The sequence below is a fragment of the Carcharodon carcharias genome, chromosome 2 (assembly GCF_017639515.1).
Source record: "Carcharodon carcharias isolate sCarCar2 chromosome 2, sCarCar2.pri, whole genome shotgun sequence".
Taxonomy (NCBI): domain Eukaryota; kingdom Metazoa; phylum Chordata; class Chondrichthyes; order Lamniformes; family Lamnidae; genus Carcharodon; species Carcharodon carcharias.
Window position 1 is genome coordinate 180919191 of NC_054468.1, and position 72089 is coordinate 180991279.

General features: G+C 44.2%; 1 protein-coding gene across 1 annotated transcript; it reads left to right on the forward strand.

Annotated features, from left to right (window-relative positions):
* Positions 1-5739: 5739 nt before the first annotated feature.
* Positions 5740-43353, forward strand: hhipl2 (HHIP-like 2). The gene is given in 11 exon segments (XM_041207135.1): positions 5740-5806; positions 6865-7091; positions 12207-12862; positions 13460-13600; positions 16857-17183; positions 25357-25494; positions 26396-26475; positions 29327-29398; positions 33107-33188; positions 40646-40728; positions 43280-43353. Coding segments are annotated over 11 exon segments (1947 nt in total).
* Positions 43354-72089: the final 28736 nt, after the last annotated feature.

A 72089-nucleotide genomic window follows, 5' to 3' on the forward strand; every position in this document is an offset into this window, starting at 1 on the left:
AAAAAATGTCTTTCAGCTGATGGAGTCTAGGACAAAGGGATACAAAACATAAAATCAGAACCTTGTCATTCAGGAGAGAAGTTAGGGGAGACTAATTTACAAAAAAAAGTAGTAGAAGTGTGGAACTAGATGCTAGCTCAATAAATCATTTTAAATTGAGTGATAAATGGCTGAGATATTGAGGGATGTGGAGTGAAAGCAGGTAAATAGAGTTAGGATACACATCAGCCAATGATCATATGAATGGCAGAACATGCTCATGGGGCTGAATGATCTACTACTGTTGCTACATTCCTTTGAGTACAGAGTGCAAAATTTTTCCCAATTTAGAATTATCAATAAATTAATGGACCTTAGATTGTCTGCTGTGGGAAATACAAAAAAAAATCATGTTTTTTGTCATTGCATATTGAGATAGAATGGAACGAGCTTTACTCTGCACCTAAGTTAAGCTGATGATGCTTGATTCTGACTTCCTTTTCAGATAAAGTGCCCTATCTCATGGTAATAACCTCCCTTTTCTGGATTTTGGGAGTCATCTCACTTTCCATTGTAAACCACCATTGACCTTTTATAGTCATGGACATGAGGCAGACCTCCATACCAAGCTTTTGTTTCTTATTCAATAAATCAATCATCTGGTTGTTCTGTAAGGCCAAATGACATTCTAAGGCCAAATGACAATAGACCTCAAGATAAATGAAAAAGACATGACCAACAAATCAAAGAACTGAGCCCTTTAAAATCAGATAATATTGGAAATGGAAATCAAAGGCAAAATTTTCCCCTCCGTCGGAGTGGAAGAGCGGGAGTGGGCGCGAGCGGACGGGTTCCTGATCAGCACCCCCGTTTGGGGGGCACACTGCCATCCTACGTGGGCAGGCCCACTAAGGCTGGCCCAGCGTGACGTCCGCCAGGATATGCGATCCCTGTGTGGACAGGGATGGGGGGATTCCGTCAGCCGGGAGTGCGCTCTTTCGCATCAGGGAGATCGGCTCAGATTTTCAACTTGTAATAAAGGAGTTTAAAAATTTTCCCTGCCATGTCCCCTCATGTGACACTGTTCCATGAATTGGAACAGGTCTATAACTTTTAAATAAACTTTTCATTAAAATTTAAATACCCTCATCCCGCCAGGTTTCATGTTTTTTTCACAAGCCTGCATGGGCTCCTGGCCTGCCCGCCAACCTTATGGTCAGACAGGCAGGTCCATTAATGAGCTGATGGTTTTCTAATGGCCTTAATAGGCTGTTGACAGATCAGCGGGCGTGCATCTAACTCAGTTGCGCCCCCACCGACCTGAAAATGGAAATAACGTGCGGTGACATCGGGAGTTCCATCCAACGTTGCCCTGCGTCATTTTACGTGTCGGCGAGCGGGCCCTGCCACCGCTCGCTGACCAGAAGATCCTGCCCCAACAGAAACTGGCTGTTGTTTTTCCTGGCAATGAATACGGACATTCATGTGTCACCAGAGTGATTGAAGATCAAGGATCTAAATTCATGAAAGGTAAAATTGATTAATGTGAGAAAACAAGAAAAAGCAGGAGTAGATCATACAGTCTTCGAGCTTACATGGATGATCTTGGGCTCACTCCACTTCCCTGCCCGCTTTGCATATACTTTGATTCCCTGAGAGAGAGAGACCAAAAATCTGTCTATCTCAGCCTTAAATATATTCAACGATGAAACATCCGCAAACTCCTGGGGAAGAGAATTCCAAAGATTCACAACCCTTTGAAGAAATTTCTCCTCCTCTCAGTTCTAAACGATTGTCCACTTCTTTATTCTGAGATTGTGCCCCTGTGTTTTAGATTGCCTAGCCAGCAGAAACAGCCTCTGCGTTTACCCTGTCGAGCCTCTTAAGAATCTTGCATGTTTCATTGAGATCACTTCTCATTCTGTTATACTCCAGGCGATATCGGCCCAATTTACTCAGCCTCTCATCATAGGGCAACCCTCTCATCCCAGGGACCTGTACCACCTCCAATGCAAGTATATCCTTCTTAAATATGAAGACCAAAATTGCACACAGTATTCCAGGTTTGGCCTCACCGAAGTCCTGTACAATTGTAGCAAGACTTCTTTATCCCAGAAACTCCAATCCCCTTGCAATGAAGGTCAACATGCAATTTGCCTTCCTAATTGCTTGCTATATTTAGATACTGTCTTTATTCCTTGAATGAGTACATCCAAATCTCTCTGAACATCAACATTTACAAGTTTCACACCTGAAGTATTCTGCTTTTCTATTCTTGCAACCACATTCTTCCCCACATTTTACTTGTTGCCACTCACTTAACCTGTCTATATCTCTTTGCAGCCTCTCTGTGTCCTCCTCACAGCTTAGATTTCCACCTCGCTTTGTATCATCAGCAAACCTGGATACATGACTCCGCCTTTTCATCTAACTCATCAATATAGACTGCAAATAGCTGAGGCCCCAGCACTGATCCTTGTGGTACTCCAATAGTCACAGCCTGCCAACTTGAAAACTCCCCATTTATCACTTCCCCCTGTTTGTTAACCAATCCTATATCCATGCTAATATATTATCCTGAAATCCATGAGCCCTTATCTTGTCTATTAACCTTTTGTGTGGCACCTTATTGAATCCAGATTTACTACATTTACTGGTTCCCCTTTATCTACTGTACTAGTTAAATTCTCAAAGACTCTAATAAATTTGTCAAATATGATTTCCCTTTCATAAAACAATGCTGTCTTTGTATGATTAGACCCTGATTTTCTAAGTGCTTTGTTAAGATTTCCTTAATAAGAGATCCCAGAATCTTCTTGACAACTGATGTCAGGCTAACTGGCCTGTAGTTCCCTGTTTTCTCCCTTCTTCTTTTCTTGAATAGCAGTGTTACATTTGTCAGCTTCCGAACTGCTGGGACCATTCAAAATTCCTTAGATTCTGGAAAAGTCACATCCAGCGCATCCAATATCTCTGCAGCTATCTATTTTAGAACACTACGATGTCAGTCATCAGGTACTGGGATTTTGTAAGATTTTTGTCCCTTAACTTTCTCCAGTACTTTTTATCTGCTGATCTTAATTGCCTTAATTTTCTCACTTTTTAGCACCAAGGTTACCTCCTATTTCTGGTTTGCAACTTGATCTTTAATCCCATTAAGCTGTTTTGGTGTAAAATATCTCATGATGAAGGAAAGTGGTGGCTTGTGATAACAACTATAAATATATTGGCAATTGTACAAAATACAGCTACCTGTACTTGCAAGAGTGTTGACTTCTCTCGGGGATTACTGTTGGAAATGAAATCACAAAGCTGTTCTGTCCTACAATCAAAATTAAGAAGCCCTCTTGTAACTATGTTTGAGACTTTGGCAAGGTTTTTTATTTTGCTTTGTTGTAAAAATCTTAAACGAATATTAAACCCTACCCACCCCAACCAACAGTCAGCATTTATATAGTTATAAAACAGAATGTTTTATTCAAGAAAAAAAAACATTAGAACTAGAAGCTAGCACAGGAATGATCCTGAGTGTGCAAGCCCTCCCTGGATCCTTTTCACAGCATATCCCAAGTTTGGGTAAAGTTGGCTAAAAATTAGAGTGACGTGTACCATGGGGTAGGGCAGAGGAAATAAAGAGCTTGCAGATGTTTTCCAAAAAATTAAACTTCACTGAATTTGACTGTATTCAGAGTACCTGCTGAACCATTTTGTACCATTTTCAGTTTGCAGGAGTTGCTAACACTTGCGGAGGAGTTTAGGTTTTTTTTACTGCATTTAGTTTGTATTTCTAGTTAGCACAGCAACTGTTGATTTGTGTAAGAACTAACCAGATTTCAGTATTTTTGACCCATTTTGAAGGAAGCTTTGTTGGCCTATAGTCCATTGATTGCTTTGGGACCACATGCCCTATTTTAACCTGGTTTGTTATGAACACAATTCCACGTGACCCTTCTCTCACATTGAAAGGTTTATGCCTGGTGGGCATAATGTGCCAGATTTTGGGATCTAATGGTATCTGTCATTGGTTTGACTTGCCTTTGCATCCTTCATCTGAAAACCTCTTTGGCCCATTAAGTTGCTGAAAGTGCAAGCTGATGTCCCAGTGAGGGATGCAGGCCATGTGGGATCCTGAATGAAAAAGGTTACCAATTATATTTCCTTAGCAAATCAGATTGAAGAATTGAGAAATAAACAGTGCAAGGACTGAGAAGTGTAAATTAGAGTGGGTACGTTCAATATTAAATCAGCCACAAAAAGATAAACAAAGGATAAGAAACATTGCATTGAGAGAGAGGAACAAGAGACGAAGGAAAAGTTTTTAAAAATAACTTTTAAATTCATCATTCTTTAAACCTCCCAATAACAATTAACAACAACAGCAACTTGCATTTATATAGTGCCTTTAACATATATCCCAAGTACGTAAGAAGAGAGATATCAATAAAACATTTTTTTGACCCTGAGACACAGAAGGACTTATTTTTTAAATCAAGACAGATGACCAGAAGCTTGGTAATGAAGTATGTTTGAAGGACCGTCGTAAAGGATGAGAGACTGCAGCAAGGTTTAGGGAGGAAATTCAAGAGTAGTTACGGCAGCAAAAAGCGAGACCACCAATAGTGGAACGATTAAAATTGGAATGCGCTAGAGGCCAGAATTGGAGGGGTGAAAAGAGCCCGAAAGCTTGTGGGGATGGAAAAGTTTACAAAAGAAAGGGAGGGGGTGGCTGTGAGACTAAGAAGGGATTTGAAGACAAAGGTGGCGATTTTAACAGCACCATTATTTTACTTACATAATTGAAAGGCCAGAAATATATTTTTTAAATGGTTTACACCTATGTTTTGTTTTAGGTTGTATTTTGAAGCTGAAACTTGTGCATTCAAAACTACATTAAAATATACAAATCTTATTTAGAAATTTGCTGTGCATTACTGCCCAAATATCTAAACATTGTAGACATTTTATACTGGCTAGGTATAATGTATACTCTACTGTGGTAGTAATCAGCCTATGGCAAGCCCTCTGTTCATTTCTCTATGCATCACAATCATGCCCTTTCCTCTTCAGTTGATCATAGGAGTCATCCATTTTCAATTTCAAGTTGTCTAATATCGTCATTCTCTTTCTCCTTCTTGGTCTACATCCCTGCTTCAGTCACCTCCTTTAGTAAGTTTTCATGTCTTAGGCTGGGATTTTCTGGCCCTGCCCTGGTGGGATCTGCCGGGGGCGGGGGGCATACAGCCGGCCAGCTAAAAGTCCATTGACTTTTGGCAGGACCGGAAGATTCTGGTGGCGGGTGGGGCTAAAAATCCCAGCCTTAGAATAGGGCCAATCCAATCTCGCAGCCTTTTTCTGATGATATTCACCAATGATCTTTCCTACTCCACCATCTTGAGAACTTCTTCCTCACTCTTGTGGGAAAGCAGAGGTCAAGATAAACAGGCAATAGCTGGAACAGGTATCACAACTTACATACTTGGGAAGCATCTTGTCAGAGGATGGGCTTCCGTAAATAAATCAAGAGCTAGAATAGCCATGGCAAACAATGCATTCGTCAAACATAAAGAATTGCCCAGCATAGGAATGAGTAGAGAATTTAAGAAAAGAATTATCAAGACTGTGATTTGGAGTGTTGTTGTTGTATGTGGGGCTGAAATGTCAAACTTGGGAAAAGTGGACAGAAAAAGTTGCGCAATGGTTTTAGAAAAGGATGGAGTGGGCCAGTTAGAGAGAACACAAAAGTGATGAAGATACTCTAATATGAAAGCTAATTTTGTATTTGCAACAAAGATTATCAAGCTTTTCAGAGTGTGGATTGGGACTGTCGGTAAATACTGAGATTCCTGGGAAACTGTCCCGCACTTGTGAAATGTATTGTCAACTAGACACAGGAAAACAGCGCTGTGATTTTGTTTTTAAATTAGTCTTTGGTTGCACAAATAAATTGAATTGTCCAATAATTTGAATTGAGCAATATAAAGAACACTGCAAAATTCAAACAATCCCAAAATAATTAAATTGTAATTTGAATCTCAACTGAAAGTATGTTCTATCGAATCTGAGGGCAGAATTATTGATCTGCAATTCTGCCCGCAATACGGTATGTCAAGAACGCCAGATATTTGGTGACCTTGTGACCCCATCGGTTTGTGCATTTCAGTTTCTTAATGCCAAATTACGATTAAAAGACATTTATTCCAGACATAAGCTGCAGCACAAAATTACACAGGGTAAACAAAATGCTATTATTGAACAGGTAATGGAGCAGACTCCCTGGGAAGTATGTAATTCTAGGAAGATGATTAACTAATGTTAAGTCCTGTGTTTTGTAAGCGTATCTTCCGTTCTACACTTGCCCATTGTCTCTAGCGGTAGAATCCAAGACTTGGGCTTTACTTAAAATTGTCTCTTTGTTTATTTTAAATAAACCTTTCAAAGTTCTCAATATCTGTGACAATTGATCTTTTAAAGACAGATGACATGTATGGAGTGGCCTGTCTAAATTGCACAATTTGCATTGTAACTGCCTTTGCCCCTCCTCCTAAGCAGTCCCAATTCAAATGCTTTAGGATGCCTCAAACGCATGGTTACTGAACAGACAATCATAGGTTCCACCACAAGTCCCTGATGACTTGTGATGTGAAATACCAGGGACAGTGCCTTTGTTTTATCCATTCGCAAGATGTATAAGTCCCATGATTTGGCTGTATAAACACATCGTTTACTGTCTCATCTCCAATGATGCTGGGACTGCTGCTGAATGAATGCTCAGCCTGGTGGTATTTAATGACATCTTCCATCAAATCTCCTTGTTTGATTTTGAAAGATGAAATATCAAAAAGCACTTTCTTCAGATATTTACTCCTTGTTTATTTGTATCTACAGTAGCTCATGTGTCATGTCATCCCCAGTGTCTGGATAATAGACTTCCCTTTAAACCAGATTTTCACCTGCAATTCTGCCCTCAATACAGTACATTTGGCTATAGTAATCAAGAGAAGGATAATGAAATTGCACAGAAATACAGGGAAGTCACAGAATTGCTTGACTTTAATGGATCTAAACAGTGTGGAAAGCATGTGAAAGAGATCATGTGTCAGATGAGTTTTAATGTTCCTTTATTAAAGATATTTATTGTTTATACTTGTAGGATCTCCATACCATCTGTAAATATTTGAGTTAGTTATGTGTCTGAATTGCAATATGAAACCAATTCTTAAATAAAATATCTCCCTCTTTGATTGTTTGAATGGAAGAACATGCAATATATTGTGTCTTTCATGATTTCAGGATGGCCTAAAGCCATTCACAGTTAATAAAGTAGCTTTTAAGGTACTTTCAATATAGTGAAATGCAGCAACCAATTTGTACACACAAGGTCCCACAACCAGCAATTAGATAAATGACTAATCCACCCAGCTCAATGTTGTTTAAGGTGTAAATATTGGTGGGTACACTAGACTAACTCCTTGGGCTCTTCTTGAAATAGTGCCAATAGTTTTTTTTTTCCATTTCCATCAGAGAGAGAGATTGGGCTAAAAACAGAAGATGTGCAGACATCAGGCTGGTGGGTGCTGGAGCAAAGAGGGTTGTGCATCATGAGGGTTGATCTTAATGCTCCTGACCTTAGAAAGATCAATTTAAAATACATAATTTACTATTTCTAAGCATTCTGGAACAGTCCCTTTAGAGAGTTGTTTATTAGTCTACTCAACACACTGGGTTGTCTATGTAAGGTGTATATTCTGCCCATTGATATCTGAAAAATGAATTGGGGTACTATTTTGTGCAAGCACCTTTGCTGCCTATAGCAAAGGCCCCAGCAAAATGGTAATAATTCAGTCATTGGAAGAATGTTGGTAAATGCTGTACTGTACATCATATCTCCGCGTTGTCCATTCGTAAAGCTGAAAATCAGGGCCAATGTATCTGAATTTGATATTGAAAAAACAGTGAGAGGGAACACCTTTCACAAGACAGTGAGAGGACTAGGTTTCATAGAGCAGTGACAGTGAGTGAGAACAGGATTGGCAGGAGAGAGAGACACCAAAAGGGAGCAGGTTTAACAGGGTAATGAGGTAAGTACTGTAGACAATACATTGGCCTGTAAAAAATAAAGAAGAATTTTTGATACTTTATTTTCTTTCCAACATTTCTGACATCAGGAAAATGCATGTAGTTCTTGTAAACTATCAACTCCAAGTCTAATGGTGAGTATCTTTCAAGTTTGAAAGTATAGGCATACTTTTTGGATCAATTGCAGATAGATCCAGTGAGGTGTTGCCTTCTAACAAAAAATATATCATTGGCTATCGCCAGGCAAGATTTTATTTATGAAAATACATGTAATTTTATGGTGCTTTTTTGTCATCTCAAGGTATTTCAATTACAATGAATTATTCCAAAATGCAGTAGTTCATTGTGTGCGAAAAGACAGATGTAGTAGAAAGATCAAGCAAGCGTCAAAGAATGAATATCCCCTTAATCTGTTTTTAATGATGTTGGTTGAGGGTGGACTGTTGGCCAAGACAGTGGCAGGACCCTCTGAGCTTCATTGAATGGTATTGTGGGAAACTGGCTATTCAGCTCACTATACCTATACTGGTTCTCTGAAAAAGCTTGTCAACTTCAGCCCATTCTCATGCTGCTCCCTACCTTTCATAAAAATCCTTTTCACATTTTGAACACTTCAGTTAGGTAATCTCCTAACTTTCTTTGTTCTATTGAATTAAGCCCTAGATTCTCTAGTCACGCCGCGATGAAAATTTCTCATCCTGGCTGTAATCCTAGTGAGCTGCATTTTTATGAAGTTGGGAGACTCTGGAGGTGAAAAAATGGCATACGGGACCTGAATGGGGAAGTTCCACCCCCATTCTTGGGTTTCTGATTTTCGCAGCCATGTGAAAGGGTTGGGACGTGAAGCGCAGATGTGGAAGTTCCAAATCAGCCAGGCCATTTAAACACATTGCAGAGAACAGGAAGTTGTGGTTTTCACCCCCAACAGATCCTCAACTCGCACTGTGTGTTTCACGATTTGCTATTGGAGATGTGAGCAGCTCTGAAGGCCTGAATCAAAGGTTTGTAAGCCTTATATAGAGGTGTGTAAAAGTAGCAGTTTAAACGCTGTACTTGCCTCTGAGATTAAGGCTGCTGTCAGATCTCAAGGAAGTAGGGGTGAGGTGGCTGGAAAAGAGGAAGGGCACCTCTGTGTGGGGGCCCCTTCATTATCCCTTGCATTCGTAGCCAGGTGGGCGACATTATAGACTGCCAGTCTCACTGGGTGAGGAACGTGTTGCTCAGGAAGGAAGGTTAAAGAAATAGGCATAGAACTTTCCCACAGAAGGCACAGAAAGGAAACGCAGCAGCAGTGTGTAGCTTGAGCCAGGACACCTGGGCATGAGGTGGCAGAGCCCACAGAGAGAGCAGCAAGAAGGAGGAGGGTAAGATGTTACCCTGAGCAAAGGATCTACCTGAGCAGATTCAGCTTCCTCAACGTGCCACAACTTTTCAAGCCATGACCCCAGATACGTGGCTGGCTACTGGGGGCAAAGTTTATCCGTTGAGAGGTGGCTGCTTGCTCCAAAGAACCAACCAGAAATGGAGCCACAACAGCTTTTTAACAGCAGTCACCTTCAGACCAGGACATGCACTGAGCAGGCTATTGGCCTCTTAAAACTGTGTTTCTGATGCCTTGACTGCTCAGGGGAAGCACTGCAATGCTCACCTGCAAGAGTGGCAAGGGTAGCGGTGGCTGCAACGTGTTGCATTATATGGCACAGCAAAGGGGTGTACACATGCTGGTTCCAGATCTTTGTGATGAGGACTACTCATCAGAGGAAGAGAGGAAGTGGTGGAGCCCTTTGCCGCAGATGAAGATGTAACCAAGGAAGAGAAGAAGGGCTACAATGGAGGAAATGATGACAGATGTGCCCAGGCACCTAGGCTGGAACAGTACATAATGCCATAATCACCAGGGAGGGCCTACTACAGAAGATAGTTAGTTTAAGCCTTGGTCACTGTGAGCGCACATGCAATAACACATCATTCTCAGCAACTATATGAGCAGGACCCTTGGCATGCAACCCTTCCTTTATGCTCAACCGCGTGCCAAGTTCCCATTATGCTCAGTCTACCTCCCCCTTGCTGAACAACCATCACTCCCACCAATGAAACTATGTTCGAAGGTGCCTACAACAGCACCTTTGGCACCTGCCATGGGCAATTCACCATCTTCCTACATTGGCCTCGGAAGATACATACACAATCTGCATGGCCTTCTCCTCCACTGGCCAAATCACCCTCAGGTTCGCATGCCCACTCCAATCTGGGCCACCTCCTTGACATTCTGCCTTCTCTTCCCTTGTAAGTAATCAATAAAGACAGATATAAGGGCAATGAATCCAGCATCCAGCTCATCGATTTGGCCATGTGTCACAGTGGGCATTCAGATGCCACCCCATTACTGCTTGGACATACAAGAGTGCCATGTCCATTTCGTTATCTTTATTGATGGGAAGTACATGCCAATTATGTGCAATCTGATGTCTCAGTCAGCTAACAGCCATGCCAGAGAGAACTGTGTGCTTCTGTCAATCAACTCACCTTGGCTGAGTGCAGCAGGTCATGGAACCACTTTCAGCCCTGACCTATCATATTCCCCTGCTGCACTTCCTGCAGCTGCAATTGCTTGACAAGCAATTTTCATTACATCTGGAGGGGTCCCTTTCCCAACTGGATACAGGGTATCTCTCTGACACCCCCCATGGGACCCCCTGACTATCCCCACCCACTAACACCCCACCCGCACCCCCCAACCCCCAACAGGACTCCTCCCACTCCTCCACCCTCTCATGGAACCCCGCGAGTACTCCCCGATCGCCCATGGCTCTCACCCACTCCCCTGAGCTAATGCCATAAAGAAGGCTTCCTTCCCACTGACCCTCCTGTCCTTGATACAAGGCCTCGGACACCTGCTGCACTATACTGTTCTCACCCGGCCTGGGTCAGAGGGGCAGGTGAGAAAAGAGTGGCTTCATTTCCAGTTAAGCATGTAAGAGCGGAGTGGCAATTCAACTTTGATTGCCACTCCATAGAAGTTACAGGCAAATATAGGGTAGATAGAGAGAAACCTCCTGTCTCTGTCTGTCAGGTGTTATGACCTGGATGGGAGGAGTGTGCAGTTGATGTAGCCCCACTACTCAACATGTCACACCATTAGTTTAAAAGTTTGATTCACTCACCAAAATGGCCAATCGTTTACCTTTGCTACTGTTACCTAGAATAAAAGAGACTTTAACCAGGCTTCTTTCAATAAACAACAAACTTATTAGATTGTTATAAAACTAGTCTTGTTGGATAGAAAGACAAGGTTTATTACTATACAGTGTGGAATATGGAAGTACAGTACACCAATTAATCTTTCGAAATATCCTGAGTCTTTCTCTCGCTCATACACACACGCACACACACACACACACAATAGAGGAACTCTGCCAAGGGTTAAAAGTTAATGGTTCAAGGGAAAAAGAAAGATGGTGGAGTCCTTGAAATGGTGCCTGGGTCATGTGTTTGGTCTCTCAGCACTGATCTATGAAACAGTCAATGACTGCACTGCTTTTCTGGAAGACTTGAGGAATACCCGCAGGTAGTCTATTTCAGTACGTAACAAATTAGGAGCAGCTTATATTCACTTCTGGATATAGATTGGCTCTAGCCTGCAAAAAAGCTGCTGTTTTCTTTTCACAAGCAGCTGGTCCTTTCTCTTCTCAAAGCAAAACCAAAACCAACATTTAAACAGTTTTTCCAGGCATGTTTTTTTTTTTCAGAGTTATCGTGTGACCCCTTTTGTATACAGTCTATCAGGTCAAGAGGATTACAGCTTTTTAAAACTACTTAATTACTTTTTCTTGTAGAAGGATGTTTTTTCCAAGACTAAAAATCAGAGTCCTGCATTAACCATTTAAGGGATAAGCATATTTTGAAACACAAATTCTTCCAGAATGTCTTAGTCCTTGAAGGTGAACAATTCGCTGTGATTAAAGTATTCATGACACAGAGTGGGTACATTATGCAATTCTGAAGTCATATAGGAAGGTTTAATTTTTTAAGACGGCCATGGTCTTCAACCTAGTGGCATAGTTTAAAATTAGATGAAAACATGTTAGGATGCAAAGAGAAGGCAGTGACACTTAATGACAGATTTCTAAATTGTTTTTGCTTCTTTACAGGAATGTTCCCCTTATGCTGCACACCTGTATGATGCAGAAGACTCTCTTACCCCTCTTTGAAACACTCCAGGACTCTGCTTCAACTACTGTTCAGGATTTCATCGAAATTGTCACTCATCCATTCACCTTTTGAACAAGGACAGACAGATCCAGGAATCATGTGAAAGGGGCAAGGCCTACTTTTGTAACCTGCTCCAGCTTCCTAACCTAGACTATTGCTTTCCTAACATTCTGAAGAGCACAGACTTGAACCAGAACTAAGGCTCAGTGGTGGTGGATCAACAGGGCTGTCTGCATCTTTGTCTCCAAGAGATTGCCGATGGTTTAAAAAACCCTGTTCTTATGATTCACGCTAATGATAATACCCATCGTTTATTTGCAGCTGATCAGCTTGGTTTTGTGTGGGTCTACTTGCCAGATGGCATTCGATTGTCAGAACCATCCCTTGAACTTACAGGACAAGTGCTGACCACTTCTTGGATTGGTGATGAGCGAGGATTCCTGGGATTGGCCTTTCATCCAAAATTCAAAACTAACAGCAAATTTTATGTGTATTATTCCATCCTTATGAAAGGCAAGTTGGAAAAAGTTTGCATAAGTGAATTGAAAATTTCATCTCATCACATGAACCAGCCAGATCCTTATTCTGAAAGATAAACGCCAAGACCCTTCATAACTGTATTCAATACCACACCATTTACAGCTTAGGGCAGCAAGTTATGACCTTTCAAAGATTTTTTTTACAAAAACAGCTGGCAGGGTTATCAATGTTTTATACAAATCCATAGCAACACACAATTGCATATTGCAATGACCTGAATGAGCTGTTATTGGTGGATCAGGAAGAGCACTAGAAAAGTTGAGATTCAAGGTGATAAAGGTACTCCTTTGGATTTCAGTATATGGTCATTATAGACAAGGGCAAAAATATCACAGAAGTGTCAGGAATTGGTCTTTGCAATCGCGTGTATATTGAAGAGGAAGCTCAGCTCATGATTGACCAGTATGACAAGATTCTATACCTTCAGGCATACCCTGATGTGTCAATGAGGAAATATGGTGGAGTCAAGACCAAGGGCACATAGATACCGATGTGAACTTAATCAACATTATTTAAATAATCCAATAAGTAAATGGTTCAGAATTGTCTTTTGTACCATAATCTTTGCATCCAAATTGCAAATTGGCAGTACAAAGAAACGAGCATACAATAGAAATTCAAAACTTAATCTATGCAGTGCCAATTACAGAATTATACTGGAAATTCAAGAACCAGCAACCAATCACAATGGTGGACAAATTCTGTTTGGCTTCAATGGTTTTCTCTACATCTTTATTGGAGATAGTGGAAAAGCTGGAGATCCATTTGGCAAATTTAGAAATGCTCAAAACAAGTATGTCTGAATAAAACTGCCTGTTAAATGAAGCTTCGCACTTAAAACAGTGTAAATCTGTGAAAATTACTCACAATGGTTGGCATTTGATTCCCTCCCCTGCAGCAAGTTTTGAGTCAGGGAGGGCATTTAATCGGGTGGGATGGTGGTGGGTGAGCACCACACCACCTTCCCATCTCCATCCCGATTAAGTCTGTGGCAGGAAGGCCTGTGGACAAGAACCCACCCTGCTGCCATTTCAGGCCTTTAAGGGACAACTAATGCCCAATTAATGTTATAATATGGGTTCTTTAGATGTCTCAATGATGAGATCTTGAGACTTGTATTTAAACATGAACCCTTTATTGTTAATCTTTAACTATTTTCAGATCCCAGATTCCTGTTATGCATGGTGCTGTTGCCATGCAGGTAGGCTGCATCCAGAGTGTTCTCTCTAGTCTGTTCTCTCAGCTTATTGCCATGTGACTCTATGCACCATATCATGGGCAGTGCTATTCTCCAGTCCCATTTCAACCCTTGCTCTGCTGAGCACATTTACATTACAATGGCGTACAGGCACATAACAACATCATGCAACAATTAAGGAGCTCTTCCTGCCACCGCTGGTATCAATCCAGTGGAATCAGAGAGCACGAAAAGAAAACCTGTGCTGGTTGCTTGTGGTCACCCAGGTTGTGGGGGGGACTCATTCAAAGATGTGCAGTGCCTGATCAAGGGACCCGGCATTGGGAAGAGCAGGGCCCACTGAGAGCCACCTGCCTGCCCTTGTTGCCAACCCCCCTACAACCATTTCCCTTTTGACTCTCACCCTGTAAAATTCCTCTCATCATCACTTACCTCTGGCCCGGGTTGCTCTGCGAGCCTGGGCTCTGGTGGGTGTTCTTCTGGCAGCAGCCACTGCCTCTCCAATGGTGCTGCTGGGAAAAAGAAGTGCCAGCCTCTGATTGGCTCGCAGATGTCAGTGGGCAGAACTCCCCTCCTCCTCTGCCCACCCCCCCCCCCCCCGGGCCTTGATGCCAGGGGAAAACTTGCTGATGACCTCTCAACTGACTGAGGGCCTTCCCAGAGGAAGCAGCATGGGTGCCTCACCAGCTCTGCAGCTGCAGACTCAGCCCCTGTTGCCTCCATAAAATTCCCCGCTATGTATGTTGCTTAATAGTATTATCAGTGCTAATGTGTACAGAAACCTAGAACAGGAAATGAGATTACTACAGAGGTCAAGGGCAGGATTTTACAATTATCAGGGGTCCTACCCCCTACCTCCACAAGAAAATGGGCGGTGAGTCCGTCACCATTCCAGCGGGCTCTCCTGTAGCCAGTTAACACTCAGTGGTATGATAATTAGAACAGGGCAAGACTTCCACCCCCAGAGGGGGAGGAAGTCCTGCCTCCAAGAGCTGCCAGCCAATAAAACCTCTGAGGAATTGGCCACTACTGGGACTGCAGCAGACCCCAGTGCGTATCTTTGCTGGAGCCAAATAGCGAAGTAAGTTCAGAGGGTTCTAAGTGGGGCCAGGCTAGGAGGCCCCAGCGAGTGGGGCAAGGGGGTTGGAGGGGTGGTGCATGGGTCAGGGAGGGAGGGGAAACTTGGTTGGGGGGGGAGCAGATCTTGAGGGGGAGGGGCCATTAAGATGGAACCCACCCCACATCCCCACCAAGAATCCAAGAAGTGGGACCTGGCAGGCTTCAAAATGAGCTCCCTCCTCTGTCCGCTGCAGGAAATATTGCAGTGGGCCAGGAAGGGACCCTTAAGTAGTCATTAATTGGCCACCTAAGGGCGGGTGGGCTTCCCATTCCATCCCTTCCATGTGTAAATTTGCAATGTGGCTGGGATTGGGAAAGGTAGGCACTGGGAAAGGTGCCCATGGCATTACACCCTATTTGATGTCCTCCACCCGCCTACCAACCTGCCCCTGGGGGAATGTAATATTCATACCTAGATGTGTGCCCTTTCCTTTGTATGTCAAATTGAAATTATGAATAATTTAAACGCTGGGAACAATCCCCTTAAGAAGTGAAAGCTAATGGATATGTGCATTGCGGGACATGAAGAAACTCAAATGCTGAAGCTATCCAGATAGCTGAAATTTTATGCCTCATGTAGATATTCCATTTGATCATTACAGAATTAGATGCCTTGATCAAATATCCAACCCGAGACAGAAACACTCTATTGTTCACAATGACGTTAATTGCTGGAAAAAGGGACACTGGCCCACCAGGGAACCAGAGACCAATCAGCAAATTTGCTCAATTTGATGGAATGTAAAATACTGTCTTCTAGCTCAAATGAGGAATGAACATGGATATATTACTGCTGAATATAGTCATCCTTATGAATGACATAAATAGGCTAAATTATCCCGTTGGAAGTAGTGGAGCAGAATTGGAAATGGAAGAACGAGAAGTTGGCTGTTGGGGAAGAGTGGTAGATTGGAATGAAGTTCTGGCATGGTTATGTTGTTTTTAAATCAGGCTTGGAATTTGGACACTGTTGTCATGACAATCCGTAACTGCCAAGAAAAGGAACCAGTGGGCCTTCTGCTTAAGTTACTATTGTATTCGTTATATTAATTTGATACAACTGAGTAGCTTGCCAGATCGCTTCAGAGGGCAGTTAAGAGTCACCACATTGTTGTGGGTTTCCTTCATGAATGGGTACAGATAGCAACTTCTTTCCATAAAGAACACGATTGAACTAGAACGGAAGAAAAAATCGATTCATTCATCATAAGATTTGCAACTTGGGTGGTTAAAGATGTGAAGCAGGTTCAGCTTCAGGTTCAGTGGTAGTGCACAAATACTCAGACATGAAGTAGTTGGGATATATTGATGTACATAGGAATGTGTTTTGGGAGCTTCATTATAAATTGGAAAGGAACTGAAATCTCATGAAGATAAGTTATCCTAAGAAGAGCTGGCTTGTTGGTATTTCCTAAGTTTTCAATCAGAAATTTTGATTGTGTTCACATATTATAAGACAATGGGTGGATTTGTAACTTGCTGTTCGGGCGTCAAACTATTGTTGTGGATCATCCTCCTGTTATATAAACTATTCAATATGTTTAAGTGAAAAGCAGGCAGAATTTAATAATGGTTGGTGAATCCACAGCATTAGCTTTACACCCAGTAGCAAGTTGACACGTTATTCCATTATGTCTGTTCTATGCAAGCATTTAAATAAAACACAATTTAAAGTTGCAAAAGAAAATCCTGTTGCTGCAATAATTCAGCAAACTTTTTTTTCTAATTGTAGGAGTGTCTCGTTAGGCAAAGTTTTACAAATTGATGTTGATGGAAGTTCCTATGACAGGCCATATCAAATCCCACTGGATAACCCTTTCCTTCATGATCAAAATGCTCGACCAGAGGGTTATGCGTACGGCTTGAGAAATATGTGGCGTTGTTCAGTGGACGGGTGAGGCCCTACAACAAAGGAAGGCGGGGGAAGACTATTCTGTGGTGATGTGGGTCAGAACAAGTATGAAGAAGTTGATATCATTGTAAAAGGAGACAACAATGGCTGGAGAGCTAAGGAAGGCTTTGAATTCTATGACAAGAAGTTGTGTCAAAATTCATCATTAGGTATTTTACTTTCATTCATTGGCAATTTTTACAATATATGAATAACTGTTATTGATATATTTGTTGACAGGGTTACTGTCTTTGTGAAAAATTATTTGGCAATCCTCTCTTTCATGTAGAAAGTGAAGAGAGCTGCAAGACCTGGACTGTACCTCATGTTTATCATAGTGATATTTCTTGGAACTGGTGTGAGAGTGCACTGTCATTACATCACATGTTTGTACACAAACAAGAAAAGGCTTGCAGGCTCTTTTCCATGAGCAGACTGTATCTTTATGGTTGATTCATCCTCCATCTTGTAACTTCTAAGGGAATTTACTTTGGATTTGGAGTTTCCATTCACACAAGTGATTGCAAATCCTGACCTGAGCTCCTGTGAATTTGGTTATGACATTGTGACAAACCACACAGAAATGCAATTTTTTTTTTTTTACATAATAGAATCTTTCAAACTTCATTCCCAGGAGGAACAACTGAATATGATTAACAACTGAATTTTTAAGATGTTTTTTGGTAAACTTTAAACTTGGTGCCTTGAACTTTGGGAGACATTATTTACTTATTGGTGGCAAGCAGCTCCAACAACCCCGGCAGTGCCTGGAGTTCATTAGCGGATGTTGCTGGGGCAGCAACCAGTTCCAAGAAGAAGACCCGATGGATTCCGGAGTGAAGTGAGTCTGGGGTATTGGGCAGGGAGGGTTTGGCTAGCTTAGGGAGGGGTGCAGGGAGGTGGGTTTTGGGGAGCAGGTGGGTAGGAAGGAAGGGGAAGGGGTGCACTATCTTTGGAGGAGGAGGTGTCCTCAATGCCAGATAGTACCCCCTCTCCCTTACTGCCCTTTTAAAAACATTTTTGAAAAATGGCCAGCCCACTCCTACCTGCCTGCCCCTGCTAAACATATTATGGCATCGGCAGCGCATTATTGGGATCAATTAGTTTGTTAACAAGCTCACTTGACCCTTAATTATTTTTCTAAACATAATGGGCGAGCTGCCAATTTTTGTATCATGGGGCTGCATTTGGGGGTGGAAAGGGTGGGCTCAGCACCGCCCTAATTTATGTATCTCCCCCCCACCTCTTGCTGAAAACATGTCTGGAAGGAGCACGTAAAATCCAGCCCTAGGTGTCTTATCCCAGGACCTCGCGTAGTTTCAGATCCAAATTGCATGTCTTTGATCTCTGGAAATACGGGACAGAATTTTCTGGCTGACGTGTGGGTGGCGTAGCCCGCAGGTCAGTGCGTAAAATGTCGCGCGAGTGTCCCGACGTCAGCGTGCGGCATCGCGATATTTCGGTGGGCGGGAGCGCACAGTTCGCCCGCCATTAATTGAAGGGCTCGTTAAGGCCCTTAACTTGACAATTGTCCAGGATTTTGAGGGTTCCGTGCGAACTTCGGGTTAGCGCACGGGCCCAATGGGCAGGTGGGTAGGAGATTTTTTAAGAAAACCCATGCAATGTCGGGATATGTGGACTCAGAGGGGTTGTTCGTGTTTTACATGAAGTTATAATTGATGAAGGTATTTAAAACTTGTCTGTGTGATTGTTAGTAGTTCTCATCGATGTCCAAGAGGTTTTTGTGTAATTTGAAACCAGTCCACAGATAGCATTCTTTTTCAGCCTTGCAACTTTCCAGAGGCCTCCATTTAGCCTGGGGCCATGGGTTCTGACCTCTCCAGTGGAGGCAGCTCCCCTAAGGAGGAAGGGAGGGATAGAATAAGGAGGCCAGGACTGAACAATCAGCCTCCAGGGGAGCCACCTTTGGGTGTCCAGGCGCAGGCACAAGGGCTGCAGGGCTAAGATGTTGTCCAAGGTGCAGACGACGCCACTATCCTGCTGCCAGGGTTTACAGGCGGCGAAGCAGCTACCTCAATATGACTGAGGTGCAGTGCTGAAGAAGTCTCCGACTGTCAAGGGAGACAGTCAACTATATCTGTCAGATGATTGGCCCTGAGACCTCCCTTAACTGTGCGGGAGGACACCCCATGCCTGCGGCTCTGAAGCTCACAGTTGCCCTCCACTTCTATGCCTCTGGTTCCTTCCAGGTGTTGGTGGGTGATCTTTGCGGTGTTTCCCAATCAGCTGTCCACAGTTGTGTCAAGCAGGTTACAGATGCCCTGCTCAGAGGAATATCCACCTTCACCCACTTCCGCTGCAACCAGGCAGGTCAGGCACAGCAAACCAGAGGCTTCGCTGCCATTGCTGGCTTCCCCCGTGTCCAGGGTGCTATAGACTGCACACATGTGGCCATCAAGGCGCCAGCAGGTGAGCCTGGTGTCTTCATCAACAGGAAGGGCTTCCACTCCATGAACGTGCAGATAGTGTGTGATCCCAGGATGCTGATTCTACAAGTCTATGCAAGGTACCCAGGCAGCTCCCATAATGCCTACCTCCTCAGACACTCCCAGGTGCCGGGGCTCTTCAGTGCTCCAGCTTGGCTGGATGGATGGCTGCTGGGTGACAAGGGCTATCCCCTGCGAAGGTGGCTCATGACAGCACTACGCCGTTGAAGAACAGAAGCTGGGCAGTGGTACAATAGGAGCCATGGCACCACAAGGGCTTTGGTGGAGAGAGCCATTGGTCTTCTCAAGATGCGCTTCCATTGCCTGGACCGCACAGGCAGCGCACTCCAGCACCCCGCAGATCACATCTCTCTGATCGTGGTAGTCTGCTGTGCCCTGCACAATCTTGCGCTGGAAAGGGGGATGGAATTGACGATGAAGACCTTGACACCCTGGATGAGGCTGCACATGATGAATACAGGAGTGCCTCAAAGAATGAGGAAGCTCAGGGCGATGATGAGGGGCAGAACGATGACCCGCATTTACACCAAGGAGGCAGGGACACCCGGGACAATTTAATTCAAAGAACCTTCAGCTCGCTCCACACACATGGATCAGCAGGAACAGAATTGCCTGGCACTTCCACACGTGGCATTTAGGTGCTACATCTTCCACAAATAAGGCCTTAGTACAGAAATATCAATGTCCACTCAAGCACTAATGATAATTATGTGAAAAAGAAAAAAGCACCACAATGAAAAGACCCTCAGCCATGGTAACAAAGGTGGACTTTATTGTGTCCAAAATTAAAACACACATGATTATTTCACAATAACATAAAAATGGGTCCCTATTCTAAAGCCAACACAAAATCACCAGTGACATACACGGGGAGTGTGTAAGGTGCCTTAAGCTTATGTTTTCGGGTGCCAAGTCTAGGTACTGCCCCATTGCTCGGAGTGGCTTGTGAGACAGCCTGCTGACTCTGCTGTCCTACTGGCCTCGATGACCTTGGCGGGCGTCCTCTGGCCCATGGAACCTGTGATGGCTCCGCCTGGGAGGGAGTGGCCAGTTCCTGAACTGGCACCTCCCCAGTTGTTGCAGCCTCAACAGAAGAAACATTGACTGGCAGAGGGGTGAAGGAGCCACTGCCCTCATCTGGAGCGCCCTGAGAGGAGCTCGCAGCGACGACAGGCAGCTGCTGCACCAATGTAAGGTCCCTTTCGACCTCCCTGCTCACCGTAGATGCATGGACACCCCGAGTGCTGACGCTGTGTCCACAACATCTCCCACATTGGGAAAGACCACCTGTGGCCAGCACCACTGTGAGGGCTTGCAGGTCAGAGCATATCCCAATCATATTTTGATCCATTGACTCTATGAGAGTCACCAATCTCTCATTGAAGGTAACCTGAAGCTCTGCCCTGAGGGCAGAATCTTCACGTGCGCTCTGCCTAGACTCCCCCGTGGCAGAGAGCAACTGAATCACTCCATCATGCAACCCTGCCAGATGTAAATGCTCTTCCTGCCGTCTGTCCTGAAGCTGCTGCATTGGGGACAACTCCAGAGGCACGTCATCAGTGCCGGACTCAGCATGTGCCTCGTCCCCTGCAGACCTCCGGCTGCTGGCACCATTGGCACTCTCTGCCCCTACCATCTCCTCCAGCAATCATGATGTGCCCTCTCCACTGTGACCTGGGACACTAGTTGACGGTAAAGTCCCCACCGAGGTGTGTGTGCCTGCGCTGGTGCCTGGCTGGCTGAAATGATGTGCCGCAAGTTGCACTTGTTGGCCCTCAGGTGTGGAGGGGGTGCTGCGGGGTCGAGGTGCGAGTCGCTCGGGTGGTGATGCTGAAATTAACAACAAGGACACTGCATCAGTTAATGTACATTCAATTCAACCTTTCATCTCTTTCCCCCCCAGTCTCATAAGTCGCTCACCCTTCTAGACCCTAAGGAGAAGAACATTGGTGAGGTGGAAAAGAGTCAAGATGAGCCCCAGCCATTAAACGCACATGCAGACAGGCTGGTCAGATGGCCTCAGGAATGCCACATGGCATGTTATGAACCATAGGAGTGGGGAGAATGCAGAGGTACCTGACCTGGATGCATTGTGGCCTGGATAGTTGTGGGGCTGAGGAAACATCTAAAACAGTTGTGACATTTTCCGCCGAACACAGAAGATTGAGAGGTCACATTATTGCCCTTAATTCCGTAAGGAGGGGCATAGACCGGGTGGGCAGAAGGCAACATTTCCCCTTGGTGCAGGGATGAGTAACGTGGTGGCATTCATCTAAGTTGAGTGCCGTGAGGTTCACAGCTGAGGTGCTGAGGGCCTTTTGGACAAAGTAATGTGGACGCATTGTCTGAAAGGGTGCTGGAGGTCCCAAACCCCCTCAGATGAAATAACTCTTTGGCTGTGCAGCAGCGATCCAATGGCATGTTAGACCATGGTGATAGCGGTCACAAATGGGATAAGGTGACTTTGGAAGGTGATGGACACGCGATTCCTCAAGGGGACGAGGGTCCCTTCTGTGTGACCCACACGTCAGAATGTCTCAGTCTATGAATGAGCATTGTTTCAGCATTAACGAATACAGTAACCATCAGTGGTTTGGATGGTGGACAGACAGAGTGGATGGGACAGTGGACCTCAAATACCTGCCCGCTGGACCCCAGCCTCGTTGCCCCCGGCCGCCCTGTCCTCCTGCCTCCTGCCCAGCTCCATGGCATGCTCCTCGAAGGGTGAGGTGCTGGGGGAGGTCGCGCCCACCTCCAGTCCTCTGGCGCTCCTGGGCATTGTGGTTACTTTTTGCCTGCAAAATGGAGAGGAGGATTTATTGGGGCTGCTCCCTCATGTACTCTGCACCCGCACGCCGCACCCCAACCACAGCGGCCCATCTGAGGCCTCCAGCGTCTCCTGTCCACACTACTGGTGATCAGTCCTCAGAAGATAGTATGGCTGGTCCCAACCCCCTCCCCCAACAGTCCCCTTGGGCACTCCCCGCATCCATCACTTTGAATAGCACATGGGTCCTAGCACCCATGGCAAGGAGAAGCCATTAGGGGCAGCGCTGATGCCAGCAGTTTGGACTTGCCCAAAAGGCCTTGAGGCACCCCTTGCACCATCTCATCGCCATCAATATGACATGTGTTGGAGTTCTGAGTATGTGTATAGCGGCCTCCCCTGGAGCTTGCCCCCAAACTACTCAAATGCCACAGAAACCAACATATGCTGCGGGGAAAGCCCTTCTTCTCTTCAGCCACCAAGGCTGATGTAAGCATGGTCAGTACCCATTTGCTCACCCAGTGTGTGACAGATGCCCTGTGCCGATATTGCATGAGTACACAACGATGTCGGGACGCTATCTCACATATTTTGCGGTTGGACATTCCCGGTGCCTGCCCGCCCATGGGGCGTAAAACCCTGTCCTTAGAAATTATGCTAAATAAGATGTTTCACCTTGAAGATCAGAGCATTCAAAAAAAAATTCAAAACATTCTTTCCTAACTCACACGAAGGGGTGAATTTTATGGGAAGGGGTGGGGTAAGTGGGTGGCACGGATTACCCACCCCCTGGGCTAAAATGTCCGCTGGCACCGGGCTGACCAGAAATCCAGCTGCCCTGCAGTGATAAAGAAAAGTGGAAATATGATGGAACTTATACTGTTTGGGTGGAGGAGGGGTGGGGGGGTGGGGGGGGTGGTGGGGGGGGGGGTGGTGGGGGGTGGGGTTGCTGGGGATGGAGGTGGGGGTGGCTGGCGTCGTGGTGCAGGTAAAGCAGGATAGAGGGTCAGCGATATGTGGCGGCTGGCTAAGGAGAGACTGACAAAGATGTCATGGACACAAGACAACGGGAGTGTTAATGGTAGTGGTGAAGACTAAAAAAGGTGCTGATAGTGGCATCAAGGTAAGGAAGCAGAATGTAAAGCTTATCAAACATCAGGAGGGAAATGGAAAGCAATGAAGGTGAACAGGATGAAAGAGACAAGCAGACGTCCTGTCGGAGAGAAGAGCAGTACTTCTTCAAGGTAGGTATTCCTGGAAGAGGAGTGGCAGTGAATTACATCTAAGATAAAAGCAAGTTACTGTGGATGCTGGGAATATGAAATAAAAACAGAAAATTCTGGAAAAACTCAGCATCTGTGGAGAGAGAAACAGAGTTAACATTTTGAGTACGTATGACTCTCCTTCAAAGCTAAAGAGAAGTAGAAATGTGTTGAAATTTATACTGTTTAAGTGGGGTGGAGCAGGTAAAGCAGGATAGGAGGTCAGTGATAGGTGGGGGCAAAGGAGAGATTGACAAAGATGTCATGCACACAAGACAAAGGGAGTGTTAATGGTTGTGTACATTTTATGTTTGGCAAACTTATCAAAGTTGGCAAAGTGTGTCGTAGCAACATAATACCTGACATAACTGACAAAACCTGACACAACCTTAAAAAGAACTGATAGCTCAAAAATAGTTCTGAATATAGACCTATGGCACACAAAGGCAAGGAATTGGACCGAGAGTGTTGTGGGACCTGGGCTTGTGACCACCTAATTGACAGGTATGCCCAAAATTCCATCCTGTTTTTACAGCACACAAATAGAAAGTTAGAAGCAGTGATGTTTAGAATTTACTGGTGTACATGAGCTCTGAAGACATGGTCATTATTATCCAAGGGTCTATGGCTCTTCCACTCCAGACTATTCTTATTTTAACCCCTGGTGTGGTGCATTTATTGACATGTAGGTGGCTTTTAGCAATTCTGAGTCTAAATCTCTGTAATTTTGAAAAAGCATTTAAAAAGCAGTTAAAACGTGGAACATGATAAAATAATGTAAGTTAAAGAGGGGTGAAAGGAGGCTTGTGTGAAGCATAATTACATACAAAGACCTGTTGGGCTGAATGGCCAGTTTCTATGCTGTATGTTCCATGTAATTCTATGTAAAGCATTACTGCAGCTTTACGCTCTATTTTATTTCCAAATCTTGGCAATTTCGCAAACCCCAAAAGCAGAAATTTCTACATATACATCAGAGAACAGCCATCATATGTTTAAAAAAGCAGCTGTCAACTGTGTTGAAGAAAATAAACTTTCACAAAAGACAACAAACAGATATGTTGAAGAAATGTCACAGAGCAGAATAAAAAGTTTATAGAAGCTGTATTTTAGCAGCTTGTGTTGTATATGAATACAAGGAAGTACATTCATAGAAGTTACAACAGAGAAACATATCATTTGACCCAAAAAAATCCTTGTTGACATTTATCCTCCATGAAGAACTCGTGAAAATATACACAAAATAAGCACATTTGTAACTAGAAACTCACAGCCCATCTTTCTATATCAAGTTTTTGCACAAAAAACAATAGGAGAAACTATTTTGATTCTGACAGCTCCAGCTCCACCTTTCAAATGATCTGATTGGTTTGAACTGTAGTGTCTGTAAAGTAGGAAACACAGCAGGCAGATTGCACACAGCAAGGTTGCACAAACAGCAATGTGTCAATGACCAGATAACCTGTTTCTGTGGTGTTGGTTGAGGGATAAACATCGTCCAGGACACTGGGGAGATCTCCCTGTGCTTCTTCAAAATAGTGCCATTCTTTTTACTTCCACCTGAGAGGACAGATTGGGCCTTGCTTTAACGTCCCATTCATCGCCAACAGCGCATCATACCCTCAATGCTGCACTAGAGTGGAAGCCTAGATTTTGTGTTCAAGTCCCTGGGGTGGGACGTGAATCCACAACCTTCTGAATGAAATGTTTGAAAGTGCTATCACTGACCCACACCTAACACAAAAGGGTTGAAAAGCTATCAACTTACAAAACTGTCATTCGGTGTGTTATGTGGTAGATATGGTTGAATTTATGCAGAATAAAACATTTTTCCATTAAATAACAAATGATATCCTTCCTATTTATGCATACGATCACAGTGTTGGCAAGTCTATCACTGGTAGTTACGTGTACCGGGGCTGTGAATCACCTAATTTGAATGGCTTGTACATTTTTGGAGATTTCATGAGTGGCTGAGCTACGTTTCAATCAGCTTTGTGCATATGTGAAAATCACTGAATTTTTAAAGAGATTCTTTAGATTTTTTTTGTTCAGTGGGAACATTAAAAAATTAAGGAAACTGAAGGTGGAAAAATTATTATTTTTGATGATACTGTTAGAACAATTCATGGCTCCCTGGAAGTGGTAAAGCCTTAAAGTAGTAACCTTTTGTCAATCTGCTGCTATGTATTATTCATGTGTGATGTCTCAGTCATTTGGGAATATATTTGTGGGTTGTCCAGTAGTTCAAGCACTTGGAAACCTGGAAAGCATTCGGCACCTCATAGATATTGAGAAGGACATCCACTAAAACGTGGACAATAACTACTTGATGCAGTAGTGAATAACAGAAAAGGTATAGGGTAATTCAAATTAATGATCTTTCAAATTGACAGTAACTTAACAATATTCTTCTGTTAGACACTGGAAATAGATGGAAATGGCAAAGCATTTTAATTTGATCCCAGTTCTTGTATCTTCATAGTTTTATGTTACATAAATTTGAGAATTTGAACTAAAAGTCTTGAGTACTTCTGTGTCACTAATGGCATAGCTCAGTACCAATGGAGTCAGTTTATATTGGTTTAATTAAGTAATGGACCTCCCACTTGCTGTACTTGCTATTAAATCATGCCATTATATTTAATTTTATTATTTTTTGTAAGCTTAGTACTTGTTCATCTGGTAAATCTCCGGTTTGACATGTTTAGAAAAAATCAAATTTTAACTGTTAACATATGACAATTTTAATCACAATATTTATATCGATAAAATAGAAAGAAACAAAATCAAAGACTTTTACAAAATGATTAGATCATGCAAATGTAAGCCTTCATTCTATATTAATCAGAATCTAAAACATTAGTTTTTTTTTTCATTCAGACATATTATGGCACTGCAGGAAGATCTGAAAACAGGAATGTGGAATAAACAAGATATTTGTATGGGTGATTACCAAATCTGTTTATTTCCAAAACAAAAATAAAAATACCTTGTAAAACTCAGCAGGTCTGGCAGCATCTGCGGAGAGGAACACAGTTAACGTTTCGAGTCCATATGACTCTTCAACAGAACTAAGTAAAAATAGAAAAGAGGTGAAATATAAACTGGTTTAAGGTGGGGGGGGGGGGTGGTGGGACAGGTAGAGCTGGATAGAGGGCCAGTGATAGGTGGAGATAGCCAAAAGATGTCAAAGACAAAAGGACAAAGAGGTGTTGAAGGTGGTGATATTATCTAAGGAATGTGCTAATTAAAGGTAGAAAGCAGGACAAGCAAGGTACCAATAGGCCTAGTGGGGGTGGGGTGGTGTGAAGGGAAGGGATCGAAATAGGCTAAAAGGTAGAGATAAAACAATGGATGGAAATATACTTAAAAATAATGGAAATAGGTGGGAAATGAAAAATCTATATAAATTATTGGGGAAAAAAAAGAAAAAGGGGAATCGGAAAGGGGGTGCGGATTCATAATCTAAAGTTGTTGAATTCAATATTCAGTCCGGAAGGCTGTAAAGTGCCTAGTCGGAAGATGAGGTGCTGTTTCTCCAGTTTGCGTTGAGCTTCACTGGAACAATGCAGCAGGCCAAGGACGGACATGTGGGCATGAGATCAGGGTGGAGTGTTGAAATGGCAAGCAACAGGGAGGTCTGGATAATGCTTGCGGACAGACTGAAGGTGTTCTGCAAAGCAGTCACCCAGTCTGCGTTCGGTCTCTCCAATGTAGAGGAAACCGCATTGGGAGCAACGAATGCAGTAGACTAAATTGAGGGAAGTGCAAGTGAAATACTGCTTCACTTGAAAGGAGTGTTTGGGCCTTTGGACGGTGAGGAGGATGGGGGGGGATGTAAAGGGACAGGTGTTGCACCTTCTGCGGTCGCATGGGAAGGTACCGTGGGAGGGGTTGAGGTGTAGGGGGTGGTGGAGGAGTGGACCAGGGTGTCCCAGCGGGAATGGTCCCAGCGGAATGCCGCTGGGAGCGGTGAAGGGAAGATGTGCTTGGTGATGGCATCATGCTGGAGTTGACGGAAATGGAGGATGATCCTTTGAAAGCGGAGGTTGGTGGGATGATGAGTGAGGACAAGGGGGACCTAATCATGGTTCTGGGAGGGAGAGGAAGGTGTGAGGGCAGGTGCGCAGGAGATGGGTCGGATACGGTTGAGGGACCTGTCAACCAACATGGGTGGAAAACCTTGGTTAAGGAAGAAGGAAGACATGTCTGAGGAACTATTTTTGAAAGTGGCATCATCAGAACAGATGCGACGGAGGCGAAGGAACTGAGAAAATGGGATGTAGTCCTTACAGGAAGCGGGGTGTGAGGAGCTGTAGTCGAGGTAGCTGTGGGAGTCGGTAGGCTTGTAATGGATATTGGTGGACAGTCTATCACTAGAAATTGAGACAGAGAGGTCAAGGAAAGGCAAGGAAGTGTCAGAGTTGGACCACGTGAAAATGATGGAGGGATGGAAATTGGAAGCAAAATTAATCAATTTTTCCAGGTCCTGATGAGAGCATGAAGCAGCACCGAAGTAATCATCGATGTACCGGAGAAAGAGTTGTGGGAGGGGGCTGGAGTAGGACTGGAACAAGAAATGTTCCACATACCCCATAAAGAGACAGGCATAGCTGGGGCCCATGCGGGTACCCATAGCCACACCTTTTATTTGGAGGAAGTGAGAGGAGTTTAAAGAGAAATTGTTCAGTGAGAGAACAAGTTCAACCAGACAGAGGAGAGTAGTGGTGGATGGGGATTGTTTGGGCCTCTGTTCGAGGAAGAAGCGGAGAGCCATCAGACCATCCCGGGGAGGGATGGAGGTGTAGAGGGATTGGACGTCCATGGTGAAGAGGAGGCGGTTGGGGCCAGGGAACTGGAAATTATTGATATTATGTAGGGTATCAGAGGTATCACGGATGTAGGTGGGAAGGGACTGGACAAGGGGAGAGAGAATGGAGTCAAGATAGCAAGAAATGAGTTCCGTGGGGCAGGAACAGGCTGACACGATTGGTCTGCTAGGATGGTCCTGTTTGTGGATTTTGGGTAGGAGGTAGAAGCGGGCCATCTGAGGTTGGGAGACTATCAGGTTGGAAGCTGTGGGAGGAAGATCTCCAGAGGAGATGAAGTCAGTAACAGTCCTGGAAACAATGGCTTGATGTTCAGTGGTGGGGTCATGGTCCAGGGAGAGGGAGGAGGAAGTGTCTGTCAGTGATGCTTAGCCTCATTGAGGTAGAGGTCAGTGCGCCAGGCCACAACAGCACCACCCTTGTCAGCAGGTTTGATGACAACGTTACGACTGGACCTGATGGAACGGAGTGCAGTAAGTTCAGAGAGAGACAAATTAGAATGGGTGACAGGAGCAGAGAAATTGAGACGACTAATGTCATGCCGACAGTTCTCAATGAAAAGATCAAGAGAAGGTAAGAATCCAGAGGGAGGGGTCCAGTTGGAGAGAGAATATTGGAGGCGGGTAAAAGGATCCATTGAACGGGGAGAGGACTCCTGCCCAAAGAAGTGAGCACAGAGTCGAAGGCGGTGGAAGAAAAGTTCAGCATCGTACCAAGCCCGACATTCATTGAGTTGAGGGTGCAAGGGTATGAAACTAAGTCCTTTGCTGAGCACTGAACATTCAGCATCGGAGAGGGGAAGGTCAGGGGGTATGGTGAATACACGGCCAGGGCTGGGATTGAAAGACAGGATGGGGACAGACAGAGAGACAGGAAGTGGTGGAGGGTCCTGGATGGGTGTTGGTGTCGATGAGTTGTTGGAGCTTGCATTCCTTTGCACCTGAAAGAAAGAGACAAAGTTTCTTGTTGAGGCGTCAACAAGACGCCTGTTTATTTCCAGGACTGATTAATCGTCATCATAAATTTCTCATTTCCTTTGCTGCAGATGAAACAGGTAAGTGAAGTCAGTCACTTTTAAGATGTGAAACTAAGACAGCAGGCTCAGTGGCATGGTATATTGATTACCTAGTCTTACTTCAATATTGTTTATGGCTTGATGCAGCAAATGAGTGGAGTTTAATCAGGATGTTTTGTTATAGAGTTGCACATTGCTGCTTCAGATTTGATTAGTTTGGCACCCCAGCAAAAAGAGCATTTGAATCGTTAGACTGTGATGATGAAGGAATTGTGATATATATAGCATGGTGTGTGACTTGGAGGGGAACTTGCACTTGGTGGTGTTCCCAAACACCCACTGCCCCTTGACCTTCAAGGTGATGGATGTCATGGTTTTAGGAGTTGCTGTCAAAGAAACCTTGATGAGTTGCTGCATTGAATTCAATAGGAAATACACATACTGCCATTGTGTGTTGGTGGTGGGGAAATGAATATTTGAAGTACTGGTTGGGCTGCTGGTCAAATGTAGGTAGTTTTAAAAATGGTAATTTTTATGCAAATCAAGGTAAAAGGTGTTTGCATTGGTGAATCAGACTTCAGGGACTCAATGTCAGCACCTAGCACTGTCCAGATTGAGAGGAAATTGGGATGTAACTCTTTCAAGTACAAACATGTTTCCATCTGTTCCTATTCAGATGAAGTTACATTGTTCCATAGTTTGCCATTGTGAGATTTGAACTCTTGATAATCTTTTAAATGAAAACCATGTAACTCTTTCAAGTACAAACATGTTTCCATCTGTTCCTATTCAGATGAAGTTACATTGTTCCATAGTTTGCCATTGTGAGATTTGAACTCTTGATAATCTTTTAAATGAAAACCTGTAACTCTTTCAAGTACAAACATGTTTCCATTTGTTCCTATTCAGATGAAGTTACATTGTTCTATAGTTTGCCATAGTGAGATTTGAACTCTTGATCTTGGGGTTACAAGCCCAGTACCATAACCACCTGGCTATTTAGGCCAAGTGTTGGAAATTGGGATGTAACTCTTTCGAGTACAAACACGTTTCCATCTGTTCCTAATCAGATGAAGTTATATTGTTCCATAGTTTGCCATTGTGAGATTTGAACTCTTGATGAACAGTTGTAACTCTTTCGAGTACAAACACATTTCCATCTGTTCCTATTCAGATGAAGTTACATTGTTTCATAGTTTTGCCATTGTGAGATTTGAACTCTTGATACATTGTTTCATAGTTTGCCATTGTGAGATTTGAACTCTTGATAATCTTTTAAATGAAAACAATTAAACCAAATCAACAAAATTGGGATAAATCAGTCACATTGAACTCTTGATGCGATTTTCGTGGTTTAGCATCTCTTTCTTTTGTAACTCTTTCGAGTACAAACCCATTTCCATCTGTTTCAGATGAAGTTACATTGTTTCATAGTTTGCCATTGTGAGATTTGAACTCTTGATAATCTTTTAAATACCTGTTTCCATCTGTGTCTGATGACATTACATTGTTTGCCATTGTGAGATTTGAACTCTTGATACTCTTTTGAGTAAACCTGTTTCCATCTGTTTCAGATGAAGTTACATTGTTTCATAGTTTGCCATTGGGAGATTTGAACTCTTGTTCTTGGGGTTACAAACCCAGTACCATAACCACTTGGCTAATTGGGATGTAACTCTTTTGAGTACAAACACGTTTCCATCTGTTCCTATTCAGATGAAGTTACATTGTTTCATAGTTTGCCATTGTGAGATTTGAACTCTTGAGGTTACAAGCCCAGTACCATAACCACTTGGCTAATTGGGATGTATTTAACATAGTGCTAACAACATTGAAATAGGCAACACCTGGGAGGGTTGAAAAAGTGAGTAAGCAAATTTCTCTTTAAAAAGGTTGCTTCAGTCTAGCCGAGCATTTTTCACATAACCGCAGTCTCTGGCTAGACTAGATTTGAATCCAGAACCTAGAAATTATAAATATACCTTTTAATTTAACTGCATGCAAAACACTGTTTTAAAATGGCTAAAAAAAGACTGGAAATACCCAGTAGTTTAGATAGTATCTATGGAGAAAGAAAGATAGGTTTAATGTTTCAGTTCTGATTTATTTCAGATTTCCAGAATCCACAGTTTTTTATACATTAATTTGATAATCTCTTTGGGTTTCAGTAAAGAGTTTCAATAAAACTGCAAACGTTTACAGACAATAACATTGTAGCAATTAAAATACAATTTAAATGCAATTAAATATAAATGAAACAGTTTTCTTTAGGCTGGGAGCCACACATTTCCATTATAGCCTCAGTGTCTTGCTTTATTTAAATGTTTCCAGTGCAAAAAAGAAAAAAAAAATAAGAATGTTGTATTTATGCATCTCTGTAAAGCACAATACTGCCCACTGCAGGTGCTGCTGTAAGATATCTGTATGACAAGCTCCTTCTCAGTGAATGCGGAGGATATTAGGAGCACATCCTGCCCTGAAGTACATCCAAAGCCTTAAGGCTTCATTATTCATGCTTGCTTCGTAAATTTTAAAATTATTGCTTAACAAAGAGACATGTCAAAGAGACTTGCACTCATCAGGTTACTTTACAAGAATACCAAAAAGGGAAAAGCAACAATTTATACAGTATGAGAAGAGAATGCTGATTGGTTGGCAAGTGGAGTCTGATTGGTAGAGGCATTGCCATGGAGAATGCACAAGTCATGGTGACTGACAGTTAACTGCCAAGCATTGTTTAAATTCACAAAATCATCTAGCTGCTTGACCTACCAAATACAACTTGAGGACGAAGTACGAGAATTTGAATTCTGTTCATAGCACAATTAAAAGTTTACTTTTGTTATGCTGTTTTTACTCTTTAGAATACTTTTTTTATTTAGTAGTTTTCTTCATTTACTATTAAAAAAGTGGAAACTTTGCTCAGGAATTTTGCAATGCTACAGGGCTCTAATGTGACTCTACTGCATGCTAATATCAATGTGCCCAGAAATAATGAGTAGATTTTTAAACTCTCAGCTGAGTCACATTATAGATCAGTCATAAAGCATAGGATGTTTAGGCTTAAGAAAATCAGAAATGTGAGTATTTGAGTATTTAATACCTTAAAATCTTTATTTTTAAGTATGTAGTCTCAACCAAATCTAACTTTCATACAAGGACTTAACACCAAAAATTGACAAATCTGTAAAGTACCCAAGGTGATGAGTAGAATTCAATGCATGCAAATTGTTTAAACCCAAGGAAGAGACTTCAAAATCAACTCATTGAAACTTTTTGAAATTTCCTGTTCCTAAAAAAAATTAAAGAAAAAAAAATTAAATTCATTGTCAGCTTAGTAAACACATTGATGAAAAGAAAATTTAGTTTGAGTTTAGTTGGCTGATGCCACTTGTTATGAGGTAATTTGTAGTCCTGGGAATTAGGCAGATATTTCTCTACAGATTTTAGAAACTACATTAGGCACATGGTGAAAATAGGAGTATGACATTGGGAAAATTAGCAAAATAATACATGTGAATGGCAGAGCAGTTAGATAATCCCGACTTATTGAATGCTCCAGTACAGTGATGTAGACATTGGCACCTAATGATTTATTAGACTAATATGAATTTGGTGCAAGATATTAAGCAAGTCACATGTATTCCTTTGTGAATACATCTATATCACCAAGCTACAAAATTTCTGAATTACAGATCAGTCAATAACTAATTCTATTTTCTGAGCAATATTTTATAATCCCTTTAGGGGAGTTATACTTCTTGGCTACTTCCTTTCCAAGTGCATATGCCTCACAAGGAATGATTTACAAGCTCATTGATCCTTCCAGGTCAGTGTTCATTTTATGCTCATGACCTTGTCTACTGTCTACTATAGTTCAACACAAGTAGTGAGCTATGACTAGTCTGCGTTTAATAGACTACCATGTAACACGTTTCTGTAAAATATAGGAAAGGATCTCCGCTGAAATCATTAGATATTTTAATGATTAATGCCTTGAATATTATTAGGCAATTAATATCTAAGTTGTGGGTAATTTGGAAACACATTAGAATCTTTTAAACTCTTAAATAGTAAAATCTAAAGAAGTAATCACTTATATGGGACTAAAACTGACTAATTGATTCAGGTTGAATTAATTAGTGGAATTTAATCTCATAGATGATTCTGGTAAAATTGCTGAAACATTATAGCCTTAAAATAGCCACAGTGTCTATCAATATATGCACTTAATTAGGGTTCAAGACCATAAGACCCTAAGATGTAGGAGTAGAAGTAGGCCATTCATCTCATCGAGTCTGCTCCGCCATTCAATGAGATCAGAGCTGATCTGATAATCCTCAACTCCACTTTCCTGCCTTTTCCCCATAACCCTTGATTCTCTTAATGGTTAAAAATCTGTCTATCTCAGCTTTGTGTATACTTAAATACCCAGCCTCTACAGCCCTCTGTGGTAAAGAATTCCACAGGTTCATTATCCTCTGAGAGAAGAAATTCCTCCTCATCTCTGTTTTAAATGGGCAATCCCTTACTCTGAGATTATGCTCTCTGGTCTGAGACTCTCCCACAACGGGAAATAAAATCCACCCATTTACTGGATACTAAATGTTTTTCTTTGATATATATCAATAGCTATAACCATAAAGGGAGCACGTTTAATCCTGTTTAATATTGACAGAATCATGTCGTCAAAAGATGGGAACTGTAATCAAGATGAAGATTCAAAGGCAGCAATTATTTGTGTAGCACTTTTACTATTGTAATTGGCACAAGATGCTTCACATAGGGAAACATGGATGTCCAACAATAGAAGGAAAGTTAGGGTAGATGACTTAAAAGATGGTTGAAGAGATTGATTTGGAAAGTAGATTGGGGGGTGGTACTGTAGGGAGGGAAGGGTTAAGCAGGTAATTTTAGAGAATGGGGCTATGGCAGTTGAAGACTTCATGCTTAAGATGTACTGGATAGTTTGCATAGGAGACCAGAGATGGAAGACCAAATGACTTGATCTGGGTTATAGCACTGGGGGAGATTTATGGAGTGAAGTTGGGAATAGTCCATGCCAGTGATTTGTAAGGATTTTGAATACACTACATTGTTGAGGCGATGGGTGAATGGGAGAAAAAGTGGGCAGCTGTATTTTGGATGAGTTAGAGTTTATCTAGGATGGGGCATAGGAGATCAGTGCTGGAGGAGTCAAGCATGGAGGGAATGAGAGAACAGATCTTGGTTTCAGCAGTGGTAAATATAACCTGGTGTTTTACAGGTTGAAGAAAGTAGTCTTGTGTTGATAGAATATGAGATTTAAAGCTTGATTCAGCCTGAATTATTTCTGAGGAAGGGGATAGAGTCAGGAGCAAGGATGTTTTGCTGGGGAGGGTTCTGGATTAATAACTTAGGTTAGAATTTTTTGGCTGGCGGGGGTGCGGAGTGGGAGTGGGCATGGACCCGATTGGGTCCGCGCTGCCATTTAAGGCCTGCCCAGCGTGAATCGCAGCTCCCGGGGACATCGGGAGTGGGTGGGCGGCGGCGGGTCTGCAATGACTGCCAGGTCCAATGGCGAACTGGCGGCCTGTTTTAAAAAGTTGCTGCAGCCTTTCAAAGTCTGCGAATCACGGCCAGTAGAGGGGCTTCCCAGAGGGCTGCTGGTGAGCAGGCCAGGCAGGAGGGTAGGGCAGTGGGGCCAGTGTGCCCCTCGTTTTTCCGATGATTGCCTTGCTACCCTACTTGAGGAGGTGGCAGCACAGCTGGAGGTCCTCGTTTCCCAGGATGGGAGGGGGAGGCTCCCCACATGACCAAACGTGCCTGGGAGGAGGTGGCGGAGGTGATGAGCTCCCGCAACGTGGTGCGGTGCATCTAGACCTAGTGTCGCAAGCACTTCAATGACCTGTTGCACTCAGGAAGGTTGAGTACCATGTTGGCATTGGTCACTTAACCCAGCTGGCAGGCTTTCCCCCCTTGTGCCACCCCACCCCCCACAAGTCTGACTGTATTGAATCATTGATGGCATGTGTCCTTTGCTGGGTGGACCAGCAGATATTGTCCATGCTGAGGTCACCCTAAAAGGGTAGTGAAGAGATGGATTCTGCCCCTGAAGCATGTGGTACACTGAGACCCACATTACTGTTTTGGGGACAACCTGCAGGATCTGCACCTTGGCGCAGTGCTGGAACTCCAGGACATGTCAAAGTCAGGGTGGTGACATGCTGGGAGGGGAGCTTCAAGGAGGTGGGGGCACCGATCAACCTGCTGTCCTCTTCGCTTCACGTGCTTGCGTCTCCTTGCCATGGAAGGTTAGACCATATGGTGCCTAATGTGATGTAGGCAGCATTTGGCCAAGTGTGGTGGGGGGGAAACAGGCCTAGCATCTTTGTGTGAGTGTTCGGCAGCAGCAGGGTGAGGAGACACTGGAGCCCTGATATGTCCCACTCTGGTAGGGGTGGGCCGTCCGCAAAGAGAATCCAGGTACAAGTAGCACTAATCAATGTTCTTCTCTCCTTTTCAGGAGAACAATGCACATAATGCAGCCGAGCGGGTGAGGACTGCTGGCAGCCTGGCACAGTTGGCAATTCTCTGTTGCTTTGAGCAGGAGGCCCTAGATTTGAAGAGGCGCCATGCGCCCAGATTCATCGGTGTTGGTGAGACTAGGGTGCCACGGGCAGGTATGTTTGCCCAGTAGTGAGGTCACCATTGTTCTCCCAACAGCCATGGCAGTGCTGAATGTTCAGGGATTGAATTTTGCAACATGGCTTGGCCATTGCTTATGGAAGGATGAACGCATAATGATCCGGGGGACAGGGGTGCACATTGACATTGTCTCTACGTTAACTGATCCAATGTCCTTGTTCTCCCTTTCTGCATCAGCAGAGCAGGGCTGGAGAAGGAGCAGCAGAGGCTCTGTCTCACACTTCAGGGCCCTGAAGTCACACCAGCGTCACACCATCTCTGTCAGTCAAGCACTAGCGCAGATACTAGCACCTTGGTGTGAATTAGAACATCGGCTAGTGTCCCGGGGCACAGCCATGAGGGTATTTCAGAGTCACTGGAGGAACTGGCAGAGACAGACAATGCCCATGATGCCAGCAGTCGGAGGACTGCAGTGGGCCAGGCACATGCTCAGTCGGTGCCTGATGATGTGCCTCTGAAGTCGTCCGCGACGCAGCAGGTGCAGGAAATGCAGCCAGGTGTGCGGGAGCATCTGTGAGAGATAGAATATGCTATGCTTGGCTTGGTCTCCGTGGTGGAGGAGTCTACGCGGACTCATGGCCGAGCGCCATGCGTCCTCCATGGAGAGAGTGGCGACTCTTGTGGAAAGCCTCCTCCATGAGACCCATCAGAGCTTCCTGGGGATGGGCTCGGACCAGCAAGCCCTCACATCAGCATTGACCTCAGCTGGTCATTGCCAATGTGGGAGATGGCATGGGCACCATGTTTCCCAGCTTGGTGCCCATCCATCCACGGTGAGCAGCAAGGTCCGAAATCACCTCATGTCGGCGCAGCAGCTGCCTGTCGTCTCTGCAGGCTCCTCTCAGGGTGCCCCAGATGAGGGGCCCCTCTGCCAGTGACCATTGCCTCCGTTGAGGCTGTGATGATTGAGCAGATGCTAGCTGTGGAATTGGCAGCTCCCTCCCAGGCAGGGCCAGCACAGACTCCATGGGCCAAAGAGCGACGGCCAAGGTCATTGAAGCCAACAGGATGGCAGAGTCAGCAGGCTGTCTCAGATGACACTCCCAGCAAGGGGTCAGCACCCGAAAACGTAAACAAAAGGCATCTTAGGCACACCATGGGTTTCTCACTGGTGCTTTTCTGTTGGCCCGAGATGAGGTCTTTGTGAGTTGGTGTGATTTTTTACATGTTTGTCATTTTGTTTCATTAAGTTTCTTTGGTTGTAATATTAAATTCAGACATGTCACCATGGCTGAGGGTGCCTCTTTTCTTCTGCAGGTGGATGGTTTCCAAAAATGTTATGAGTGTTTTGTGGGACATTCAGCTTTATTAACAAGGACCTTAGTTAATGTTCCTAACCAGGCAGATTAGGTATCGAGTATGGAGCCAACAACCCAGGCTTGTCCTGGAGGTCCATATGTGATGTGCTAGCTGAAGGTTCGTTGGATTAAAGACTCCTGGGTGTCCCTGCCTCCCTGGAGTATGCCCAGGTCAGCATCTACTGCCTCAGCATTTCCCTCTGCGTGCTCATCCTTGGACTCACTGCTGGACTCATTGTGGGCAGCTGCAGCCACTGCGTCTACATCTTCATCATCCACAGCATCCCCCCTTTCCAACGCAAGATTGTGGGGCACAGCATGCAACCACTATCGCCAGCACACAATCTGGGGAGTACTGGAGTGCACCCCCTGAGCGGTCCAGGTATCGGAAACGCTTCTTGAGAAGAACGATGGCTCTCTCCACCACCAATAGGCATGGCTCCTATTAGACCGCTACTCAGCTTCTGTTCTTGCATGGTGGAGAGGTGTCATAAGCCACCTTCTGAGGGGATAGCCCTTGTCACCCAGCAGCCATCCATCCAGCCGGGCTGGAGCACTGAAGAGCCCGGGCACCTGGGAGTGTCTGAGGATGTAGGCATTGTGGGAGCTGCCTGGGTACCTTGCACAGACTTGTAGAATCAGCATCCTGTGGTCACACACTATCTGCACGTTCATGGAGTGGAAGCCCTTCCTGTTGACGAAGGCACCGGGGTCACCTGCTGGTGCCTTGATGGCCACTTGTGTGCAGTCTATTGCACTCTGGACACGGGGGAAGCCAGCAATGGCCGCGAAGCCTCTGGCTCACTGTGTCTGGCTTGGCTGGTCCCAGAGGAAGTGGATGAAAGTCAATGCACGCCTGAACAGAGCATCTGTGACCCACTTGACACAAGTGTGGACAGCTGATTGGGATACACTGCAAAGATCACCCACCGACCTCTGGAAGGAACCAGAGGCATAGAAGCTGAGGGCAGCTGTGACCTTTAGTGCCATTGGCATGGGGTGTCCACCCATACAGTTAGTGGAGATCTCAGACCCTATCATCTGACAGATATAGTTGACTGCCTCCCTTGAGAGATGGAGCCTCTTTTGGCACTGCACCTCAGTCATATTGAGGGACCTGCTTCGCCACCCGTACACCTTGGCAGCAAGATAGTGGCATCTTCTGCGGCTCCTTCCGCCTTGGACCACCTCTTGGCCCTGCGCCCCTTGTGACTGCGCCTAACCTCCCAAAGGTGGCTCCCCTGGAAGTTCAATGTGCACTCCTGGCCTCCTCCCCCTTCTAGTCCTTCCTTCCTCCTCAGAGGAGCTGCCTCCAGTGGAGAGTTCAGCTCCTATACCCAGGCTGAGGGAAGGCTTCCTGAAACATTCAGGCCCAACATAAATTCCTCACTGCAGAGTGCTAACCTGAAGGGTTAGTCCAGGCCAAGCAGCTGGTATGTTTTTTGAAATATTGCAGATCACACAGGCAAGTATCAGTAACTTTAGAAAATCAATATTTGACAGTGCACACTCACAACCCCACTGAACCCTCTTATCCTGCCCATGGATGAGGTTTATACAAATGTGTCCTACCCGCTTCCCCGTTGCGCCCGTGTGCCGACCCAAAGATTGCCCGAGCACGAAAAAAGTCCCCATCGATTGATGCCTCAGGGGTCTTAAGTGGCCAGTTAATTAAAGGCGGGCACGTATTGCAGATCAGCGTGCGTCCGCCCAATGAAATATTGCGATGGCGCGCCGTGATGTCAGACGCACGGCCCAACATCACCCTGTGTCATTTTACCTGAGCCACCGTGAAAGTTCTGCCCTTAGTTAACCTTGACTACAGCTTCTCACACCCCACTTCCTGTAAGGACTCCATCCCATTCTCTCAGTTCCTTCACCTCCATCGCATCTGTTCTGATGATGTCACTTTCCAAAATAGTTCCTCTGACATGTCTTCCTTCTTCTTTAACCGAGGTGTTCCACCCACAGTGGTTGACAGGGCCCTCAACTGTGTCCGGCCCAACTCCCGCTCATCCGCCCTCACACCTTCCTCTCTGTCCCAGAAACATGGTAGGGTCCCCCTTGTCCTCACTTTTCACCTCACCAGCCTCCACATTCAAAGGATCATCCTCCGCCATTTCTGCCAACTCCAGCATGATGCCATCAGCAAACACATCTTCCCTTCTCCCCCCTCCCGGCGGCATTCCACAGGGATCGTTCCCTCTGGGACATCTTTAGTTCTGATGAAGAGTCATATGGACTCGAAACATTAACTCTGTCTTCCTCTCCACAGATGCTGTCAGGTCTGCTGAGTTTTTCCAGCTATTTTTGTTTTTGTTTCTGCCCTTAATATTTGGTTAATCAATCTGACCACATGAGGTCTCAACTGAGCAAGGTTTCCCAGAGCCAACTTGTGGAATGATGGACATAGGTTTGTTTTTGTGACTCATCATGCTACAAGTTGTTGAGCTGATCTGTGTCAGAGGAAGGCGATTTAAGAAAAATAAAATCAATATGGAAATTTATGTTGCTGGTAAGGCCAACATTTATTGTCCACCCTCATCGCCTTTGAGAAAGTGGTTGGGCCCTCCTTCTTGAATTGTTGCATTCAATGAGGTGATTGTGATCCCCCAATGTTGTTAGGTAGGACGTTCCAGGATATTCACCTGTTGACAATGAAGGAATAGAGATACATGCCCATGTGAACATTGGTGTGATTTGGAGGGGAACTTGGAGGAGATGGTGTTTCCATGCTCTTGCTTGCCCTTTCCTTCCAGGTCATGTGTTGTGAGGTGCTGCTGAAGATGTCTCGGTGAATTGCTGCTGTGCATCCTTTAAATTGTGCACACTGCAGTCATAGTAATCCAATGATAGAGGGGATAGATATTTAGCAAGTGGATGGGATGCTAATCAAGTGGACTGTTTTGCTGATTCACCAATGGCAGCTTTCATGTGCCTTTCTAGTGGCATAAGCAGAAGTCTGACTAACTCCAATGTCAGATAGGAAATAGCATGTGAAATGCTGAGAACTGAAAGCAGGTAAGAAAAGTGAATAAAACTAATTTTATTATGTACCATTTCTAGACAGATTCTGAGCAAAAAAGAACATATACTTTACAGAATTCTATTATAAAAGGTTAAGGACCTGGATTATTTCATTTCTTTTTAACTATTTAAATATTTGATCTTGATGGTTCAGTTGAGAATGATCCTAGACTTTATGGATTCTAAATGGTGTGTTTGGAATGATGGGGCCTACGCTTACAGATATGTTACTGCAGTCTCTTTCTTACATTTGCTTTTTTAATTTACCTTGCAGGACAGCTGTTCCAGGGAAGTGTAAATACAAGCCAGTTCCAGTCAAAGTCAAAAGCAAACGTATTCCATTTGTGCCACAAGAAAGTACATTTTGATTATAATCATTGGACGTTCAATCCCTCTACACCTCCATTCCCTACCAGGATGGTCTGATAGCTCTCCACTTCTTCCTCGAACAGAGGCCCGAACAATCTCCATCCACCACTACTCTCCTCCGTCTGGCTGAACTTGTTCTCTCGCTGTACAATTTCTCCTTAAACTCTTCTCACTTCCTCCAAATAAAAGATGTGGCTATGGGCACCCTCATGGGCCCCAGTTATGCCTGTCTCTTTATGGGGTATGTGGAACATTCCTTGTCCCAGTCCTACTCCGGCCCCCTCTCACAACTCTTTCTCCGATACACCAATGATTGCTTCGGTGCTGCTTCATGCTCTCATCTGGATCTGGAAAAATTTATTAATTCTGCTTCCAATTTCCACCCCTCCATCATTTTCACGTGGTCCATCTTTGACACTTCCTTTCCCTTCCTTGACCTCTCTGTCTCAATTTCTGGTGATAGACTGTCCACCAATATTCATTACAAGCCTACCAACTCCCACAGCTACGTCGACTACAGCTCCTCACACTACGCTTCCTGTAAGGACTCCATCCCATTCTCAGTTCCTTCGCCTCCATCGCATCTGTTCTGATGATACCACTTTCAAAAACAGCTCCTCTGACATGTCTTCCTTCTTCCCTAATCGAAGTTTTCCACCCACAGTGGTTGTCAGGTCCCGCAACAGTGTCCGGCCCATTTCCCGCGCACCCGCCCTCACACCTTCCTCTCCCTCTCAGAACCATGATAGGGCCCCCCTTATCTTCACTTATCACCCCACCAGCCTCCGCATTCAAAGGATCATCCTCCGCCATTTCCGCCAACTCCAGCATGATGCCACCACCAAACACATCTTCCCTTCACCCCCCCACCCCAGTGGCGTTCCACAGGGATCGTTCCCTCTGGGACATCCTGATCCACTCCTCCATCACCCCCTACACCTCAACCCCCTCCCATGGCACCTTCTCATGCAACCGCAGAAGGTGCAACACATGCTCCTTTACTTCCCCTCTCCTCACCGTCCAAGGACCCAAACACTCCTTTCAAGTGAAGCAGCATTTCACTTCCACTTCCCTCAATTTAGTCTACTGCATTCACTGCTCCCAATGCGGTTTCCTCTACATTGGAGAGACCAAACGCAGACTGGGTGACTGCTTTGCAGAACACCTTCGGTCTGTCCACAAGCATGACCCAGACCTCCCTGTCGCTTGCCATTTCAACACACCACCCTGCTCTCATGCCCACATGTCCGTCCTTGGCCTGCTTAATTGTTCCAGTGAAACTCAACGCAAACTGGAGGAACAGCACCTCATCTTCTGACTAGGCACTTTACAGCCTTCCGGACTGAATATTGAGTTCAACAATTATAGATCATGAGCTCTCTCCTCCATCCCCACCCTCTTTCCGACCCCCTCTTTTTTCCAATAATTTATATAGAATTTTCTTTTCCCACCAATTTCCATTACTTTTAAACGTATTTCCATCCATTATTTTATCTCTACCTTTTAGCCTATTTTGATCCCTTCCCCCCACCCCCCACCCCTACTAAGGTTTTCTGTATCTTGCTCGTCCTGCTTTCTACACTCAATGTCACCTATAAGCACATTCCTTAGATAATATCACCACCTGCAACACCTCTTTGTCCTTTTGTCTATGACATCATTTGGCAATCTCCACCTATTACTGGCCCTCTATCCAGCTCTACCTGTCCCACCCCCCCCCCCCCAAACCAGCTTATATTTCACCTCTCTTCTATTTTTACTTAGTTCTGTTGAAGAGTCATATGGACTCGAAACGTTAACTGTGTTCCTCTCCGCAGATGCTGTCAGACCTGCTGAGTTTTTCCAGTTATTTTTATTTTTGTTTTTGTTTATAATCAAGTTGGTTGTTCAACAGATGGCCTTCTATGTATGTAGAGCATTTGTCCCGTATGTTTTTAGATAAGTTTGTGAAATTCCATTTTATTGAGAATACAAGAATTTTGAAAAAGGAGCAAAGGGCATTTAACCTGTCTCCTTTTGCTAGTTAAACCAACCTAACTTTCTTTCAGCCTGTATGCCTAATTTAATCTTTTCAATGCATTTAATAGCCTCTTATTCCCATTTATATTATTATTCCAAAATAGAATTCTATGTAGTTCTGTAAATGGATGTGTACTTTAAGGAGTGAAAATCCTTGTTGATTTTACCATTGTAATGCCCAAACATTGTGGGCGGAGTTTTCCATTCCAGGACTAAGCCCCATGAAGGGGACGGGAACCCGGAGTGTTTCGCACTGCGGAGGCCAGTGGAAATTTGCACCAAATCGCACGATGCTGGCCTAATTAATTATGCAGCCGGGGGTTTCCTGACATATTGCAAGGTGGGGAGAGCTGGCTGATGTGTGCCTTGCCATCATATCTGGGTGCCATATTTAAAAGATGTCAGGACATCAACTTCTTTGTCGCCTACCCACTATTGAAGGGGGAGATGGCCCTCTGATCCCAGGGAGCTCCAGCTTCCAAATTCAGTGACACTCCTCTTGAAATGTTGCTCATTGCAGTGGAAGCCAGGAGAGGTATCCTGTACCCTGAGGGCAGAAGGAGGCAGCCAAACCGCATGACCAACTCTGCATAGGAGGAAGTCTCCATTATGGAAAAAATAGAAGCATGTTATCTAAATGGTGAGAGATTGCAGAGCTCTGAGATTCAGAGGGATCTGGGTGTCCTAGTGCATGAATTGCAAAAGGCTGGTAAGCAGGTGCAGCAAGTAATTAGGAAAGTTAATAGAATATTATCATTTATTGTGAGGGGAATTGAATATAAAAGTAGGGAGGTTATAATTTATTTGTACAGGACACTGGTGAGACTGTATCTGGAGTACTGTGTACATTATTGGTATCCTTATTTACGGAAGGGCGTAAATGCATTAGATGTAGTTCAGAGAAGATTTACTAAACTAATGTAGGGATGGGTTGTCTTATGAAGAAAGGCTGGACAGGCTAGGCTTGTATCTGCTGGAGTTTAGAAAAGTAAGAGGCGACTTGATTGAAATGTAATCCTGAGGAGTCTTGACAAGGCGGTTGTGGAGAGAATGTTTCCTCTTGTGGGAGAATCTAGAATTAGGAGTCATTGTTTAAAAATAAGTGGTCACCCATTTAAGTCAGAGTTGAGAAGAATTTTTTTCTCTCGGAGGGTAATGAGCCTTTGGAAAATCCTTCCTCAAAAGGCAGTGGAAGCAGAGCCTTTGAATGTTTTCTAGGGCTACGTAGATTCTTTATAAGAAAGGGGGTGAAAGGTTATTGGGGGTAGGCAGGAGGTTACAGTCAGATCAGCCACTATCTTATTGAATAGTAAGCAGGCTCAAAGGGCTGAATGGCCTACCCCTCCTAATTCATATGTTCATATGGTCAGTGGCCACAGTCTCCACAGGAAGACTGCCCTGCAGTGCCTGAAATGGATGAATGAGCTCATCCTGCTGCCAGTGTAAGTGAACCCTCAATTGCTCACAGTCACCTTACTGAGTGGCAGAGGGGACAGGGGCCTTGGTGGCAATGGCCACATTCATGCATCCCATGCATCAAAGTTAGCTGCTCGATGTGATAAGGTGAAGCCTCATAGCCCCCAGCAATCCATTTATTCTGCAGTTGGAGGAGAAACTGTGGGCCCCTGACCCTTCCACACAGGGAGCTCATATGCTCTTTGGAGGGGGTGGCAGGTGGGGAGTTAGTTAGGTGCTGAGGACACCCGCAAGCACCGCTAATGAGACACCTCTGTGAGCCTTATCCTTCTATCTATGGGCTCACCGCTCTGCAGGGCACTACCCCAGAACCCTTGTGGACAACCTGCAGTGCATCAATCACATGGCACACAACCCAGTGGGTTATTTGTAAAAGTGGAAGCACGAGAAAGATACCTGAAATCCAATCGCTCTCAACCCCTTCTTCTCTCTTTGTTCAGGAAAAGTTATGGCACAACAGGAGAGAGAGTGAAGGTGGGAGGGGGCCGGCCTGACCTCAAGAACCTTACTGAGTTCATGGAGCGGGCAGCCCAGCTGACTATGGAGGAACCAAACTGAGCCTGTGCAGATGGAGACGTTGGTGGGAAGCCTCCATCCTTTAAGGATCCATGCACAATGTAGTCACATAGAAACCTAAGGGTCATGTGTTGTTCCATGTTAGAAGCCAGGTCATGCATTCACTCGCTCTCTCCTCTCTCACTTACAGGTGCCAGCAGGAGGAGGGGAAGGGAACAAGAGGAAGCCCTGTCCAGCAGTTCCTCCTGCCCATAAAGGACCAAGGCAATTGGGAAGTAGGAAGAAAGTGCACCTGTAGATCAGTCACAGCAGTCACTTGCACCCTCCACCAGCACAGAGATGCACACCTCGCTGGGTATTAGATCTACTTCAGGCAGGATCTCACATTCTGGTGGTTAATGCATGGACATATGTCCACAGCAGAAGAAGGCAGGGTCAGCCAAGCCCTCCAGAATTTGGAAGACTGATAGGGAAGAGGTATCTGCGGCATCCAAGTCGTATGATGATCCTCTGGGATTGGCCCTGCCCGGGATGCTGGGGCTGCTGCGAGAGGTGGGGGAAACATCAGGCAGAGGTGTCGGAGGCCCTCAAGAGAGTGGCACATGAGGCGGAGGAGTCCGTGTGCCTGCTATCTGATGAAGTGGTGACAACATGTGTGCGCATCGATATCGCCATGGGGAGGGTGGTGGACTCCATAGAGAACCTGGTTCAGCAGGTTCTGCCCAAGATGCATGTAGACCTGTACTCCAGCACTGTAACCGTGGTTGAGCTTCTGCAGTGTCTATGTGAGGGGAGGACGTGGCACCTTGACCGTCCTCCAAGTGCCCCTTCTCCTCAAGGAATCAGGCAGTGGCCTTCGGACACCCAAAGGGAGGAGGACTGGCTGTTGAACACCCCTGGGACTTCCCCTCAGGAATCTCTGAGGGTGTCTGGCCCTTCAGAACCCCCTTGGCTTCGTCCTCTGTGACCACAGGGCAAGCAGCTGTCCCACAAAAGGACAGCCAAAGTAAGCCGGAAGCCTCCAGGCCTTAGGCCTCCAGAGGACACCCTTCAAGGTCATCCAAGACAACAGGGCCAACTGGTCAGCAAGCTGCTTCCATCCCTGATGTGGATGTCAGAGGAGAATCTGGAAGAAGGGGTAGGGAATGCGAGATTAAAATGTTATGATTTCACATGTAGTTGCATGGGTATTTGTTATTGTTATTACACTATGATTGTTAATGTTACTATACTTTTGTAAATAAACTACACTTGCACTTTAATATCTGATGTGGTTTATTTGCGATTCGTAGTCCTTGAACCTGTGTCCCCACCCCTACCCTCCCCATCTTCAGGGGGGCAGCCTAGGTGGGCCTATGTCCCCCAGAGGCATGCCTGTGCAGGGAGGCAAGGATCTTTGCCAGGGCCTTGCAAGCTGTGTGCAAAAAACCTCCCGCGCTTGCTGAGCCTTTGCCCGTCATGCACTCATCTGTTGAAATGGCCTATCGTTGTCAGTACTACATTCTGGGGTCCCCCTTCTGTTGTCCAGTTGAGCTGATCTGCTGCTCTACACACCCATGCTGACCCAACTCCCATGCAGCATCTTGAGATCTCCACCACGAGGCCCTACATCATTGCAAGTGGCCATGGTGCGTGTGACTTTTTCAGGTTGAGTCCAAAACCTTCCAACACCTCTGATAACCGATATGCTCCCATCCATAACCCTTGGCCCTCTTGGTATGACCTTAGACCTCCCCACAGTGACCCTACAACCCTTCCACATCACCCTCTATCCTGTGCATGTGAATGTCCATGATTCCTACCTTCCCGAGGAGCCCTCCCCTATGGCAATAGACGTGCCCCCCTCATCCTGCCTACCCCGAGAATCTGGATTTACTTCTGTGTCCCCTCCAACAGCCCTCAGCGTTGCCTCACCAGTCATCACAGGACCATCACCCTCCCACACTAAAGGCTCCCACTGCCCCCTTTAACCCTCACCATCCCTTCCAATCAATAATTGCTTCAGTATGCCCCCCAGGTCTCATTAGTTGATACCACAGACTTCTTTTTCTGAACCACTTTCCCTTTTCCTCTCCATGCCCATTCACACTTGCACACCTCCCCATGCCTGTTCACACCTGCACACCCCCCCAACCCTGCCCACTCTCCACCTCAGCCCTTCCTACCCTCCCACTCCATGCCAGCTCACCCATTTGACGACTGCCCACAGGATCTCCCTCTTTCTCCTGCCACCCCTAACTCCCCCACTCCCTCAAGGCTCCCACAACTGCCCTACTTCTTCATTCCTCTCCTCCCCATCTAAACAACCCCCTGAATCCCAACAGAGACCACCCCTGCCCAACAGTACCTCATGCAGCCATCTACCTGTAGTGAGAAGATCCACCTCCTGCAGCAAGAGGATCCATGTGGCTGATGTTCCACTCACCCACTGCAGCATCTGGTTTTCCAGGTTCCACGGTTGCTGGAGGCCTCCATCTTCCGATCTCCACAAGATTCCCAAGACCGCCTACCAGCTGAGTACTAACATTTCCACGCCATGTTGGTCCAGATGTGTTCCAGATTGGCATGATATCCTGCTGGCGATGGGGATATTTGGACAGTGGGAGACAATTCCAGTCAGGCCTTCATATGCATCTCATGGGTGGAAGTGCACATTCCCACTGTCATTTTACGCCAGTGGGAAACCAATTTTTAGCTCCCGTTGCATTGGCCCCCCCCCACCCATCATTACCCGCTGCTTTTGGGAATGGAAAATTTGGCCTGTGAAACAGGAACCGGTAAAACAAACAAGTTAAGTTAGGTTGCTTTACAATGCTTTGATCAGGCCATTAGAGCACTGTTAACATGGATGCAGCATGTAAGAGAACAAAAAACCCAAATTTCCATTGTTAGATCTGAAGGATGACTAATCAAGATATGGCTCTTCAGACTTAGAAATAGACTTCTCAGGTGGGTCCTCACAGAAATATGTAAGAGACTTAAAAGGGTAAAGTAAACCCAGGATCGTGCTCGCTTGTTTGACAAGACAATAGAATCTGAGGTCTGTTGAAGATTGTGGAGGAGAAGTCCATGGTGGATGGTAAGAAATATTTTCTTACAGGGAGGGTAAAGGGTCAAATGGAAACGGTTGCCAAAGGGAGCCTGGGTCTGACACTGGATTAGTTTTAAAGACAAATAGATGATATAATGGGAAAATAATGGGGCTAATATTCTGCAAGGTTGACAATCGAATGAATGAAAGGATCTTCTTCATTTGAACTGATCTTGCAATATGGTTGGCTACATTTTATCATGATCATCTTCATTTCTCATCCTTTCCTCTTTTTGGTGATCCAGATACTTTCTTTCTTTACAAGGTATCTCCAGTTCTGTGGTGTTGTCTCCCTGTTAATTTCCAGAACAAGTTACCTCATATCTACCTGCGCAAATAGTTATTAACAGGTTACCCTAAGTTATCTTTGGCCTCACACTGTAAACTATAATGTGCAGATCTTCAGTAAATCATGCTTTCCATTGTTTGGGCTGTCCATTGATTTCATACTTCAAAGTTGGATAGATCCTGGCACAACATATTGGTTAAATGGCTGTTTGGTAAGTTTATGAATGCTTTGCTTAACTAATCAATTGTGCATTACATTTGGAGGACCCCGATACATCGGTACTTCTATTTGTGCAAAATATGAAGTCATGCATTCTTGAATGTCCCCTAAGAAAATGACCAAGGAGGTGAGCACATAATGCCATTCATACTAAAAATTTGACCCAAACCCCACCCCCATTTAGAATGTAAGAGTTAATCATCAATATAAGAAATTACTGCAAAGTCAATAATCCATCATTCTAATACTTCTTAAGAACCCATGGTAATGTGAACAGAAGCCAAACTGAGACCATGTGGCTGCTGGTTATCATGTTGCACATAAATTAATATTTTAAGTCATGGGCTGAGTGTGGACGAAGTGCACACGCTTTGAGCATTGCAGCAACATTTTAACGCTCAGTTTCACCGGTTGAGAACTGCTGAGCTCTTCACAGATAATCGAGTTCCATGAGAAAAGAACTGAGAAGCAATGAATTACATGAGCAGAAAACTGCACAGGTTTTCACAGGTCACAATTAATCCCATGAGTTGGAGTTCAGTTCCTTGCAGAGCACAATTAATCTCACAAATTAACAGTTCAGTTCTTAACTGGCTGCAATTACTCAAATGAATTGAGAAACAATTTCTTTTACAGGGTACAATTAATCTTATGAAATGAAAACCCACTTTTTCACAGCGACTGCTTATGATATTCTGTTCTATTCTCTTCCTTATCTATTTTCACATTAGTAAAGTATTAATTGCATTCTACTTTAAAAGGTAGAAATGCAGATACATTAGTTAAAATCATTCACAATAAGAAGGGCAAAATAATGGTTGCCAGTTGGTATTACTCAAATTTTAAGTAGAGCAACAATAATTGCTCCTTCAACTTTGGAATCCAAACTGTTCAATCGGGGGAAGATATCTTCTCTCTGATGAAGTACATAACCTCTAGCTTCATCCATTGCTTAATCTTGGTGTTGTTCTATGGTTACTTTGTAAGCAAATACATGTGCAAGAAGATGCCCTGCTAATCTGGCACTGCATTACCCTTAAAAGATAAACCTTTTATATTTCCCGCAATACATTGCAGTTTGAATATAGATCTCCATCACTATCTTATGCCAGTCCAGAGGTTTGATTGAAACAAAATTTACCTATCTCAGATAAAGATTACAAAATAAAGTTAGCTGATTTTGTTCTGTTTTTCATCAGGTATAAATCCACAATGCAAAAATTATTATTTAATGTCATTAGCTGTGAGTGACTTTGTACTCAGAATGCAGCTGTGCAAAAATGATATTTTCCCTGACAGAGAGATTTCATTGTGATTCGTACTGTACTGAGTTTTAAAACAGGTGCAAAATAGTGAACTCGACATTGAAATGATAAATTAATTATGTATATCAATGTAACATTTTTATCCTCATGTTCAAATCCCCCATGGCCTTACGCACCCCCCCAACCCACCACCCCTTCCCACTAAATCTGTAACTTCCTTAAGCCATCCAACTTCCTGGATCTCTGCACTCCTCCAATTCTGGCCTTTTGGGCATCCCATTTAGCTTTTAATGTGGCTCGATGTCAAATTATGTTTCATACCACTCCTGCGAAGAGCCTTGGGATATTTCACTACTTTAAAATTGTTGTTTTGTTATGACACAGCAGTTGGTAAAGGCTGAGTTGTTTAAAGCCCAGAGGGAAACATAAACAACTATCATAACCTATATTTTCAATTGGTGTGTTTGAGATGCAGCTCTGAATTCAGTAATAAGACCACCAAGCCTCAAGAGGGTTTTTTTTATATAAAACTAAATTAACTAATTATTAATTTAACAACAAACTAAACATATACACATGTCTACAAGTTACCATTCTAACTTTTAGGCAAAACCCCAGATGAATCACTCCCAGGTAATTCTTCGCCAAGGCAACAGTAACGCATGGGACAGAAATTTTCATAAAGATAAAAGCAAAAAACTGCGGATGCTGGAAACCCAAAACAAGAATAAAAATACCTGGAAAAACTCAGCTGGTCTGACAGCATCTGTGGAAAGGAACACAGTTAAAGTTTCGAGTCCGTACGATTCTTCAATAGAACTAAGGAAAAATAGAGAAGAGGTGAAATATAAACTGGTTTAAGGGAGGGTGGGACAAGTAAAGCGGGATAGAGGGCCAGTGATAGGTAGAGATTGCCAAAAGATGTCATAGACAAAAGGACAAAGAGGTGTTGAAGATGGTGATATTAGCTAAGAAATGTGCTAATAGGTGACATTAAGGATAGAAAGCAGGACGAGCAAGGTACCGATAGCCCTAGTGGAGGTGGGTAGGGGGAAGGGATCGAAATCGGTTAAAAGGTAGAGATAAAACAATGGATGGAAATACATTTAAAAATAATGGAAATAGGTGGGAAAAGAAAATTCTATATAAATTATTGGAAAAAAGGGGGATCGGAAAGGGGGTGGGGATGGAGGAGAGAGTTCATGATCTAATGTTGTTTAACTTAATATTCAGTCCGGAAGGCTGTAAAGTGCCTGGTCGGAAGATGAGGTGCTTTTCCTCCAGTTTGCGTTGAGCTTCACTGGAACATTGCAGCAGGCCAAAGATGGGCATATGGGCACGAGAGCAGGGTGGTGTGTTGAAATGCAAGTGACAGGGAGATCTGGGTCATGCTTGCGGACAGACCAAAGGTGTTCATGTGTTTGACAGAAATTTTTGCTTGGTAGGCGGGTGCGTGCCTGACCTGCTCGAGCGTGAAATGACGGGCATTGATGTCGGCTGAGCACATGCACAGCTGCATGATAGTTTGGTTGGCAGGAGTACGCTGGAATTGGCAGCACACCCACCGACAATTAAAAGGCCTGTTAAGACCATTAAATAATCAATTTAGCTCATTTTTTTGCTGCCTGTCCAACCTAACAGTTGGTGGGCAGGCGAAAAGGCCAAGCAATCTTTGCACAGGTGGGATGAGGCTTCCAAAAGCAAATAAAAATAAAATTAAAGTTTTACACATGAATTGACAAAGTCACATGAGGGGACATGTTTTATTACATTTTTCTTTTCTTTATTTTTTAAATATATCTCTTCAACCCCTTAAGGCAGCTCTGTGCCTCAGGAAGATTATGAAGCGCTCACTTGCATGCATGCGCAAAGTTTGCACTCAGTCCACTCACAATTCCCCCCTCCTCTCTGCACAGGCAGTGCTGAGCGCAGCTGTTCGCGTTTCATGCTGTGCGGGCATTAATTGGCCCACCAGCGTGAAATCGTGGTGCAGTGCCAATCGCAGGCGGCAGTCAGCACCCTGACCACCCCTGCCCACCTCTGCCGAGCCTGCCTGCCAAGGGCAAAATTCTGTCCAAAGACTTTAAACAGACACCAGGCAAAGCACATTTGACCTTACAAATTCAAAATGAGGTCCCTTGAAATTTGGTTGCTTTGTAGACACAGTTGTAGGTTTTACAGGCTGGTTAGATCTTAAATGCCTCTGCCTAGCACACACACCCCTTGCTGTATATGCCTAACTTCCCCTTTGAATGTAAATTTTCCATTGTATCATTAAGCTTTTAATGTCACATCTTCTAACAGCAACATTTTCATCCCACTAATTTTATTAGTAATATGAACACATTTCTTGGCATCTTCCAGCTAGACACAAGATTTTACTCCCACTCTCGAATGCTTTATCCAATAAATGCAAATGTACACTTTACCTTTTAACTTCCTTACTGTTTACCCAATTAACATCTCAAGGTACTATACATCAAAGCACCTAGAGTAGCTGGTTTTAATCCAATTAAGACACACACAGATACAGACCCCACTACAATTCCAATTTTAGCTTGGCCTAAATAGCCAAGTGGCTGTGGTACTAGGTTTGTAACCCCAAGATCAAGAGTTCAAATCTCACAATGGCAAACTATGAAACAATGTAACTTTATCTGAATAGGAACAGATGGAAATGTGTTTGTACTCGAAAGAGTTACCACAGTGTTGTGATACAGGTAACTCCCTTGTCTGCACCAGGGTTAGAATGCAATCCTTGAAACTTTTAGCTTGGCCTAAATAGCCAAGTGGTTATGGTCCTGGGTTTGTAACCCCAAGATCAAAAGTTCAAATCTCACAATGACAAACTATCATGTATACTGATTACTCCAATACCATTGCACTGCCTGATTGTCTGTAATGACCATATTGAAATGAGTGTAATATTATGGCCAAGTTGGCCATTAACAGGTCCAGGCAGCGGGCGATCGACGGGGGAGTCCCGCCCGATTGTTTGTCCCTCTTCCGTGGCTACGTTCGCTGCCGGATGTCCCTGGAGAAGGAGCACGCGGTGTCTGCTGGCACTCTCGAGGCCTTCCGTGCTCGGTGGGCACCGCGGGGACTGGGGTGCTTTGTTGACCCCTTTAATCACATTTTGATTTAAAGTTTGTAAGTTTCCTTTAAACTTTGTTCTTGGTTTTACAGCTGACCTGAATTAGGGGCTGTGCCTGATTTATCCCAATTTTGTTGATTTGGTTTTCATTTAAAAGATTATCAAGAGTTCAAATCTCACAATGGCAAACTGAAACAATGTAACTTCATCTGAAACAGATGGAAATGGGTTTGTACTGGAAAGAGTTACAATTCCAATTTAAAAATAATTTCCAATAACATGATAGACACTAACAGCTCTTCATGACAGTTAAATGTGGTTATTTCTATTTTGAAACTTTTACTGTTTAACTATGTAGGGAGATGGTAACATAATGGTAATTTCACAGGACTAGTAATCCAGAGGCCCAGGCTAATGCTCTGGGGAAATTTGTTCAACTCCCACCTTGGCAGCTGGTGGAATTTAATTTCAATTGATAAAGCTAGTGTTGGTAGTGCTGACTGTGAAACAATCAACTGTTATAAAAACCCACCTAGTTCACTAATGTCCTTTAGGGAAGGAAATCTGCTGTCTTTACCTGGTCTGGCCTGCATGTGACTCCAGGCCCAGTCAATTTTTGGCCGCTTGCTAAATTTTCCCATCTTGATTGCGATGATGCCTGCCGCTGGCAGGACCAGAAAATCTTGGCCATCATCTTCATAATAAATTTTTCGGAAGTTTTTTCTCATTGTTAGTGTCAAACTAGTGACCCAATGGGGCTGATCTTAACACTCCATGCCTGGCAAAAACCATGCAAAAGGCAGTTAACGGGGGACTTAACCAGTCCTTTCCCACAATTTTTAAGTTGCAGGCAGCAAGGAGGTCTGCCCTAAGCTAGCGGAGTTCTTTTTAAACATACAGATCAGAGCCCAATCTATCTTAACCTGAGGTCCAGGAGGAACAGTAATCTTTTCTCTGTCAGGCTAATCCTGCTAGGAAAACCAGCCATGGCCAGAAAACAACCAGAAAGGTGAGCTTTTCGAATTTTTTTTAAGGAGCTCCCCTCCTGGACCCACAAGGGATCTTTGAACCTCCATTGTCTCAGACTTCTCCATCTCTTCTGACTGGCATTCCCCTCCTGGAGCACTTCCCTGAGCCGTAATGTCCAAGCTATCCAACGCAGCTTGGGGGGGTGGGTGCTGTACCCCAAAGTTGGGCAGGGAAACCCGTCTTGGAACTTCACAGGTAAGTGTTCGCATGGCAATTACCCAGAAGTGCAAACTTCCTCTGGGCAATTACTCTGCGCTGGGAACCATCCGAAAATGCAATTTAACTTGTGAACTTCGATGGTTCCAACAGGGTTATACCAATAGTTTTCCAGCATCCGCAGTTTTTTTGTTTTTATACCAATAGTTACTCACAGAAAGTTAGAAGAATTAAAATCTCTTCTAACTTCTGGGTAACTATTGTAAAAACAGAGACCGAAACCCCCCATGGGACTCCCCTCAGCCTCCGAATAATCACCCCCACCCCCCCAGGTATTCACCAACCCAGATCCCCCCCATGGAATTCCCCCCACTTGCACGGGACTCCCCCCCAGAGGCCCTAATCTCAGCCCAGCCCCCCATGTTCCGACCCGACACCCCCACGACCCAACTCCAACACCGGAGCAGGCCCGACCCAACCCAACCCAAATACTATACCCCACAGACCCAGGCCAGGCCTCGGCAGGTTTGATCCGACTTCCCCACTTGCTGACCTCCAACCCCCCGACCCAATACCCCCGACCTATGACCCCCCCCAAACTGCCCCATGACCTCTGACATCCCACCCGCAGAATCCACCACCACCTCCATCCCCACCCCCCCACCCCACCCCGGACTTCAACGCTGAGTCTCAAGGACAGCTGCACTGCTTGGATCTCGCTTGGCCTGAGGTGGAATGTCGGATGAGACAGGCATGCAAGAAAATTCACAAAGGTGATTGTGTACAGAATGGCAATTCGATGCTGACTGCCACTCCAAGTAATTTACGGGCCCTTGTGTTGCAACCTGTGGCCCATTGTCCCAAGCAGCAGCCTCCTAGCATTTAACTGCCCAGTCTTTTTGATTGTGAAGTTTACAACAGGGACATTAATATCAGTCAATCCTCCCTGTTCACTTTGCTATGTCCCACTTTTGATTTAAAAGCGAGTTCAATGTATTTTCGCATAATTTGTAGCAATAAACCAAGTATTCAGAAATGAACGGAAGAGTTTTGTCAAAACGGTTTCACAAGGTCATTGCATCTTTAAAAGTTACAATTGGAATTTGCAATGTGGGGGCTTTGATTGGAAAGATAATCCCAAATTCTACCCTTCTGTGTGACGGTTTTTCTGATATCTACTTACACCCAAACTTTCCTGCCAATTTCTTTAACATACTCTAGAACTTATGTGGATGGCATAGCAAATAAACTATTCAAAGAAGCGGAAAATACTATGCAGGGTTCAGAGGATTAATTTTAAAGAGGAGCTCAAAATATCTACAGGTAAACACAATGTGCTGAATTTTAGCAATCAGAAATTTTAAAAACCTGAAAGCCAACCCCCACCTGTCTCCAACCTACCCATTTCTGGATGTAATGGAATTGAGGCAAGGGACTGGCAGTCAAAATGCTCCTGGAAAACCTTGACAGCACTGCTTGTGGGCGAGGAGGAGCACTCTTCAGACCATTGCCCCACTTTCCGATATAAGAGGCCCTAGGGATGAAACCATAACCCTCACCCTCTACCCTCACAGCCCTGCCCTATCTCCAGGATCAGGGGTCAAACCTACCCATGGGATTAAATGCCCCCCATATCCCAGGATTGACAACCCCCTGCCTCCCCATTCCCCCACCAGGGCTGGGGTCCATACCCACCCAACCCCCACCTCCACCTCCACCCTCACATTGGGTCCGGAATGGGATCTACTCCTCCTGCTCATGCTGTGGAGTTCTTCTTGCCTGAGTGGAAACCAAGCTTGTCTAATAGAAAGGACACACACTATGGAGGTAGAAATGCACAGCATGCAGTGATACCTGGATTTCCACGTTTCCCCTCTGAAATTGCACCTCCCTGCCTGCATGAATTGCCCCTGTTAACATTCAAGCCCCAAGTCTCAATTTTGCTCTGCTTATTTCTGTAACCCCTTTGAGCTCTACAACCCACTGACAACTCTGTTTCTCCAATTCTAGTCTCATGTGCACCCCCCATTTATTATGCCCCACCATTGGACAGCATGCTTTTAGTTGTCTAGGCCCTAAACTCAGGAATTCCCTCCCTGAAATGTCTCCATATCTCTAACCCTCTCTCTCTTTAAGATTATCCTTAAAAACTAACTCTTTGACCAAACATTTGTTCAGCTGCACTATGTTTCCTATTTGCCTATTTGCTTCGGTGCCAATTTTGTCTATTTATGCCCCAGAACTAAACATAGTACTCTAGGTTCAATCTAACTAGAACTTTAAATATCTGTAGCATAATTATTATCCTCTTGCATTTCAACCCCCTTGAAATAAAGGTAAATAGTCCATTAGCTTTTTAAATTACTTCTTGTAACTAACCTTTAGTGATTTCTGTATATGTGCCCAAATCTCCCTGCTCACCCACATTTCCTAGTTTCTTATCAATGACTTTGAAGAATTAGAAGTAGTTTGCATTTGTAACATTTGTTATTGCTCTGAGAAAAGTAAATATTATGTTGATCTTTCAGGGACATTCATGGAAATAAATGGTATGGCAGCTGTCCCAGCTATAGCTTCAAGAGAGAGACTCAAGACAAAGTAGCCTGCAACTACAAATGCTCCAACTATAAGCCGACCTCCGATGACACATTTGATAAGAGTAAGGCCTACCAAGAAAAACAATCTCAGAAAACCAGTGAGAGCCAAACCTTCTCATCAGAATGTTGGACCAAATGTTAAAAAACCCATATCACGAAAGAGCGTGACTCGAAAAACACCAGGAATCACACCACAGAGTGCAATACAACCAACCAAATCACCTCATCCGAATTGGAGCACCACCATCAGACAGCAAACCAACTAAAAAATGAAACAAAACCTCTCACAAAGTATTGAGAAAGAAAAAGACCAAGAAGAAATATAAAGCCAACGGAAAACATAGCAAACTTTTCAAGATTAACTCCTAAGGCCCAGCCACACAAAAAGACAAGTTCAGTTCCAACAAAGAAAAAGAACAAAATATACACAAAACCCATTTTTAAACCAAATCCATCACAAAGAAGTCATTAAAAAAGTCAACTAAAATAATTCAAAGGGCAGGATTTTAATATAAAACATGATACAGTTGTAAAAAGTGAGCAGAATAAGTGCTGTTGAAAGACTTCATTTAGAGCACATTGCCTGGAATATGCTCTGTAAATATGAATCCACGCGACACAAGGATACAATTGAGATGTCCCTAATGTGAATGAATAAATCTGTTCAAATTCTAGAACTAAGAGGTGAAGCAAGGCAACAACAAAGTGATTTCCAGCATATTCATTGCAAGTGTCTGTAGGAGCATTATTCACCAATAGTTTGTAGAGTAATAAATCAATAAACTGGATAGATCAAGACCCCTGCCTGGAAAAAAATATTTACTTTATTTAACTTGAAATGCTCCACTACCTGTTGGTAGTTTGATTGTCAGTGTATTAATGAATATGTGACATTTCAAATCCATGGTGTCTATAGGATTCTTATAGATGCTCAAAAAGAATGGATTAGAAGATCATAAGAGACTGTTATTGAATAATACAAGATTTGTAAAATATCGGTCCTTGAGTATTCTGCAATGTCCTGGAGAATTTCTAAGAGAAGAATATTACTCAAAATTGCTCATTGAATTATAGGATTTTGCAATATATGTCATAATCAGATTTAACATTGTCTTGTAAACATTTTTGGTGTAGTATGGAGAAATTCATACACGTCATCAGACAGAGAATGGCTCCTAACGTACAGGTTATAATAAGGATGGTGCAAACATTAATCATTTCACTAACAATATAAAGCACTGTTAACATGGTGCTGAGTATTTTTGTCGTTTTTAAAAAAATATCCTTGCAATTGGCTCATTACGTGACTCATTGGGCAGAATTGTCCCAGATTTGCACTAAGTGCAGTAGCAGGCGAGTAAAACAATGTTTTACCCACCAGCCGTGATGGTGGGTTTACATGCTGTGTATTGTAGCTGTGCTCAGAGTTTCCAGCCCTGGACTGCAGCAAAGAAGACCTGGCCCTGGAAAGCACGAAGACTGCAGCCTTCCAGCACCTTTTGGACGCTGTGGAGACCCGCTATGGTGCTTTCTACCCCTGCTCTGGCTGCAGGAGGGACAGCTACATTACCACTCCGGCTCGGTAGGCGATGGCAGTGGTAATCAGTGCCAATGTTGCACGGAAGTGATTGACCATCCAATGCAGATAAACAATGAATGACCTCATCTTTTCAGCCAGGGTATGGCAGCCATCTCATAGAACCCTAGAAAAATTACAGCAGAGAAGGAAGCCATTCGGCCCATCTTGTCCATGCCAGCCCGAGGACACCCAGGTGCCCTTTCTAACCCCACCTTCCTGCACCCGGCCCATAGCCCTGCAGCTTACAGCACTCAAGGTGCAGATTCAGGTACTTTTTAAAAAGGTTTAGAGATTCTGCTTCTACTACCAACTTGGCCAGCGAATTCCAGACACCCACTACCCTCTGCGTAAAACAGTTCTTCTTCATGTCCCCCCTACACCTTCTACCACTTATCTCGAATCTATGTCCCCTGGTTCTAGAATTCTCCACCAAGGGAAACAATTTTATCCTGTCCACTCTATCTATTCCCCTCATAACTTTGTACACCTCAATCAAGTCACCTCTCATGCTTCTTTGTTCTAAGGAAAATAACCCCAACCTATCCAATCTCTCCACGGCGTTACACTTTTCTAACCTTGGCAACATTCTTGTAAACCTCCTCTGCAATCTCTCCAGAGCTATTGCATCCTTCCTGTAATGTGGTGACCAGAACTGCACACAATACTCCATTTGTGGCCTCACCAGTGTTTTATACAATTCCAACATTATATCCTTACTTTTATATTCTATACCTCTGCCAGTGAAGGAGAGCATTCCATATGCCTTCTTTGCAACCTTGTCTACTTGAACCATTGCCTTCAGGGACCTGTGTACTTGTACACCAAGATCTCTCACTTCATCTACCCTTCTTAGTATATTCCCATTTATTTTGTAATCCCTGCAACTGTTTGACCTCCCTAAATGTATGACCTCGCACTTCTCTATGTTAAAATCCATCTGCCACTTTACCGCCCACTCCATCAACCCATCTATATTGTTTTGGAGATTATGGCTATCCTCTACACTATCCACTACTCGGCCAATCCTTGTGTCATCTGCAAATTTCCCAATCGTGCCCTCCATGTTCACGTTCAAATCGTTAATATATAACACAAACAGCAAGTGTCCCAACACCGAGCCCTGTGGAACGCCACTTGAGACAACTTTCCATTTGCAAGGGCATCCATCAACCATTACCCTTTGTTTCCTGTTACAAAGCCAACCTTTTATCCAGTTTGCCACATTACCCTGAATCCCATGGGCTTTTACTTTCCTGACCAATCTGCCATGTGGGACCTTGTCAAATACATTGCTAAAATCCATGTACACAACATCCACTGCACTACTTCATCAACCCTTCTTGTCACTTCCTCAAAGAATTCAATCAAATTTGTGTGAGAATGAAGATGTGGGGATTAAGTTTTTCTGACCCACCTTAGTGCGTTAAGGAGAAAATATAACACTTTTTTCGCAAAAGATCAAATGCAAGAGTTAGAATCTATAACAGGAAAGATTGACATGGTTTACCAAATGGAAGAGTTTGGCGCCGCAAATGAACTTTTACTGTCACACATTTATGTTTCTCTTGTTATTGGGCCCTAATCTCCCATCTGTTTTCCAGCTAAAGATTTAAATTTTATTACTGTTATTCCAGATTGATGGAATATTTATTATGAAAAATAAATTGCAACAGTAACTACACTTCATAAAGTACTTCATTGATTGTAAAGTGCTTTGAGACATCTGGTGGTTTTGAGAGATGCTATATGAAATAAATTGGCTGCCCACAAAAGCTACTCAATGTGATCTCCTCTTTCTATGACAAAATGATGGGTAAGATCCAGCTGTGATGGGGCATCATTAGAACCCTTTGAGATCTGCAGTGGCATCAAACATAGTTGTGTTCTGGGGCCTCTTGGTGTATTTTCCCTTTGATGTTGTCATATGCCTTAAGGTGCCTATTTACATTCAAGAACTAATGGTAAGCTGTTCAGCCTTGCCTGATATCCATTCAGATGGACAGACTCTCTCATGCCTGTAAAGAGTTTGGTTGACCATCAGCATTAGGAATACAAATGCCATGGCCCAGGGTGTTGCCATATTGCCATCTATCAGCATTGACAATATGATGCTGGAGGTTGTTGATAGCTTCACATACCTAGGCTCCACAATCACTAGCGATCTGTCACTTGTGTTGCTGAAATCAACACATATATTGTAAAAGCTGCGACTGTTATGTCCAAGCTGAACAAGAGAGTGTGGGACAACAGTGACCTGACTGAGAACACCAAACCATCAGTCTTACTAAGCCTGCATCCTCAGTATATTCATTTACAGTTGTGAGACCTGGACAACATATGCTATGGAGGAGAAAAAGCTGAACAGTTCCCACCTTTGTTGTCTCAGACATATTTTATCTCTTGAATGGACAAGGTCACCAACTCAGAGGTCCTGGAGAATGCTAATTCCATCAGCATTATACTCATTACTGAGCCAGCAATGTCTGCAATGGCTCAGCCACATTCATCAGCTGGATGACAGTTGTATCTCCAAAGATCTGTGCCAGCATCTTCAACTTAGCGTGTGAGTGCACGCCCGACATGCCCAAGTGTGAAATAGCAAGCGATGATGTCGGGTAAGTGTCCCAATATCCTCGTGCGCTTGCGTGATGTTTCAATTGGCAGGCGTGCACTAGCGTCGGCAGCGCACCCGCCAACAATTAAGATTCCTATTAAGGCAAGTAATTAAGCAAGTAATTAAGTAGAATTTCTCGCTGCCCATCCAACCTTATGGTTGGCCAGGTGTCCTATGCATTTTTTGCGAAACCTCATCCAAGGGCAGGATGAGGTTTCCAATAATGAATAAAAAAAAAGGTTTTTAAACTAATTTTTAACCTGCTCCTCTTCATGAGACTGAGTCACATGTGGGGACATGTTTATAATAATTGTAGATTCTTCATTTTTCATTTAAAAAACCTTCAGCTCCCTGAGACAGCTCTGTGCCTTCAGGGAGCTTTCAGTGCTCGAGCTCCTCCCACCTCCACCCTGGCAGCGCTTAAGCTCTCAGTGCGTGTTTCGCGCTGGCTAGCCATTAATTGGCCAGCCAGTGCGGTCGGAGCCTGATCGTGGACAGCAGACCGTTTGGTAGCCGCTCCTGGGCCTGCCTGTCGCGCCCGCCCAACGAGGGGAAAATCCTGCCCCTGCTGTACAGTAAACTGGTCACTGGGATATGACATGCTGGACATCCATACCTCTGCTACAAGAACACCTGGAAGGGACATATGAAGTTGGTGGACATCGACACAGACAATTGGAAGGCAGGCACTGGTGGCTGTGAGTTCTGGCGGTTGATTATCTGGAGTGGCACTGAAGAGGTGAGGAGAAACCTCAGAAAGCTCAGCTAGCTGAGAGGAGAGAGCCCAGAGAAAACAGAGGCCAGTGCACCTCCTCAGCCTACTGCCTTCATCTGCAGCAAATGTGCCAGAGACTGCCATGACAGAGTGGGGCTCCCGAGTCGCATCGGGTGATGTTTATCACAGAGTTGACCACCAACGCACAAAACAACATCTCACAATATGCAAGGCTGCCTCAGGCACATGTCTTTCTTTTCTTTTTTCCATTTCACCAAAATTTAGCCCATCTACCCTAATATTGCCTTATGTGGCTTGGTATAAAATATTGCTTTATGACACTCCTGCGAAGTGCCTCGGGACATTTTATTATTTTAAAATGACTATATAAAAGTTGTTGTTGCCACAGAGCAGCATTGTTCTTTGATCGCTGTTGGGTAAGGTTCTGGAATTTCCTATTGTTGGTGCAGCATCAGCAAAAGGAAGACAGCATTTCAAGGAGAATGTCCATTACCTCCTTGGGACAATTAGGATTGGGTATAAACAAACAGCTTTGCCCACATTGCCCACATCTCAAGATGAAATGAAACAAAAGCATTTAATTTGCCCCTGAACACTCGATCGTCCTCTCATTTGAACATTGACTTTATTAACTTCAGACCTTACCCTTCAATTTCTTTACAGCAAGAATGCTTTTGATGTAGGTCAGATCTGTTTATATATATGCAGGAGATAGGAATTGTGTTGATCCTTAAGGTGGAGACTTTTCATTAGCAAACAGTGCCTGCTAGGACCTGGCAGGGAGAGATCATGATCATGGTTGTCCCAGTGTGTAAGTTTGTGGGGTTTTTTTTTGGATTTCATTTAATTTTTGGGGAGGTTTCAGCAAAGGCTCGGGCCTTTCGCCCTTTGTTATTGGAGGCTCTTCTATGATTTTTTGTTCTCTTTTGTTGAGGCTTCATTGTCCAATGTAGGGAACATAGAGAGGTGATGGCTGCAGTGGAGGCCCAAACCAGGGGATATGTAACACCAATAACGTAGCAGTGAAAGACAGCGGAGGGGGTGCCTTCTTCATTGAGAGAATACTTTTGGATTCTGCAGACCAAACTTTCAAGAAAGTTGCAGTATACATGAGATTCTTAAAGGTGTTTGAGGAGAAGAGAGACCTGCCACAGCTTGGAATCCTCACAGCAGAGCCACTATGCCAACACAACAAGATTGTGTGGTGACCGTCGTGGATGTGCTTACTTTTCTCGCTAGGTACATCGACAAGTTTGGAGAATGCAGTGAGGTCGAGGACACTTTTTGGATCTGGACCAGAAATGGCTGTTTGAGGTGACTCTGAAGATGGATGGCAAGGGAAAGATCCTCCAGCCTCCCTTCACTATAGGGGGAAGCCGTGGCTACCTTGTATACGCCGGGCAGCCCAAAGTTTGTCGTTCCTGTGGAAAATCTGTGACATGGCAGCCAACTGCAATGTCGTCATCTCCAAGAACTACAAGAAGGACAGTTATCTGACAGGTCTTTAAAGTAGCAGTGGTGGGGGAAAGTTCAAGTGAGGGCAGATTAAGAAATTCAAAGAGAAAGGCTGAGGCATCGGAGAAGTATAGTAGTGTGAGTAAAGACAAGCAGAATGGGACAGAAGGGACAAAGGGTGTAACAAAACTTGTATATCAATGAATAAGGTCATTTCAGGGAATAGAAGCAAAAAATTGAAATGAAAAGTTATTTATTGGGATGGAGAAGCATTTGCAATAAGATAGATAAATTAATGTCACAAATAGAGGTTTATGATTTAGATTAAATCGCCATTCCAGAGACATGGTTACAAGGTAATGAAGGTTGCGAAATAAATATTCCAGGATACACAATATTTTGGAAATACAGACAAAATGACAAAGAAGGAAGAGCAGCCCTGATAGTGAAGGGTGATATAAGGACTTTAGAGAGAAGGGACCTGGCTTCAGAAGACCATGAAGTAGAATCAGTTTGGGTGGAAATTAGAAATGGCAAGAGTCTGAAAACACTGGTGGGAGTCGTTTATTGGACCCCTAACAGTAGTTATATCTTGAGGCAGCGCATTAAAGAAGAAATAATTGGAGCTTGTAACAAAGGCAAGGTAATAATTGCAGGTGGACTTTAATCTTCATATAGACTGGGACAATCAAAGTGGCAACACTGGTCTAGAATATGAGTTTGGGGAATTTTCTTTGTGAGTTTCTTGGATCAATGCATTATGGAACCAACCAGGGATGAAGCTATCTCAGAGCTCATATTGTGTAATGAAACATGGTTAATTAGTAATGCCATAGTAAAAGATCTGCTGGGGAATAGTGAGCATAATATCATTGTTTTCCAGGTATAAATTTGAAAGTGACATGCTCCAATCACAAACAAGAATCTTAAACTGAAACAAAGCCAATTACTTAGGTATGAGGGGAGAACTGGCTAAAGTAAATTGAGTAAAAAGACTAATATGGCTGTAAATAAACAGCAGGAAACATGTAAAGGGCGGAATCGTACAGTCCCGCTGGTGGCGGGCATCATAGTGGGTGAGGACGGACAATTTGGCATGAGGGGCAGAAAGTGGTTTTATGCCGGCATGAAATCACGGCAAGATCATCTGATGGTGTCTGCCATGGCAGAACGCAAATCCCACTGGAGGCCACCATGAACCCATTTGCATCCAGTAATAGTATGCAAAGTGAGGCCTGACTGGAATCATCCCCCACACCTGATTTACCATTACACTGGTGGGAAAACACGGCGGCCTAGAACACATCTGGTGTGTAACGTTCAGAAGCCGGGACTTACCATTAGGGCCTTGCTCAGATCGTGGACATCCGAGGAGAAGGTGATACTGGAGCCCTACAACTACCAGACCCTGGAGGAACACGTGCATCACATGCTGGGTGGCTGCTCATGCATATGGCTCCACCACGAAGCAGCTCACGGAAGGTGGGAGGTCTCCATTGATGCTTCAGGTCTGCTTCAGAACATCACGGCCTTGGCCATGGGCTGATATGGATGATCGGCGAAGGTGGGGGAGAGAAAGGTCACGCTGTAAGTTGGAGAGGAAGGTGAATGGGTGGGGGAAAGGTGAGGTTAGGAAAGGGAGAAGAAGTGGTGGGGGGTGAGCCAAAGATGTCAGGAAGATGAGGGATGGGGGGACAAAAGGTGATAGTGGGTTGATGTTGGGAGTAGGGGGACAAAACCCTCAGGGAGGTGAGGTTGGGAGGGTGAAGGAGGGTTTCCAGGGGGAGGAGGGATCATGGGGGGAGGAGGGTGTGACAGGGGAGAATGCTGCATGTCGTAGGTTTAAGGTGGGAGGGAGCTGTAAGGGAAGTAGTTCGGAGGGTGGAAGGTGTCCGGCGGGGAGGAGGGAGCTCAGAGGAGGAAAGTATCAGGGGGAAGGAGGGAGTAAGGGTGGAAGAGTGAGTAGTGATTGGGGGTGGTGGGCAGGGGATGTCCATGTGAATGTGCAAAGGAGTGTCCATGGAGTCATGCCCACCAAGGGGTGGGCATGGTAGGAGGAAATGGTGAGTGTGAGAGGGGGCAGAGGGAGTCGGGAGGATGGGAGAGTGAGGGTGCTTGGTGGGGTCTTGGAAGCAGACATGGGGCCTGGGAGTGAGAAGGAGGAGGTTGGAGAGTTCAGTGTGGAAGGGGGCTGGGATTTCTAGGAAGTTAGGGAACGTGTACATTCACCTGGAAATCCTGGAATGACAATGGTTCAGTTTGGTAGGTGACAGTGGGCAGGTGGAAGGTAGGTGTCAGTGGGTTCGATAGTGATGGGGGAAAGGACATGAATGACTGGGAGAGGGGAAGGAATGGGGGAGTTGATCATAAACTTGACAACTACCATTTCACAGAAATTGAAATGAGCGGAGCTTCATGTTGGATGGGCCACAGATTCTGCATGGGATTCCACAGTGGACAAAAATGCATTCAGCTCAGATGGACAACACAAAGAGAACCCCAGCAGGCAACATTGAAAATACTCAGGACAGTGAGATAAGTGTGATGGATGAAGGCTCTGAATGTGTGGGAGAGTGCTTGCAGGAAGATCTAAAAGGCCCTGCCACACACACACTCCTCCCTCCAGAATCACTTGTGGTCCAGCTACGGGCAGCTGAACTGCTAGTGGGGGGAGGGGTTGGGGGGAGGGGGTGCAGTGTGGGTGGCAGCGGGGTGGAGGGGGGTGGGATGTGGATTCAAGGGGAGGTCTCGAGAATCCTGTCAATAAAGCTGAAATACAATGTTACACATTATTCAGTGAAAGTGAATACATTTTCAGATTACAAAGTGACAAAATGTGTTCATCTGGGCAACCACTTGTGATCAAAATTTCTTTGCTTTTCTAGGCTTACCACTCCTAGGTGCTGCCCTGACATCTGCAGCAGGGATGGAGAAAGCCTGTGCAATGGTTGGCTCTGTTACATCTGATGAATTCGGCATAAGTTCTCTGGAGAGTTAAGGCCTTCCTGGCTGTCCTCCTGTGGGCCAGTCACTCCCTCTGCAGTGACAGAGGATGAGGTTGAGGGGACCACAGGCAAAGGGGACTCAGAGGGAGCAGATTGCCTCTGAGGTTCCTGAGTGGATGACCCAGGATGTCCAGCTGCCACTACTCCTCCCTTCGAGTGTTCAAGGGTCCCAGCCTGACACCTTGAGGGCAGGGAGCATCTGGAGGGATGTCGAGGTGTCCTGTTTCCTTCTTGTATTGCCACTGCAGGAACTCACCCATGGCTACTGCGATGGAGTGCAGGTCTGCGCGCATCTCTATGTTCTGCTGGGCCAGGGTCTCCATGGTGTTTACCATCCTTCCCATGGAGACCTTCATGCACATATATATGGGCACCACTTCATCAGAGAGCAGGCGGACGCACTCCTCTGACTCACGTGCCACTCAACTGAGGGCTTCCAGCAGCGTTGTGCGATGTCCCCCTACCTTTTCCATGATGAGTTAGAAGGTTGAATCCAAAAGTTTGAAATCTGACTTGGATCTCACAGATGCCTCTTCCCCAGCAGTCCTCCGAGTGTTGGAGAGCTCAGCTGAACCTGCCTTCTCCTGCTGTGGACATGTGTCCGTGCGGTGACCACCAGACTGTGAACCTGAGCCTGCTCTAGATTTAGGCCCCACTGAGGTGTGTGTCTCTGCACTGGTGGACGGTGTGGTTAAGCGCTGTAATGGGTCTTCCAGACTGCTTATTTCTAGCTCTTAATGGAGGAGGTGCTGTGGATGGAGCTGAGGGACTGGCTGGCTGAGGGCATCAGCTGCTTGGCAGAGCTCCCTGTGAACCAAAGTAGAGATAATTATACATGGGAGCAGAGTCAAAAGCAGGAGAGAGAGCACTAACAGTTGCATTGCGAGAGGGGCAAGAATGATGTGTGCAGGATCCTCATGTGGGTGCTCACCTCCAACCTCACTGTCACTGCAGGCATGGTCGACATCCTCACCAGTCAGAGTGATGGCATGCTCCTCAAAGTGAGTGAGGGGCCTCATGTGGCTATTCCATCCCTGGTCTGGGACCTCTCCCTGCTCTTGTGAGCCAGCTTCTTCTGCATAAAACAAATGGAGAGAGTGTGAGCAGGATGCATGGCACTGCATGGACCGTTTGTGTGGTGAGCAGAGCCATGGAAAGAATGAGGACACAAGCTCCAGAATATATGAGTCTGATGGAGATATGAGAGTGTATGTGAGAGCCAGTGGTGTTGTCCCTTTAAGTGTGAGATCCCTCTGGATGTGTGATAGGTTTGCACGTGTGTGATTTGAGAGTGATGAGGTGGTTGACTTACCCTGGCAGAACGGATGAGAGCATGCAGTGGCACTGACTGCCACAGCCACCACCTCCCAGGTTGGATTGGTGACTCTGGTGGACCTCCTGTGGCCAGAGCAGGGGTAGAAGACATCACAGCAGTCTTCCACTGCATCCAGCATGTGCTCGAGAGAGGGGTCACTAAATTTGAGAGTTGCTCTCTTCTTTGCTTTTGGGGCCATCTGTCACCTGGAGCAGTCCTGGTCTGTAGACAAGAAGTAGGCATGCGCTCTGGTGCACCTTAAATATGGTGCCCAGAGTGAAGAAGCACTGCAGTCATGATATGGCAGGCAAATCCGTGCCCACCTGTCAGTGATCCAGCCTGTTTCCCATGAATGAATTATTAATGAGGTGGGAGGTACTGGGAAGGGGATAATTTGCCGTGAAAACCGGCCATTGCAGCTGATGAGTAAAACATCTTATTTAACGCCTGCTATCGCACCTAGTACAAATTTGGTGGTGATTCAGCCCAAAGAAACATTCAAAATTTCCAACAAAAATTCATTTCCATGGAAAAACAAAAACTCAGAAATAAAGAACCATCTGTGGCTCACTGAAGAAGTTCGGGAAAATGTAATGAACAATGTATTATTGTAAGTTTAATTTATGTGTGTGTGTATATAAATATTTTTACAGATATGTGTACATATATGTATGTGTGTATGCGTGTGTGTGTGTGTGTGTGTGTGTGTGTGTGTGTGTGTGTGTGTGTGTGTGTGTATTAAGAAAGTTAAAAATTATTTCAGTTTAATTTAGGTTTTCTTTGTGAACCTTGGTGCCTGGGTGTCTGGATAGAATTTTGGTTAAATGTTTCAGGCCTTTTGGGTTTGTTTGTATATGTACATTTTTAATGAAGTGTTAAAAGCCCTGAAGCTAAAGGGATGAGTTAAAAGGATTGAAAGTTCAATGATTCTGGAAGAAAACACGAAGTAGAAAAGCTTCAGTGACAGTGATCCAGGGACACAGACACAGAAAATACAGGAGTTGAGAGAGGGGGAGTTCAGTGTGTGTGTCTGAGAGAGAAGACAGGGATCTGAAACTCTGAGAAGAAAACCTGCAAGGCTAGTGGGACAATAGTTGCTGAATAATCAGCTATGGGACTTATTGAGATCATCAGTTTAACCAAGGTGTGACTGGGGGACTAAGTTTAGGGGACTCATTTATTTGTTCTACAATTTATGAAACAGTGGGAAGAAGGTCCCCCCCACCTTTGGGGGGGTGGGGGGTGGATTCCCTGAGCTGAGACTGCCTCAGAGAAATTGGCTACACATTAAAAAATGTTAAAAACAGAAAAAAAAAATTCCCTGATATGTCCCCTCATGTGACACTGTCACATGAGTTGGGACATGTCCATCACTTTCTGTTTCAGTTTTATTAAAAATTTATAAACATACATGAAATCTCATCCCACCCGTGGATGAGTTTTCATGCTTTTTCCAATGCCTACCAATCTTAAGGTTGGATGGGCAGGTCCACTAGTTACTTTAATTACTTTGTCAGTGGCCTCAATTGGCCGTTGACAGGCCGGCGAGCTGATTTGGCTGAGCCCCGACCAACCTGAAAATTGAAATGAGGTGGGATGTTGTCAGGAGTTTCGCTCGACGTCACCCCAGGTCATTTTAAGCTTTGGCGAGTGGGCCCCGCCCCCAGCTCACCGAACAGGATATCTTGGCCAGTGAGTTTAAAGTGTGGTTTTTGGGTGTCTCAGGGAGAGATAAGAGTTGGGTGAGAAGCATCAAGTGAATGCTTAGGAATTCACTGGAAGAAAACCATTTGGAACTGTGCCAGTCCCAAGTGAAAAGCCTTTGGATCAAGCTAGTGGTAACTCTTCACTGATTTTATGTGTCTTTAAATATACTGCTGGGGTAAATGAATAGTGGGAATTTGAATTGTCTTCTTGTGTTTGTATTGGGATCTTTCCAATCTTTTTGTCTGGCATAATATTTCTTGTTTTAATGAATATTTTATTCTTTGTATTAAAAGTTCATCAGTAGACTCCTGTGAATTCGTTCAGTAACTTTCCTCCATGTTTTGAATAAAAAAGTTAGGATCTGTAAAGCCAGGTTTCACTCAGGGATCTGACTTGTCCAGCATTAGCAGTAGCTGGGATCATAACAAAGTGGGAGCTTGTCTGGGATCAAAAATCCTTGAATTTAAGTGGGATTTGTGAATCTTCAAATAAACGAGTATGTGGGGGTTTTGGGCATAGGAACAGAATTTGCTGTAAAGTATAATACACAGGCTGGAATTCAAAAATGGCTTTGACTGTTGCTAAGGCTTTTCTGGAAGTAGAAAATGTAGCAGTAGATTATTTGAAACCCTTGCATAAGGCTAAGAGAATTAGCAGAGTAAGTGAATGTAGAAATAAAAGCAGGATTTCATAAGGATGATCTGATTAAAGTAATTATCTAGCATTTACAATTAAAATGACCTAAAACTGGTGTATCACAGCTAGAGTTAGTAAGAATTCAGTTGCCTATGAAGCAGCTTTGAACTTGAAAAACAACAAGAAATGAAAAAATTACTTGAATTAGAAAAGAAGAAAAAGAAAGATTAAAAGAAATGGAAATGCGGAAGCTCGAGTTTCAAAGAAATACCCCGGGCAATATGAACTGGCTAGAGAAAGCATAGAATAAAAAAACAAAGGAGAGATAGTGATTCAGAGGACAAGCCTGATTCCACTGAGGATTTTGATTTAACACCTAAATTTACAGAGGACCGAGTTGAAAGATATTTCACCTGATTTGAAAAGATAGCTGTGAAGCTGAAGTGGCCAAAGGATGATTGGACCTTAACATTACAAAGTGTCCTGACAGGTGCAGCTATGAATATGTGCACAAGTCTGTCAGAAGAGCAATCTGCAGTCTGTGAAGTGGTTAAAAGGGCAATACTCAATGCTTATGAGCTTGTTCCTGAAGCTTATCAATTAAATTTTAGGAACCTGTGGAAAAAGCCTAATCAAAAAATTGTTGAATTTGCAAGGGAGAAAGAAATGCTGTGGGATCGTAACAATAGTATGAGATTAAAAAGTAGTAACAAGCCTGAAGATTTAGAAATCAGCAAAGGGCCATGAAAAAGTTGATAAAAAGGAAAAAAAAATAGAATGAGAGTAAATTAGCCAGTAATATAAATACAGATATTAAGAGCTTATATAACTATATAAAAAGGAAGAGAGTAGCTAAAGTTAACATTAGCCCTCAGAATCAGGAGAAATTATCACAGGGAATGAGGATATGGCAAAAGCACTAAGCAAATATTTTCTGTCTGTCTTCACAGTAGAAGACTCAAGTTTCATTCCAGGAGTAGACAGTAAACTAGGGACTAAAAAGAGTGAGGAAATTAGGGAAATTAATATCAACAGAGAAAAAGTATTGGAGAAACTTGAGGGACTAAAATGTGACAAATCCATGGGGCTTGATGGCCTATACCCTAAGGTTCTAAAGGAGATAACTGCAGAGATAGTGGATTCACTGGCTGTGATGTTCTAGAATTAATTGGATTCAGGAAGGGTCCCATTAGATTGGAAGTTGGCAAATGTTATTCTGTTTTTCAAGAAAGGAGGGAGAGAGAATACAAGGAACTACATGCTAGCTAGCCGAACATCAGTTGTTGGGAAAATGTTGGAATCTATTAATTGTTAAGGAAGTCTTAACAATGCATTTAGAAAAGCATAATATGATTAGAACAAGTCAACATGGTATTACTAAAAGGAAATCAATGTTTAACAAATTTTTTGGAGTTTTTTGAGGATGTAACTAGTCAGATAGATAAAGAGGAATTAGTAGTTGTAGTATGCCTGGATTTCCAAAAGGCTTTCAATAGGGTGCCACAAAAAAGCCTAAAGGCAAGATCAGTGTGCATGGAGTTGGAGGTAATATATTAACATGGATAGAGGATTGGTTATCAGATAGGAAGCAGAGAATGGGCATAAATGGAACTTTTTCAAGTTAGCAGGTAATGAACAGTCAAGTACCAGAAGAGTCAATGCTGGGGCCTCAGCTATTTACAATCTATGTTAATGACATAGATGAAGAGACAGAGAGTAATGTATCTAAAACAAAAACAAAAATACCTGGAAAAACTCAGCAGGTCTGGTAGTGTCTGCGGAGAGGAACACAGTTAATGTTTCGAGTCCGCTAGACCCTTCAACAGAACTAAGGAAAAATATAAAAGGGGTGAAATATCCTCTCACTTCCCATAGGGGCAAATGTTCTGTGAGGCTATTACAGACATACACGCTATCAGAATATATGACTGATCTTGGTGGAAAGTATTCCGGGTGACCAACCATATATGCGACAGCTGCTAGTTCTGCTGCCTGCACACTCATGGTTTTAGGTTATTTCAAAGCTACACTAAATCTTTCCTGTCCGTGTTCATCCTCCATGTATATGCCACAGCCAGTTCTCCTTTCCCCATCCTGTACTGATGAACAGCCATCCACAAAAATTTTAAAATAGGGTTATTCCTTTCTTGTTTCCTTTGTTTTTCTACTTTAAGGCCCCGTCTTACTCCTTCCCTTTTTCTTTGATACAAATGGGGCCTTGGGGTCATATGCTATCATTAATTGACACTCATGTTTTTCTCCCTGATAAACTAAGTTGTCTGCTAACATAGTGGTGGTTTTTACCCCCTTTACAGTTATATTTCTCCCTTGCAGCAACAATGTCCATCTAGCGATTCTATTTTGGCTAACTGCACCATCCTAATCCTTCCGTAAACAGTAGCTGTATAGGGGTGTGTTCTGTTAATATTGTAAGTGGGTTTAGTCCCACTATATAGGTAAAATGCTGCACTGCCCAAAAGACAGCTAGCAAGTGTTTTTCGCATACCGTATACCCCTGCTCTACTGATGAAAGCATATGTGAGGCGTACTC